Source organism: Spea bombifrons, chromosome 2 (genome assembly GCF_027358695.1).
Source record: "Spea bombifrons isolate aSpeBom1 chromosome 2, aSpeBom1.2.pri, whole genome shotgun sequence".
NCBI classification, from domain to species: Eukaryota; Metazoa; Chordata; class Amphibia; order Anura; family Pelobatidae; genus Spea; species Spea bombifrons.
In genome coordinates, this window is record NC_071088.1 from 109,347,844 (window position 1) to 109,408,791 (window position 60,948).

The 60,948-nt window shown below is 39.2% G+C and overlaps 3 protein-coding genes across 3 annotated transcripts; 1 reads left to right on the forward strand and 2 right to left on the reverse strand.

Annotated features, from left to right (window-relative positions):
* Positions 1-9,309: 9,309 nt before the first annotated feature.
* Positions 9,310-46,026, reverse strand: SUCLA2 (succinate-CoA ligase ADP-forming subunit beta). Its single transcript, XM_053455534.1, has 11 exons — positions 45,888-46,026; positions 38,975-39,152; positions 35,391-35,490; positions 34,757-34,919; positions 29,595-29,723; positions 28,868-29,006; positions 17,602-17,763; positions 15,766-15,908; positions 15,099-15,219; positions 11,553-11,641; positions 9,310-9,480 (listed from the first exon to the last, which is right to left on the reverse strand). The coding sequence occupies exons 1-11, from the start codon at positions 45,969-45,971 to the stop codon at positions 9,406-9,408; spliced, it is 1,383 nt and encodes a 460-aa protein (XP_053311509.1). The 5' UTR covers positions 45,972-46,026; the 3' UTR covers positions 9,310-9,405.
* A 3,058-nt stretch (positions 46,027-49,084) lies between these two features.
* On the forward strand, positions 49,085-52,186 carry NUDT15 (nudix hydrolase 15). The gene is made up of 3 exons (XM_053455536.1): positions 49,085-49,296; positions 50,078-50,274; positions 51,973-52,186. Exons 1-3 carry the CDS (start codon positions 49,145-49,147, stop codon positions 52,110-52,112), a joined length of 489 nt encoding a protein of 162 aa, XP_053311511.1. The 5' UTR covers positions 49,085-49,144; the 3' UTR covers positions 52,113-52,186.
* A 1,405-nt stretch (positions 52,187-53,591) lies between these two features.
* On the reverse strand, positions 53,592-59,021 carry MED4 (mediator complex subunit 4). The gene is made up of 7 exons (XM_053457653.1): positions 58,929-59,021; positions 57,868-57,934; positions 57,335-57,505; positions 56,083-56,140; positions 54,866-54,952; positions 54,405-54,536; positions 53,592-53,920 (listed from the first exon to the last, which is right to left on the reverse strand). Exons 1-7 carry the CDS (start codon positions 58,997-58,999, stop codon positions 53,748-53,750), a joined length of 759 nt encoding a protein of 252 aa, XP_053313628.1. The 5' UTR covers positions 59,000-59,021; the 3' UTR covers positions 53,592-53,747.
* Between the last annotated feature and the right edge of the window lie 1,927 nt (positions 59,022-60,948).

Here is a 60,948-nt window from a genome sequence, read left to right on the forward strand (position 1 = left end):
GTGCTGTCTGACTGTTCTCCCTCCTCCATAGGAGAAGATGGACACTTCTCCAATTCGGTGATCCTCCAGTGAGCCACCTTGTCCTTGCCCTGAGGTTACACAATAATCAATAGTCTTTCCTGAAGACGGGGGGGCATCTTAGAAACATTACCAAAGGGCCAGAGAGATGTTTGGCAAGGGTGTGAACATCAGATACTTTGATAAGGTGATAGAGACTATGTCCGTTAACAGCAGCTGCTGGATATATCAGAGGGGAAAAGACTGAAGTGCAGCAGTTCAGAGACAGTGAATAAATACTAGACATTATTAATCCATATAACATTTGTGGAAAGAAAATTGTAGGATGATCAACACATAGGGAGATAAAAGTGACAAGAGAGGGAAATAGTTCCAGGAGTCAGGGAGGGCTGGCACTTTCAGATCACACCCTTAACTTGCCTGGACTGGCCGTTTTTTTTACGGGTGCACACAGATTCTTTTTTACTGCGCGGTCATGAAACGTTGCATTATACATTACCGTCCCTGTATGTTTCCTTAACTTACATTTGGAAACACCGGTATTGTCAAGGCTTTATTATCCAGCATCAAGTAAAATTTGTGAATCACTTTTTGCAAGGCTGTTATTTCTTTCAAATAGGACATCCTAGAACTGCAGCCAGGGACCAGCTGTATAATGGGTAAAATGTAATCGATTTATATATATATATATATATATATATATATATATATATATATATATATATATATATATATATATATATATATATATATTGTGACAGTGAACCAGGCATGGTGGTGGATAACATATATATTTCTCAGAAAATACTGCAGTGCTCCACTCCACAGTTTACTTGCAGCAGGTGATGAAGCCAGTCCAGGAGTTCTGGTTCTCTCAGATTGTTACTCACCTGTTACCAATGAGCCGCAGGGGGCTGCTACAAAAAGGAGCCCTGTGAGTTATTCAGGTGAGAAACATACAAGCAGTGAGTGAGACTGCATTTTCTCCTAACAAATCTGCTGAACGGTTCCTAAACGAAAAAGGTCTGTGCTAAATGTTTTTTGTTGGTAGCGGGTAAGCCCTCCAACGATAGTTAGTTGCTGTTTGTCAGTAAGTGCTCAGAGAGCAAGGCTTTTCTTTTTGTTTGTTTTATTTATGTTTGTTTACAGACCTTTTAATAAAAAGGACTACAATTCTAAAAATAATTTAGCCTTATGTGGTATTTCAAACCTTAAGACTGTGTGGTTACATGATCCCAGCTCACAATATATACATATATTATATATATATACACACATAGATAGCATATTTAAATAGATCGATACAAAGACAGAGATACGGTACATTGCAAGGTGTGTATTTAGGACCTATGATGTTGCAGTTTTACCTGGGTAGTGGGAAAGTACAGCCCCAGAGAGATCTAGGTGCTGGTGGACTATCTGGATAAGCAGGGTGGGCAGTTCTCCAGGTCTCGATCCCACTACCTGTGTGTTAATATTTTCTAGAGTCTGGTCCAGCTTTTCTACAGGGCTAACTTCCTGCGTAATTCAGGACACTTTTTTTTTAGAATGGGTATGAAAAGCAGTCTAAAGCTGAGCGCTAGAGGATGTATATTTTCCTCCCATGAAAGCTGGGGGAGTGGTTGTTGGAATGCACAACAGATTTAATGGTTTATTTCCTTGCTGTGCCTGTTATTCTTGGATTATAATCAAATGACCCAAGTCTGTTACACAAACAACACGGCTCAGATTATTTCCTAACAGTAGAAGACTGAGCGGTCGAAGTACTGATCCCAGTCTGTGGGGACTTGCATAGAGATCACAGTGTGATTGGTGCAGGGGGGGTCGCAGGGAGGAGAGTGAGAAACCATGTGGGACTGAAGGGGTTAAGAAACTTAAGAAAAGTATATTAAATACAATGCTTCCTTCTATTGTCGTGCCAGTAAATGTGTTTGAGCTTATGTTTTGATACAATATTTTTTTTTTTTGAACATTTTACACTCCAGCTATTTTCTCAACCCAAGAGTTGATCTTATCGGACTTATTTTATAATAATTTTATTTCCAAAGCGTTTTTGCAAAGTTTCACAGTAAGCAAGGAACAAAATATGAAAAATAATTATAAGATTGTTAGTGTAAGTATGTTAGTGTGTGAAAATATGTTGCAGCATGTGGAAGTACATATTTTAGTGTGTGTGTATGTGTAAGTTTGTTACATGTGTTTGGGTAGGAGGAACTTGGGGGGTCCCAAATGTACATCTCGCAAGGGAGCCCAGCATTTTTTGTTAGCCACAAGTAGAAAGGCATCGGCAAAGCAGCTCGCACAGAGAATCCAAGCTGCACAGGAGACAGTACATAGCGAGCGGGAGTAGAGTGTGTGTGTATGTATGTATGTGCACTGTACGAGTGCATGATTAAATATGTACATACTATACATACACAAATTAGACTTGTGCATTCGCATTCGCATTCGTACAAATTGGCAAATTCTGCGATGTGTACAAAGCTACGATCACAAGGCCAGATCCCCCACGAAGTGGATGGAAATGAAGCAAAAAGCTCTGGATTTTTGTCCGAAATTTGCGGGCCCTCTTACTCACTCATTTTAGTTCACTCTCTCTCTCTCAAGCTCTTTAAATGTTTCTCTGCCGATCGCTTCCACTTTTGCTAACTGCTTCAGCATCTTCTTTTTCTTCATCTTCTATCTTCTCTCTTTCATCTTTCCTCTTTTATCTTTTATGTTCTATCTTTGTCCACATCTCTGTGGACATAACCTGATGCAAACTGGGGCCCAATCATGCTAGAATAGAAAAGGGCCTTTCCCAAACTGTTACCACAAAATTGGAAGCATAACATTGTCCAAATTGTCTTGGTATATTTCAGCATACTAATACATTTGAGACAATGCGCTGGCCCATTTCTATTTCAGCATGACTGTGCCCCAGTGCACAAAGGAAGGCCCACAAAGACATGGTTGGATGAGTTGGTGTGGAAGAACTTATGAAAGAGTGTGTGTGTGTATGTAAGTGTACCATGTTAGAGTGAGTGGGTGCTAGAGCAAGTTTGCATGTTAGTATGCAACTAACCCTAGGCTCGCCTCTGTTCTCAGGTGCGCTTATGAGACAATATTAAGACTGGGTAATCAGTGGGAAAATGGGATGGACATGGGCCAGGTGGATGGGAGCCCAGGCACTAAGCCTGTACTGGGGCCCAAGATTTCTGATGGCGGCCCTGTATATAATCAGGATAAATATAGGAGGGGAACTACCTATTTTGATCAGCCCCAATGGTGAACCTTAATGTTTTAGTTGCTTTACCCAGGGGAAGATGGTTAGAATGATGTAAATCAGCATGTCAGACAGGTAAGTGACCCTTGGTAAGGGAACTGCCTCAATAAGTCTCACAGTAGTTACACAAAATAAAAATTGAAATATTCTGGTGTGCAGTCTAATTGTCTATCAATTCTGGAGGTTAAGAAAAAGCGCAGAAACAATTGCATGTGTGGCTCTTTTATTCCTCATTTTTTAAACTCATGTGTTTTTATTTTGGTTGTCTTTTGCAGAAGAGTTGTAGCTTTTGAGCATCTAATAAGATTTGTTGTTTATGTCAGATCAGTTAAGGTCTGAACTCCAACAATGCCTCTGGTGTTTACAGGATGTCATTTATGTGACCTACATTACAACAACCAAAACGTAGCTTCTAGCAAAGATAGGTTTTGTCAGAGTCGACTTCCTATTTGTTTTTTTCCCCAATATTTCCCCTAAACTTTACATTTACCTATGAATATAGCAAAATATATGTTGCATGCCAGCTTCTTTTAGGGATTCAGTAAAAAAAAATTAAAAAAAAATTGTTGCATTACAAGGCAAAATAAGGTTCATGGCTATTTTAGAAGCATTCCTCCAGTTAGTAATTAATGTATGGTAGGATAACCAAGCAGATTTCCAGTAGTTGTATGGCAACAATTGAGTACTCCATGGTGATCAGCCAAGCATTTGTAGCTGTGCACCATGTCAACAAAAAACACTTTCGATTAAAAAAGTTACATAACTTCTCAAATGTGCCTGAACGCAGAAATTATTTATTTTTAGCATTTTTTGAATAGTTTAAACAGTCTGCTCCTTTGTGCTAAAGGTAAAACCTTAGTCACAAGAGGAATTAATAATTTTGTTATTAATTTAAAAGCTCAACAGTTTTGTTTCAACGATTTAAAATCAAGAAGATACTTTTGGCATTTTTCAGCTCAGCGGGTGAACTCTTTTTCACAGAATAAAACATTTTCAAGGTAACCTTTGGAATACTACTAAACTACTAGCTCTTCTGTATTGTTAATGCACTCTGTAAATGAATTTATAATTATATATATATATATATATATATATATACACATACATACATACATACATACATACATACATACATACACCGATCACCCATAACATTACAACCACTGAGAGGTGAAGTGAATAACACTGATAATCTTGTTATCATGGCACCTGTCAGTGGGTATTAGGTAGCAAGTGAACATTTTGTCCTCAAAGCTAATGGGTTAGAAAAATGGGCAAATGTAAGGATCTGAGCGACTTTGACAAGGGACAAATTGTGATGGTTAAACGACTGGGTCATAGCACCTCAAAAACTGCAGCTCTTGTGTGGTGTCTCAAAAGTGGTCCAAGAAAGGAAAAGTGGTGAACCAGCCATGGGTGGCCAAGGCTCACTGATGCACGTGGTGTGAAGGGCTATTGTAGCTCAAATTGTTGAACAAGATAATGCTGGTTCTGATAGAAAGGTATCAGAACACATAGTGCATAGAATTTTGTTGTGTATGGGGCAGCAAAGCCTTCAGTCAGGGTGCCCATGCTAACCCCTGTCCACTGCCGAAAGCGCCTACAATGGGCTTGTGAGCATAAGAACTAGTGCACTGATCAATGGAAGAAGGTGGACTGGTCTGGTGAATCATGGATGGCCGGTTGTGTGTACATAATTTACCTGGAGAACACATGGCACCAGAATGTACCATGGGAAGAAGGCAAGCCAGTCTAGGCAGTGTGATGCTTTGGGCAATGTTCTGTTGGGAAATCTTGGGTCCTTGCATTCATGTGGAGGTTACTTTGACACGTACCACCTACCTAAGCATTGTTGCAGATCATGTACACCCTTTCATGGACACAGTAATCCCTGATGGCATTGGCCTCTTTCAGCATGATAATATACCGTGCCAAAAAGCAAAAATAGTTCAGGAATGGTTCAGTCAACGAGTTCAAGGTGCTGACTTGGTCTCCAAATACCCCAGATCTCAATCCAATTAAGCATCTGTGGAATGTGCTGGACAAATTCATGTGCGATCCATGGAGGCCCCACCTGGCAACTTACAGGACTTAAAGGATCTGCTGCTAATGTCTTGGTGCCAGATACCACAGCACATCTTCAAAGGGTCTATCTGAGCCCATGCCTCAACAGGTCAGGGCTCTTTGGGTGGGAAAAGGGGCGATCTACACAATATCAGGCAGGTAGTCATAATGGCTGATCGGTGTACTACTATTTTTCTCTAATTCATAGGGATGCCAACAATTGTGCCACATACATTTAACTTTTTTTTATAAATCTGTGTTGTTTGGTATCCATGACAGCATTGTATGTTTTTGTATTTTTTTAATAAAAGATTAAAAGGTTAAACAATAAAGACCATTTTTCACAGCCTTCTTTGCTCATATTTACCAAGGGTGTCAATATAACTGGAGGGCACTGTATACACACATTATATTGACAAAAGTATTGGGACACCTGACCATTACACAAACAGGGAAATTCATGACATTGCATTCTAAATATATAGACATTAATATGTAGTTGGTTCCCCCTTTGCAGCCATAACAGCTCCTACTCTGCATTCACTCTTCAAGATTTTGGAGTGTTTCTGTGGGAATTTTTGCCCATTCATCCAGAACAGCATTTGTGAGGTCAGGCACTGATGTTGGATAAGAAGGCCTGACTCGCAATCTCTGTTCCAGTTCATACAAAATGTGTTCGATGGGTTGATGTCAGGACTCCCAGGCCAGTCAAGTTCTTCCACACCAAACTCATCGAACTGTGTCTTCATGGACCTTGCTTTGTGCGCTGGGGCACAGTCATGCTGAAATAGAAAAGGGCCTTCCCAAAACCGTTGGAAGCATAGCATTGTCCAAAATGTCTTGGTATGCTGAAGCATTAAGGTTTTCCTTCACTGGAAGTAAGGGGGTCTAACCCAACCACTAAAAAGCAGCCCCATAAACAGAATGCACGCCAGTTTCCTTTATGTATTTTGACATTCATACAATAATGTATACATTTCTGGAGCTGATTACCCTATTTATCAGTAAATAAATTTACACTTATGATGAATTTGTCAAAACGATTACCCCATTAGTAATTTTATTGTACATGTAGGGTTGCATTTTCTGTTTGCGAGTGCGGTTTTACCTGACGGACTGATAATAGGATGCTGTTGAATGAAAGCCTAAATAAGTGTCAGGATCCCGGCTCGCATTATGCATTGGGATGCCCTCTCCCCCGTAGCATCTAGAGCCGCCGCCGCCTCCTCCTCCTCCACTTGCGGCACACCGTCTGCTTGATGCGCATGCTTGCCTTCTCACTCAACTTTACGCATTCCCTGTCAAAGACGGCGGGGAACGAGCTCGAATGACGTCACGCACATATTCATTCAGTGCTCAGTTATTGTGCCGATTAGACCTTAGTGCCTTCTCATTTATGTTCCTTGCTGCTCTCCCGTGTACCAGACCCGGCTATCCTTATTTGTATCGTTGCTCTTCCGCGTAACAGACCGGGCTATCGTTACGGTGGTGTTGCTCTCCTGTGTACCAGAACCAGCTCCAGTACTCACTGTCTACTACCTGATTGCCGGTCTCCGCCAGCATTTACCTGGCACCCCCTAGGGCACCTCACAATAAGTACCGTAATACAAATGCAATATACATTTTAAATTTTTTGGCTTCTAGGAAATTATTTGTTTCCTTGGGGAAAAAAAAATCTGTCAGTATCTAACCTCTGGTTGCTCAACCATCTTCATCCTCTGGGTGTCATCTTCAGGTTCTGTACTGTACCATGTCGCTTAGCATTGCGCACAAACATGTCATATATACACACTTCTACATAGCAGTGGCTCTCAAACTAGTTAACATTGCAGGGCAATGTCTTAAGGACAGCTAAAGTGAACAGCTAGTTAATTGAATTTGCTAAGCAATGACCAAACTGCACTTCAGAAGATTTTCTTTCCAAGGAAAACTGATTTTATTACTCGAGACATTTAATATTTGTGATATTACTTATCTAAACTGTCAATCTGGCTATGTTGGTATTCACAACTTTCTGCTTCTGTCCCAACTTGGTCTCTTGTTAATCTTTTCAGGTATTTTTCATTCATTTTCTTCCTACAACATTTACACTTGGATTTAGTTTCTTTTCCTGATATATTTGCCTCTTCAGTAACATACACTTATTTTTTTTGGTTTGTTTTTTTTTTGTTTTTTTTATTTTTATTTTTTTTTTAACGGATGAGGGCTGGCTGCATCATCAAATTGTGGTTTAAATGACTATTTTTTATTTAATTTAAATTAATTAATTTAAAATTAATTTTCAGTAAAACATTGTACTTCAAAAGCCCAATGTAATATAAAAATCTTAGATTAGAATAAAATCAATAATCCAATCCTGAAAAGTGCAATATTTTCATCATTGAGGGCAAAACGTATAGACAAAGTCTGGAAGGTGAAAATGTGATAATTGGAGATGCCAATGTGGAGTTTCCTAAACAGAAGCTCTTTCGCATCTTTTTTTTACATTTTTGTTAGAGCAGCTGGATAAAAAACATTTCACTCAAGATTCACAAATATCTTCATATATATAATTACTTAGAAAGCTGTATGAGTCTCCATGAATCTAATACTCAGGACACTGTAGAAATAACATGCTGCTTGAAAAACAGCTGCTTCCTTCCAAATAAAGTAGGATAAAATAAGCTTTTTAATGCTTCCAAATGCTAATATTCCAGGACACGTAGTAAATGCAGTAAGACCTACATCTCCCATAAACAAACTGGTAAGAGAACATCTTCCATAGTTCACTCTTTACAAGCTTAGCTACCACCCATAAACTGGCAATAGTCAAGAAACCGCCTCCAGTCTGTCGTGATTATAGAGTACTAATTTTGACACCTGTACACCAATTGTTGTCAATATAAAATTACAAAACTCCTGATGCAAGGTCATCTACTAAAGCAAGTAATTCTAATCTTAGGAATGAAACAAACACTCATCTAACACAAAACTGAGGACACAAGTTTTTATTGTTTGAGATCAAATTCCTTTAAATACCTTGCAGGATGGGTACTACAGTCATGTTATGCTTATGTATGCACTGTGTATTTACAGGGTACAGATCTGACTGGACTGAATGTTTAGAACTAGAAAAAACTAAGGTGTTCAGTGACTGCAGCGGGTTCTGTGCATTAACTGCTCTTTCTTGAGATGTGTTTCTTAGGTGATAAACCTAAAATACTTATTTTAGCGGTCTACAATATGTTAGATATATTAATGTACAAAACTAGTACGGGGGTGAGATTGAAAGAGAGATTCCCAAGTTTTCTTTTTTTAATGACTGCACCTTTCTCAGATCCAAGCATGCTTTAACAATAAGATACTTGATTAAGCCAGAGGATTAAGCATCTTCTTAGTTATTAATTACATGTCAGTTTAGATTTCATGGAATAAAAATGGACAAGTGCTAATAGAAACTTGTAATGGAGTGTTCTAGCACTGGGAGCAGTCAGTTACATTAACACACAACAGGAAGTGCAGACAACCATTAACTTTGCAGATTTCCAAATTCCAGGGAACTATATGTAGGCCACGAACAAATATCAACAAGCATACCCACATGCTAACTTTATAGTCCGGATATTTAGAATTCAGTTCTACATTACTGAAATTAACCATTTCCCCCCTTTTGTCCATTGAAATATCATTTAAATTGGCTATATATATTATGTAGTATAGCTTACAACCAGTACAAAACTTATTACAGGTAATTACGGTGTGATTTTTCTGCCAGTCAAGAGCTTAAAGATGTGTGTAATTTAGCAGCAGATTTCACAATGTATGATATGCAAATGCATCAATGGCGATCACAATAGCACTGGGCCTAGCAGCAAGTGATGAAAGATTAACGTTTGTCAGAACAAAACCAAAAAACACTTCCTATGTATGTGGGGAAAGTGACAATAACGTCCAATGCAACAACTCACTTTAAACACCATCCATTTTAACGTTATTAAGCATTTAATTAAAATCTAAAAAGAAAGGACAGAGAAAAATAAGCACAAAACTTTCCAAATTCAACAAAACATAAGAGCCATTTATATGGGCAACTGAAATTTCACATCCACTTGTGCTTGTTTTGCCAAAGTTACAATTTCAGACAGCTTCACAACCTGTGAGAAGAAACAAAGGCAACATTTTAATGCAATATTGTTTATAAGACACCATAAACAATCTTATATCTTCCATTAAACATGCACAGTGCTGGTGGAAAAAGTGAACACTTGAATTTAGTAACTGATCGAGCCTCCTTTGACAGTAATAACCTAAAACAAGCATTTCCAGAAGCTGCAGAGTAATTTTAGACCATTCTTCCTTACAGAACTGCTTAAGCGTCAGCCATATTCTTTGGATGCCTGGTGGGAACATCTCTCTTGAGGTCATTCTACAGCATCTCTAATGGGTTAAGGTCTGGGCTCTGACTGGGCCACTCCAAAAGGCTAATGTCGTTTGCTACTTAAGCAATTCTGTAGTAGATTTGCTTTGATGCTTAGAGTTGTTGTCCTGCTGCATCACCCAACGTCTACTGCGCTTCAACAGGTGGACAGTCATCCTGACATTATGCTGCACGATACCGTGATAAACTTGGGAATGCATCGTCCACTTGATTATGGCAAGCTGTCCTGTCCCCGAGGCAGCAAAACAGCCCCAAATAATGATGCTCCCTCCAACGTACTTCACTGTTGGGATGATGATTTCAGGTTGGTATGTGGTGCCCTTTTGCGCCAAAAGTAGTGCTACCTGTTCTTCCCGAACAATTCAACCTTTGTTTCATAGGTCCACAAAACATTTCCCATTAGCACTGTGAAGGTCAAGGTGCTCTTTGACAAGCCTCAGCCATGCAGCAAATGTTTTGTTTTTTTGGAGGGCAGCGGCTTCCTCTGTGATACCCTGCCATGGACTCCATGCATGTTTAATGTTTTGCATATCGTACACAGAGATGTTGACTGGTTCCAATGATTCATTCAAGCCTTTAGCTGTTTAGGGGTTGTTGTTTTTTTTTTTTTTTTTTTTACCTCATTTACCTACAAGTCATCTTGTCTGGGCATCCACTTCTGGGGAGAGTAGCCACAGTACTAAATCATATCCATGAGATTACCTTGTAACCCTTTCCAACTGTATGCAAATCAACAATTAGTTCTTGTTGAAGTGATTAGTCTAGGGGTTCAACATACTTTTTCCAACCCATACTGTGAATGTTAGAATGATGTATTCAGAATGGACAAGAGTGTGTGTGTGTGTGTGTGTGTGTATAACAGCGTGGTGCTAGCACATTGTGTTATGTTACAGTATGGCATATATGTGACCATATAGCGTTAAGAGTGTGTGTGTATTAGTGTATGGTGTTAGCATGTGTGTTACTGTATGGTGTTACAGTGTGTAAATGTATGTTAGTGTATGGCAAGGCTCAACAAACCCTAGGTGCCAAATGGGGTAATATGAAAATAAAAACATGATTGGGGAAGGGAAAAAAAGCTGGCTCCTAACGTTTTTGGCTGGCTCCTAGATCCAAACCAAATTTGTCGACCCCTGACATATAGGTTTAGTGAGCCCCTCTTTGTAGACTATTGCAGGTGGTGATAGTTAAGTTGTGGTTTGGTTATCTGCAATTGCATCTTCGATAAATTAATTTCTATTTGTGTTCTTTTTTCTTCATACAAAAATACCAGAACATAAAGTGTGAAAACAAGTGTGTGTGTTTCATATATACACACAAACACCCACACATATATACACCACTAAGAGTATACGAAATTTAAGAATGCTGGATGTCTGATACCGTATTACTCTTCTATAAAAAAGCTTTTATTCTAGATCAGAGCATACTTTTATTTGGATCTGTCCACAGCAGGGGACATCTCCTGCACTCAGAGCTAGATTGTCATCATACTGATAACTAAAAACTTTTCTTTTTAAATCTATGTTCTCTGAAAGCCATTCTCACGCAGAATAAAAAGCGGTTATAAACTGGCCATACCTGACTTTTGCGTTTTTATTAAATGCTTTCACAACCAAGACAAGAAAAGATCAACCTAAATACTCAAACTGTATATGAAAAAAGACAGTATGAGTTACCATTTTAAAACTACTTATAGAGCATGTATTGAATGTTCAGAAAAAGGTAACTACATGAAGGGGTATTTGTAGAAAAGTAAAAAATATTTAAATATTTTCTCCCATTTACCATTTTTGCTGCTTCATCAAGATCATCACATGCAAGAATCTTCAGTCCACTGGCTGTTATCAGTGCTTTGGCATCATCAACTCTTGTACCTATAAAAAAAATAATAAATAAAAATTATTTTAATAATATTTAAATAATAACTTAATGTGGCTAGAAGTTAAATACTAAAGATGTTTGTTAAGAAGGGCCTCATTTGTAGTAAAGTCTTCATACAGATTTAGTGATACCCCCTTTGCAGGCAATTGCAAGTGATGGCAAATCTTTATTTTAGCTTTGTTATCTGGAATCACCACTGTGCTTTATTTTAACCCCTTAATCACAAGGCTATTTTTACTTTTTTTTTTTTAACCTGTACTACACAAGGGATCTTTTAACATTTTTGGTGGTGTTACTGTTTAGCTGTAATGTTGTTCTTTCTCATTAAGTGCACCCACACACATTATATAGTTTTTTTCCCCCAGGATAAGCAGGGCTATCCTTAGATACCCTTATTTTTAGAATAACCTCTAATGTACCATAAAAAAATATAAAATATGGTGATTAAAAAAGAAAACAATCTTTGACTCATTTGCAAAAGCGAATAAAAAAACTTACTGTTTGACAGATAAATAGATTGTAATACATTGTCTAGAAACACCCAATGTTTTACTTTTTTTTTTTTTTTCTTACAAGCTATAGGGCAATAAGTCCAATTAGCAAATTTCTATTTCAGAAACTTAAAAAAATAAAATAAAATCCGGTCATCCTGGGCTAATGTCCTATTTGGGATATCTTTGAAGTCTGCCAAAAACATTTACCCCTTCAAGCTATTTTTTTGAAACTAGACACCACAGGGTATTTCAAATGCTAGTGTTTAAAATGTTTCCATACACTTATACTACCACCAATCTTTGCCACCACAGGGTACTGTATGTGTCTAGTTTGTGATTCCAGGAGCAGATGTTGTTGCTGAATGCCTCCACATCGTTTTAGTGATGCAAGTGACCTTTAGTCGATTTCTAAGCTTATTTAATGCCATGACAAGCCAGGCACCTCAATGGTTGTTATGGGGTTAGTTAACCATTTTTATTTGCATTTTGTTTACATACTAAAGTATCCTAATTGTTTGAGATAATGTATACAGTAATAACTTAAGCTTTACACCACTGATGTGTCAATGTACATTAAAGCAAACTGCTACTAAATTACAGATACCTACACCATAGCTCCAGTACACTCCTAAGTACAGATCCTGATCTATCTTACACACATATATATTCATACAGATCTCTACGTGGTCAGTATTATAGCTACAAAGTATTTTCGTTTTTCCCACTGATATAAATAATAATTTACTGGGAATTAGTTAATTTTTTACCAGCAAGGGTGACCACATTGGACATTTTGTTTTCCAAGGCCCACATATATTTAACATCTCGCTAACCAGCTTTCCTGTAGTATACTGGATATACAGCTGGGAAACCGTTTCATTTCTGTGAGTTTATAGAGCCCACAAAATACTGGGCAGAATCTTACATGTCCTAGTTGGTAACTTGTAAGTTTAGTGAAAATGTCAAAAAGGTTTTGTACCGTGTTAGCCGTTTAGATAAAGTCTTTGTTAACTTGTGAATTGTGCTTTTGTATTTAGAAAAGTCTGTGTTAGCTTCATTAATGCCTGAGGAAGGGACCTAACAACTTGGTCTCGAAAGCTCGCAATCAAACACTCAGTTAGCCAATAAATGGTATCATTTTAACTATACTTTTCTAGTGAAAATGTCGTAATCCTAGAAGAACCCAACAAACATACAACAGGGCGCTTGTACATGCTGATCAATAAATATAGAAATGTCCTGGAAGAAAATAGCCACTGTGGTTACCTTGTTACCGGAATAATATGTCAATGTTTCCAAAGCAAGCATTGGGTAAATACAGCACAGTTTTTACAAAAAACATGTACATATAAGGGCAAAAAGACATTTTCATCACCTCCATGCTCATGCTTCTGACAATTATAAAAACACTTCCTCCTAATACCGTATTTGCTCGATTATAAGACGACCCTGATTATAAGACGACCCCCCAAATCTTAATATTAATTTAGGAAAAAAAGAAAAAGCCTGAATATAAGACGACCCTATAGGAAAAAAGTTTTACCAGTAAATGTTAATTCATTTAAACACTTTTTTAATAAAAGGTATGCTTGAGAAAAATATTTTGGTTTTATTTCCTTCTATTTTCCAACCTGCCCCCCAGTTATGCACATCTGCCCCAGAAGTGCCTTATACCCTATATGCCACTGTGCCCGTCGATATGCCTTTTAACCCTCTAAATGCCACAGTGCCCCATGATATGCCTTTTAACCCTATATGCCACTGTGCCCCATGATATGCCTTTTAACCCTATATGCCTTTTAACCCTATCTGGCACTTAGAGGGTTAAAAGGCATATTATGGGGAAGAGTGGCATATAGGGAGGTTTAAGGCATTTCAGGAGGCAGAGTGGCATTAAAGGGGTTAAAAGCATTTCAAAGAGCACTCTGCCTCCAGAAATGCCTTACACCCCCCATTTAACACTTCCCCTCCCTCCTCCAAACTTACCGGTGCTTCTGAGTTGGGGGGGGGCGCATAACACAGGAGGGTCCAGGTCCCCTGCATCCGAGCCCCAGGTGCTTAGTCCGGGCAGCATGTAGAGCTCCACGCGACGCTGCCCGGACTAAGCACCGGGGACTCAGAAGCACCGGTAAGTTGGAGGGGGCATAACACTATGCTATGCCCCCCTCCCCTCCAGCTTACCGGTGCTTCTGAGTCCCCAGTGCTTAGTCCGGGCAGCGTGTAGAGCTCTACGCGATTGTATCATGTAGAGCTCTACGCGATTATATCGCGTAGAGCTCTACACGCAGCCCGGACTAAGCACCGGGGACTCAGATGCACCGGTAAGTTGGAGGGGGCATAACACAGGAGGATGCAGGTCCCCTGCATCCTCCTGTGTTATGCCCCCCCCCCTCCAGCTTACCGGTGCTTCTGAGTCCCCAGTGCTTAGTCCGGGCAGCGTGTAGAGCTCTACGCGATTGTATCGTGTAGAGCTCTACACGCAGCCCGGACTAAGCACTGGGGACTCAGATGCACCGGTAAGTTGGGTCGGGGGTTAACACAGGAGGATCCAGGTCCCCTGCATCTGGGTCCCCAGTGCTTAGTCCGGGAAGCGTGTAGAGCTCTACGCGATTGTATCGCGTAGAGCTCTACACGCAGCCCGGACTAAGCACCGGGGACTCAGAAGCACCGGTAAGTGGGGGGGAGGGGGTTAACACAGGAGGATCCAGGTCCTCTGCATCGCTGCGGGGGATCTGGATCTTAGTCTCATAATCAGACCTATTTGAGGTCTGATTATAAGACGACCCTGATTATAAGACGAGGGGTTTTTTTCAGAGCATTTGCTCTGGAAAAAACCTTGTCTTATAATCGAGCAAATACGGTATATTTTTGTGACTGCTTAGATTAACAATTTTGCAAAACAGATATGAGTCATTTTCACAAACATTCATAGTACAGAAAATTAGTAAGTATATACCTTGCAAGCGGACCACAATAGGTATTCTTAGTTCCAGGTCTTTTACAGCCATGATAATGCCTTGCGCGATGACATCACATCTCATAATGCCACCAAAAATATTAACCAGGATAGCCAGAACCTGCACAAACAATTTTGTATTATTTTATACATGTATTAATCCCATGGTAAGAGCAATATTCTCGAGAGAGTTGTCTTCAACAGTGGACTTGGGACTTTGGTTTACATTGCGCTTTTGCACACTATTTATATATAGCTGTGCCCTTCTCAACTGTAAGTGTATCCAGACCTCCCTTTTTCCAGACCTGTGATGATACTGCACCATTCGTGGTCTTTGTTTTTTTAGATTTTAGAAGATATTAAAATTCTGCAGATATCCTACTGAACCTTGATGAGCCTAATTTGTCCAACTAGTTTGTGAGTGGATCTTAAACCCCTTTTTATTTTCATTTTTGTGTACATATTACACTATTGTTGTTGTCTTTTGTTTCTCCCCATGTATATGCGCTCCATGGTTGTCGTATTGAACTTTTTCATTTGTTCAGTATTTCAGAAGTTTGGGCATTGACCTTAACTGTAGCCGTGCTGCTGCCATTACACACTGGCTCATGCTGGGAGGTGAAGTAATAATAGGATTGTGTCAGCATAAAGCAATTAAACAGACTACCTTTTTATCAGATGTAATCAGCCGAAATGCTTCTGTCACTTGATGAACCGTTGCCCCTCCTCCAACATCTAAGAAGTTTGCAGGAGTCCCACCATGTAGCTTTATTATATCCATTGTTGCCATTGCCAAACCAGCTCCATTCACTACATAATAAACATACAACAATAATCATGGTACACCACTGCCACAAAAGATGGACCAGTAATCAATAAACAAAAATATCAGCCTTACACAGATATAAAAAAGAAAACCGAGCTGTGCATATGTATAATTCCAGCAGTGCAGTAAACAATTTTACTCTTCTCTTTCTGTACAAGCATTTCTTATGTGAGTTTGTAACCAATGGGTCTACCGGGATGCCTCTGGCCGTTGCTGCTGCCTTCCTCGTAGCAAAAGCCGGCTCCTCCAGGGAAAAAAACTGGTCTACCAAAGAACTGTACCACCAGTCACGATACAATAGAACATGCTATTGGGACTGAGCCTGGTTTATGTAGCCACTTTACTGGGGGGGGGGTTGACAAAAAAGGAACCAGGAAAGGATTAACATAATTAACACATAACACAATGCAAGGGATTAACACAGACAACATTGGCACCGGACTAATCATCACAAAACAATGCCGAGAACACGACACAGGTAAAGGGATTAGGGAAGCAACACTTAACGAAGACTAGACAGTGAGTCATTCTTAATAGGCATACAGGGTAGAAACACAAGATTACAATTTAACCTTGCAAGACAATGTAATACTTCAGTTTTAATAATCTCAAAACTGGGGTCCAACATTATAACTATAATTAAAAAAACACACAATAATTTATACATAAAAACATATCAAATCCTGTGCAAAACAGAGAAGATAGAGCAAGAGGTATATACCCCAAATAACCGCTTATTAACAGGACTGTGTCCTTTTACGGTGTTCATGTTATTTTTCTTTTTTATATATCATTTATTGTTACTGCTATTTTTCACGTTCCTCTTGTAATAGCAGTATTGAATCGGAATTAGGAACTACGTTTCTAACACCAAATGTAGTAACAAAAGTGTTAAATTCAGAGTAGGAGAAAGATTATATCATTAAAAGTAATGTACTTTTATAACCTTAGAGCTTTTGCTCATTTTACCTGGGAGAATGTATTATACATATTACTTTATAGAAAGACTCCAAGGATTATGAATATTTCAGTCAGTTTCACTGAGATTTTTAATAGTAGATTTAAATGTATAAATATATCATTATTGAATTAGTCTAACATGAGTAAGACCACTGTGAAAGAATATATAATATCAACACTAAAGTAACAAGCTCCTCACTATACATATGTATTTATGTTTTTTGCAGGATATGAGTTACTTTGATGACCAATTCTCTCATTGAAGACTACCTTTTAAGTATGATTAAGATGAAGTAGCTGAACATTTTTATTTTTTTTTATTTTTTTTTTAAGAACACTTTGCAGCTTTGAAAAACTTGTATTCACTTTCTATAATTTAGAAAATCACTCAATTAAAATAATTTTATTTTACTTTATGTTATGTAATGAGTATTTCACAATATTATTAAACACATGGGAAAAAATCACAAAAGGCTAAAAAAAAAAAAGGCAGCAGCCCAAAGATTAAGCCCTCCTCTTTGGTCAAACATTGCAGTCAAAGTTTGCCTCGGCCGCTATAATGGATTTTGAAGATTAATTAGCCCCATGAATCGTTTAACTCAAAGACTGAACAGCAGCTGTGTGTGCAACCTACCCTATTTTTCTCTCTCCTGCGCACTGAGGCATCTGTAATCTGGCAAAATGTAAACATGTTAAATAAATTGGGCAATAACATACCAAGACATCCAATGTTACCATCCAGTCCTATGTAGTTAAGGTCAGCTTTTGCTGCTTGTTGGTCTCGCGCATCTTCTTGTGACCAGTCTCGCAAATCAAAAACTTCTTTTTGACGATAGGCTGCATTGGTGTCAAAATTTATCTTTGCATCCATGCACATAACTAGAGATAAAAATATTGAAAACATTATTTAAAAAAATAAATTCTGAAAACACATACATTACAAGTAATTACTAAGAAAAACCCTGTATTAAATGCTCGCCAATATCAGTATGGGCGGTAAAACTAATTTGTATCACATGCAACATCACACAGGGAACATTTGTAGTGTATATTTATAGATACATATAAAAAACACACTATTCTATTTTTTTTAATATCAAATGGTAGTTGTGTTACAGCAAGCTGCTGAGACAAAGAAATCCTGAATTTAACATGTTTAATTGATCAAAGCTTAACGAGTCGCATCTAGTTGTCCGTATTCCATGAGTGTGAGAACCAATCTTTGAAGGATCCAAAGCATAATCGGGTATTCCAAGCTATTAACGTGAATAAAGTTGCAACAACTTTGCATTTCATGGGATGATGTAACTGCAGGAAAAGGGAACGAGATCCTTTAACCACACTTCCAACATTTCAAATGGATGAACGGGCTTTTTTGGGGAGGGCTTTACAGAGGCTGTGGCCTACTGGAGGCATTTAAAATAAAAATAATGCTGCTCTATACTTACACAATCTTTTTCTAAACACTATCTCTGATGTGTATTTACATATTATAAAGATTTTAGGATAGAAAACTAATACATCCATACTTGCAAACACTCTTTGCCTCCCTCTCCTTCTGAATTATCTGTTTTGTGTTTTTTTAGGCGCTGAGGAACTTGGCCACAAAAAGGGGACAATTATGTTAAATAGTTAATTGAACACCTTGCCCTGGCTGCCCCAGAAATTCTTAAATACAAAAAATCATGATTGCACTCAAACTACTTTGGTAAGTTTATACAATATAAAGATAATGTACCACTGATGTATATATTCATAAATCCTCACAGTTCGATGTAGCAGTGTATCAGATGCTCATGGTGTCTGAGTAAAGTTCAATGTCATAGTCACCTTGCTGATGGCATCTTGTACCCTGAAACCAGTCAGACACATGTATGCTGTGGTTTAATACCCTTTTTGGTATTGTGCACCAAACCTTAGATTTATGTTTTCTGTGCTACATGTACCAGACCTTCTGTTATATACTTAATTGGGAAATAAATTGGTTGTGGATATTTTGAAGCTTGAGAGTTTCTTCTATAGCAGATCATCACTCTGGTGCACACAGTTTGGCTCCCTATTCCTGTTATATCATTATGAGGGCTTGTCCAATGGCTATGCTGCATCTTTCAACAACAACAAAAAAAAAACCAAGCGGACTAGTAATGAAGAGCCTATATAAGAGCTTTTATTTAACTAAGATCATTTAACCAGTCCACAACTACCCTTAACTCTAAGCTAATTTCCACCCTCTTTTTTCCATCCACTGGTCTCAAATTCCCTATTCTACTTCTTCTACATCTTTATTTCTTCTTTCCATGGCAACCAAACAAATGGGATTTCTGAAAACGAAAATGGCCACATTTTTAATTCGAAGACAAATTTGAACGTTAAACCCCCCCCCCAAAAAAAACTAAGAACAAAATTGTTTATACCATGTACAATTAAAGTCAGTTGTGTGAAATATACTGAAACATAATCTTTCTGCTAAAGCATTAAGTATGCAAATAATACACGATAGTGCTTTAAGTGCTTTTAAATCTCTAATTTCACCCGCCCATAATCCTCCGGGACTCTGCAGCCTCTTCCTTCGTAATTTGAAAGGCTTCTGGAGCCCAGACAACTGCAACCATGACGCTGCGAAAGTACAGAGGTTGCAATCGGCGTCCTATACATAAGCCAAGTATTGTCAAAAAGACCGCAAATTGCAGCTTTATTTTTGGTAATATGTGGTTTCACGTTGTGGAAGATGCCTCCGCCTCTGTGGTCTGGCTGCGAGAGGCAACGCAAGAGTGCTGTGAAACCAAAAGCAATAGGAGGCTGTGCACACGGTGGGAACAAGGGAGCCAGGACACCCATGGAAAAAATATTAGGTCATTTTTACAACACACTGCTTCACCTAACATTAGCTAGCTAAGAACACAACACTAGGTACTCTACAACTGCTGCAGTTTGTAACTGCTCCACTTGATTTTCCTTGGCTTGTGATAGTAGGAGCTTGAGCATAGAAGCTTTTGGTCCAGTTTTGGTCCCTACAACAGTTGAAACCGATAGATATACTATACATAACGCATGAGTATTTTGAGACCCATATACTTTTTAAAACAAAAATTTGAGCTGTACAAATAGATTCAGCTCTGCTGATTCCAGTTTGGATGTCACGGAAAAATCAACAGCATATAACCCTAAACTAGGTGAGATGTAAGCATATTTGCAGTGAAGCATAATGGCGTTTTATCCACCTGCATGCTTTATAAAGAAAAGCGACATGACTTCAGGAGCAATGACTGTCCTCTGCAAGACCTCTGTCAGCATTTGGCATGTGCACGAAAAGTCACAATAGGTAAACATTTAATAGTGAACAGAAAAATAACGTACATGCCTGTTAAAAGTGGGTAGTGACAGTAAAGGAGGAACAAGGGTTAGGAACACTGCAGGGCAAATCTATGTAGAATTTCAGAGAATGGAAAAAAAAAATAAAGCCTGCTTGTTTTATTTTCTTAATCGCATTACTAATAAAAGCATCACCATGCAGTAGGACTGTTAATTATCACTGAGAGATCAGTTAAGTATATGGAATTAAGAAAAAATAAATGTGTGGGGAAAAAAATATTACGAACCAATGATGCAAATATGTCCGTTCCCATTCAATATTCCTATGCACCAAACTTTTCATGCCTAGTGCAGTTGTAGGAATCCCTGAACTTAATAGGCTCATATATGCAGCCAATATTAGTAATGAAGGGGAGGATCAGCTGCTATTTCAAATTGAAAAAGGCTGTGAATAGTGATGACGTTTTAATCATGGGAGATTTGAATTACCCAGATACAGATTGGAATAGTGGAACTTGTTCCACTAAGGGCAGCAAGTTTCTGGACCAGCTTAATGACCAATTTATGTCACAATTAGTAGAGACTCCAACCAGAATGGATGCCTGTCTGGATCTGGTAATAACTAACAATGAATAACTTATCTCAAACATCAAAGTAAGAGAATACTTGGGGAATAGTGACCATAACATGGTTTCATTTGAGATTAACTCCAAAAATCAAATGGGTAACTACTCAACCAAAACACTTATTTTCAGAAGGGCAAACTTTGATGGGCCAAGGTCAACTATGGAATGTATAGACTGGGATGGATTGTTCTCTGGGCTAAACACAGAGGACAAATGGAATACCTTTAACCACACGTTGCAAAATTACACATCCCAATATATACCTATGGGAAACAAACACAAAAGAAGCAAATCAAAACCAATGTTGCTTACCAGGAAAGTGAGACAGGAAATAAAAGAAAAAAAGGAACAACATTTTAGCATTATAAAAGCGAGGGATCAGTAGTATAATAAATAGCATACAAAGATACCAACAAAGCCTGCAAAAAGGCGATTCAAATGGCTAAATTGGAAAATAAGAAACTAATTGCCAAGGAGAGTAAAACTAATCCCAAGAAACGTTTTAAGAAAAGTTAAAAGGTAGAGAATGTTGGTCCTTTATTATCTAAACCGGAAACTTGGTTAGTGAGGACAGAGAGAAAGCCGACATCTTAAATACTTTTTTTTTTTCTTCTGTTTATACCAAGGAAGAGCCAATGATGGAGCCCCTGCTGGCTTATTTTAAGGAACCATTACAGCAAACATGGGATTGGCTGACGCAAGAAAAAGTGCTCAGGCGATTAAATACTGTTATGGTAGACAGGGCCCCTGGACTGAATGGTATACACCCAAGGATACTTAAGGAGCTAAGCCTAATTTTGGCCCAACCATTATTATTGATCTTTAAGGGATTCTTTCAGTTCAGGCATTGTTCAATTAGATTGGCGCAAGGCAGATTTTGTGGCCATATTTAAAAAGGGATCAAAATCTCAACCGGGCAATTACAGGCCAGTAAGCTTAACATCGGTAGTGGGGAAATTATTTGAAGGGTTGCTAAAGGTATACAATACATTCAAGAAAATATCTTGATCCAGAATCCAATTAGTAGAAGTCAACATGGATTTGTGAAAGACCGGTCTTGTCAAACCAACATACTAGCATTCTATGAAGAAGTTAGTAAAAATAAAGATATGGATGTAGCTGTAGAAGTGATTTATCTGGACTTTGCTAAGGCAGTCGATACGGTTCCACATAAAAGGTTACTCTACGGGCAAATGTCTGTATTTGGATCGGAAATTGGCTAAAAGATAGAATGCAGAGAGTTGTTGTGAATGGATGTTTCTCAGACTGTACGCAGGTATTAAATGGAGTGCCTCAGGGGTCTATCCTGGGTCCTCTTCTTTTTAGTTTATTTATAAATGATCTCCTAACCTGCATTGAGAGCCATGTCACAGTTTTTGCTGATGACACAAAATGAGGCAGGGTAATTCAGACAAATCTTGATGTTTCTTCATTGCGGGAGGATTTAGACAGAGTTGGGGGACTGGGCATGCAAGTGGCAGATAAAGTTTAACATCGATAAATGTAAAGTTATGCATTATGGCAAAAATAATAAAAATGTAACCTATACTATGAATGGAATATCCTTGGAGAAAACTACCAATGAGAAAGATTTAGGAATAATGGTAGACAGACTTGGCAACAGTGCATAATGCCAGCAAGCTGCTGCAAGGGCCAATAAGGTTTTAGCATGCATAAAACAAGGTATTGATTCACGGGAGGAGGATATTATCTTGCCTCTTTACAGGTCAATAGTAAGACCTCACCTTGAGTATGCGGTACAATTTTGAGCTTCTGTCCTTAAAAAGGACATTATGGAACTAGAAAAAGTGCAAAGGAGGGCTACAAATTAATAAGGGGATTGGAAGATACTAGTTATGAAGAGAGACTAAAAAAGTTAAAATTATATACACTGGAAAAACAGCGTCTAAGAGGGGATATGATAACATTATATAAATAAATGCAGGGCCAATATAAAGAGCTCTTCAGTGACCTGTTCATTAACAGAAATGTACAAAGAACAAAAGGTCACCCTCTGAGACAGGAAGAGCGGAGATTTCATAGACAACAATGGAAGGGATTCTTTACAGTAAGGACAATAAAGGTATGGAATTCACTGCCAAGGGAGGTGGTGTAATCAAATACATTAGATGCCTTCAAAATGGGTCTGGATATTTTTTTTAGAAAGGCATGACATACAGGGCTATAGAATAGAATATTTTAGTGCTTCTTGATCCAAGGAGAAATCCGATTGCCTTTTGGAGTCAAGAAGGAATTTTTCCTCATGATGGCAGAATTTGAAGTAGCTTAATTAGGGTTTTTGCCTTCTTTTCGATCAAGAGTAGGAAGGTTAGGTGGAAGGGTTGAACCTGATGGACTTAGGTCTTTTTTAAGCCTTATGTACTATGTAACTATGTAACATCAAATATATTCAGTAATTTTTCCTTAAAAAGACCCGAAAAATATGTATACCCGTTAACGCTTGGTTGAGCATTTAATTTTTTTTGGGGTATGACAGCAAGCTCCTATCAAATCAAAGTTAGGCTTTGAACCCACCACATGGATCCTGAAACCTTTATCATCATGTCCCTCCTGCTCTTCACTCTTACATTTAGAGATGCAAGCAAGGAGTAAGGATTTTTCCAACATTTGTGCAAGCCCACGAGTTTCAATCTCACCATTAAGAAACAGCATTTGTTTTGTCCGTTTAAATAATTAAATAACCACATAACACTGTAAAAAAGCTCAAACAAAAGGAACCAAAAACAATGGCATCTCTAAGCTATGAGTGAATATAACTTTCACAGTAAAATGACTCTCTCTTTATAGTGAAATATAACAGTGCCTTTTATTTAGTATTACAGGCTTACACATTTTTCATGGCTGCAGTTTTAGTAAGCTGTTATTTCAAAATACATCTATTTACCCTACAAAAGGTTTGTTTTCTGGCATGAAATTTTTCAATTATCTTGGTTTGAACCATTTATCTTGCGCTGCTGCAGAGGATGAGTCAGAGGAATTCTTGAAGCATGTGCAACAGAGCCACTGAAACAGCTAAGCTAGAAGGTAAATCTAAAGGCAACACAGCGGGGATGGGAGAAGGAAGATGATAAACACCCCTCTTGTATCGACAACCGTCCTAATCCAGGCAGGAATGCCTTATAAAACATAATGTATGTTAAGAAGAAATAGCTATTTTCCATTAAGTGATAAAAGTGAATATAATGCAGTAGCTAAAAAGGACAGATAAGAAGTCCATCTGCAACACAAGATAAACAGGATACTTTTTACTGACAAATATGCACAAACAAAGTTAATGCTGTAACATGCACATGGATGAGCGCTTGTATATTGTTCAGCCATTCTTAATATTTAAGTTGCTAAGTCATAAAATAAACATCTCAGTTAGAAACATTCACCTCTTCCTTATAAAAACAAGATGAACCCCTTAAGGACAATGGGCGGTCCCTAAACCCATTAAAACCAATGCACCTTGAGCCCGTACATGTACGGGCTTTGTCATTAAGGGGTTAAAATGTACTATATGGCAAATAATGAAGAGGAGGTTAGCACATCCGCATAGCGCTCGCATAGATCAGAACAGGAGTGCTTTCCAATTAGCGATTTTCCGTCTAAATCAAACAGAACTGGTGCCAAACACAAATGAAAGGAGCTGCAGCTTCTACTAAAAATATGGGGGGGGTTGTTTTCATACAGGTAAACAATGTACAGTGCCTTTTGTTTAGTATTACAGCCTTAGATATTTCCACGGCTGCTGTTAAAGCAAGCTGTTATTTCAAAATACATCTATTAACACGAAAGGGTTTGTTTTCTGGCACAACATTCTTCAGTTTTCTTTATTTGAACCATTTATCTTGCACTGCTGGAGAGGATGAATCGGAGGAATTCTTGAAGCATGTGCAACAGAGCCACTGAAACAGCAAAGCAACCAAAACTGGCGCCAAGCACAAGTGGGGGAGCTGCAGTTTCTACTAAAGGTTTTTTTATTACGGTATTATTTCGAATGGTGTAAATATGAATACTAGACTGTCCTTTTAAATGATTTACTATTTCATACTAACTATAGTCCACACTGTTGTTGGTATACTTTGTATGTCAAGTGTCAATCCCTGTGTACTTCACTGCCATGGCCAATGGCAAGACATCTTAAATCATTAAAGTACTTGGTTAGAAGGTTTATATGAATTCAGATGAGAATTGAAATCGCTTAAAAGAACTGGAAAGAGTAGTGTCAGGAAGATAAATATATTTAGTATGTTGCCATCTTTTATTTTCTAGACAATGACAAAGCACTAGTGCTAAATCCGACAGACAGAGTACGGGATACAATCTATGAAAGGGAATATGAAAAAAGCCCATGACCCACATGTCGCATAAATGATGCTTAAGTAGTTACATAAAAAGGTTATTGGTGTTATTCATTGTTTGTTACCAAAGAAAATGATTTGACTCAATTTTTCAAAAAGTTCAAAAAACCTTCATTATAGGTTATAGAGGATAATTGCATCTCTGAGAGCAATGCTGAACATGGCACATGAAATTAGCTCATTTAAAAAAAGCCCTGAAGCCAAATAAGTGTTGTATAAGTAGGGATTTGTTACCTTCACAGTGATGAAGTTCATTTATATATATAAAAAAAAAAAAAAAAAAAAAAAAAAAAAACTACTTACCTATAAATTGAGCTTAGTTTGATAAATACATTACCTTAATAGTAATAGATTATTTTTTCTTTAGTGAAATATGACCAAAGCTTGAAAAGCTACCAAAACAATGTCTCTTTCCTAACTTTCATGTAAAAAAACATCATTAAGTTATATGTTACATATAAATGACAGCAGCTGCCTCTGGCAATCGCATAGCCCTGGCATATCATGCCAATAATAGTTAATTTCCCATTATCCCACAATGGACACTGCATTGAAACTCCGCTGTCAGACTACGCAAGTAGATGTAGCACACCTGTCAGACCCTGTGCATTGTTTTGGCATGTTGTGCAGAAATGTCCAGCGACATCTGTGCAATCATTGTGTAAAAGCTCTCAATAATATACCATATGACGAAATGTATGTGGACACCTTCCTTTCAGCTCATTGACTTGAGTCTTTTTCCAGAAACGATCCGACAGAATCTGGACGTCCATTAGCTGCAGTCGCCAACATAAGATGGCAACTGTTAATAATTGTTAATTATTCTTTGTGGCCCAACCCAGAATCTTGTTTCCACCGATATTGATGGAGTTCAAAATTTACGTGTAGATTTCAAAGTTAAAAATCAAATGGCTGAATTCTGATATTATGGTACTGAACCTCACGCAGACCCCATTTAAGAAGTGTGAAGAGATGCTATGGTACCTGCTAATCTTGCTCACAAAAGGACCTTATACCTCTATACCAAACCAACTTACAGAAATGGGGGTGGACGTTCCTCAATTGGCAGGGCCGTATAAACACCATAAAAATGAACGTCTTACCCATGTTGCTGTAACTCTTTCAAACCATCCCATCTGATCTGCCCAAATCTTTTTTAAGTCACTAAGGCTGGTGACAGTGAGGTTTGTATGTAACTCCCAAATGAGAGTCATGCTCAAGGATCAACGCCTCCTAGTAAGGGCAGTGGATTCAGATGGAGGACCACTAGTTACAGCACATGCCTTCATTTCAGCCATCATTAATATCTAGCAGAGATATGGCACCAAATTTAATTTATAACAACTTAATCTCCAACAGGTATGGTACTCTACAATCCATTGTTTCCAGCCTTGATTCCTCATTGTGACACATCATTTGGCTCTCCCTTCCGGGCTATTTCCATGAAAAAGTGGCATCCACTGCCTTGCACTGTTGTTACCTAGCTCCACTCACAACACTCTTGTTCCTTTTTTAACACCAGCAGTTCTGCTCTTACGAAGACACAGTTCTGGCCAGAGGTATTTCCACCATTTACCAAATGCGAATCTCACCTGCATACATTGCTCCCCTACAATTTGTATTTAGGCCTTGGGCGAACAGCTGACTCAAATCAGAGATACCTTTATTAAACTCTCAGACCACCCACCACCATTAGACCCGGTAAATTACCTCTTGCACCATACCGATAGTCCAGTCTTGCACTATAAGAAGTCTGGTACTTAGCACTTAACGCTTACAAACTCTTGATACCCTCTCATTGGAAGTCCAAATATATATATATATATATATATATATATATATATATATATATATATATATATATTATACACATGCGTGTCTATAAAACTGTGGACAAAAGACTACCGCTGTTCCTTTTCCCCTTACTCACAATATCTGTAATCCTTTAATGAAGAATGCTTCTGATATTATTTCTGCAAAATCAATAAAAAAAATCTTTGAAGAAGAAAAAAAAGTATAGTTTGCTTAGGAAAAAGTAATTGTGCTAATAAGTACATGTGCATTAAACAACCACATGGAAGGGCAAAGTGTTTAATTGTGAGGCTTCACTTGGAAGGCAGATGACATTTGCTATATGTGATATTGCTAGGATTCGTCATAATCTGTGTAATTTACCTTGGAGACATTTAAAGACCTTTAATTTAAAAGCAGGACATCTGCTAAGCTGAATGCTGGAACATTCAACTTCTGGCTCTAGCTAAACTTGCTGATCTGTTTAAAACGACAATAAAATTTACTACAGGAATTAAAAAACAAGAATTAGGCCAACCAACAGCCTAACAGTCTTATTTAACAACTGTTTTTTATCACAGTGATTCTGTAACACGATAAAAACAAACTATGCTTCAGACTGACAGCTCAATAGAAATTGTGAAAGCAGTCATCTCTCTCACTGTTAATTTATATTTTGCTTAAAAACCAGAAGTATTTGCTGTCAAAACCCAATGTTTTCACCAAAATAATTTTCTTTACAGTGTTTTTCATAAGCAGTCATCTTTCCTGAATTTTGAACTACTATATTATATACCAGTGGCATTCAGTCTAGATTTAGAAGGGTACTAGAATCACAATTTAATTCTCAGCGGTAGACAAACTTGGTTTGGATCTCCTAACCAGCTTTTTTTTTTTTCTATTTTCTAGATTACCCAATCGAGTCTTGCCATACACTAACAAACAGTAACACACGCACACTGCCTGGCAGATGAGCCTCCTGACGGCGAAACTCCGCCTGGGGAGACCAACACTCCAGGAGTAAGAGGTCCGTACGAGAGTCTCTATTGGTCTGTGTTTTTTGGGGTTTTTTTTTTTTTACACACATTCTAATTCAGGTATGAATTTACAGCATCTGTTATAAGCAACTGTCAAACAATAACCCAATATGTTCAGCAACATCTTCTGAGCACAGTGATATCACCCAGGCATAGGTTTGTTGGGGGTAAAAGGCCACATTTGGAGGGTGCACATTTTTTGGGGATCAGTCTATGCCAATGTCCTATTTGGGACATCTTTGAACCTGGCCAATTCAATGTACCCCATCAAAATCATACATTTCTGAAAATTAACTCATTTCATGCCATGATTTTTGTGGAGATATAGCGCTAATTCTTTAAATGGATATTTCCCCTGATAGTGACTTCAATGGGGAATTATTTTTACATTTAACTATTTTTATTTATTTTTAACTATTTTTTTTTTCCTTTTTTATTTATTTAAACTAATCAAATTGTGATTAGTAAGCTGGGCTCCACTGACTTGCATGGTTGAACGCAGAGCCTGTATTCAACCTACAAGGGAAGCTCAGAGATCTCAGGAGAGACCGTCCTGGGGTGGGTTTTCATGTCAAAGAAATGAATGGGATAAACATACGACAAGCCCAAGGACTGATTAAGCTTTGAGTCTTTACATCAGGAAAAATGGTAAGACTAGGTGGGTCAAATGGTTCTTATCTGCCATCAAATTCCATGTTTCTAGATCAGACCATGCACTAATATTGCAATACTGTCACTGATATTTTCCTGTATTTATCTCATGTTAAATTCTATATTGTTTGCAAATAATTAGAAATTATGCCAATTTAAAAATGTATTAGTAAAATAGTAGTAATATAGTGATAGTTACCAACTCCTGAGGCATCCTCGACCATTGGGTTTATTTCTACCATTGATGCATCATATTTGATAAATAAGTTATACAGGTTGATCATACACTGTGCTGCTTCATCTACAATATTTGGAGGGAAGCCCATTTTCTCCGCAAGCTAAAAATGAAAATAAAACATTTATTAAAAGTCATGTAATTACAGAAAATAACAAGTCGCATTGCAAGAAATGTATCCACACCAGTACTGTTATCTACCATATGTCTATCATTTATCAGCATGGATTGGTTGATGAAGCTGTATGTTCACTATTACACTACATTCATTCTGGTTCACGGCAAAGATTAGGAAATACAAGGAACCCATTAGTTATAAGAGCAGTCTTACGCTTAATTCCATCAGCTTCTACCAGCCTGCTGATTGCAACTTTCTTATGTATTCTTAATTGAATCAGAATGTTACAAAATGATTTTATCTACTATTAAATGAAGACAAAACTGAATTTGACACTGACAAACTAAACCATAAATGTAGTAAAATTTAGCTTGTAAGGCAATAGCAAGTTTGGGTTTACATGAAACATGTATAGATCAGTTCTTAAATCAGTACCTGTAATAATTATACACACTCAAAAGTCGAGAGTATTTGTGTAACATTAGTTCGATTATGGTGCTGCACTATATAGAATGCCTTTAAAAAAAAAAAAAAAAAGAAAAAAGAAATAATATCTTACAAACACTCACATACCCTGACAGCTTGTTCTTTTTTGATACCTTCAACAATATCAATAGGTTCTTTTACAATAGCGTCAGGATTCTCGGCAGCTACATCTTCAATATTCACACCTCCCTGGGAACTTCCAATTAGCACAGGACCCTGAGGAAAACAAAATAGTCAGCTTGATATTTAATTGGTAGCATGGTACACGTCTCAGCTACATTAATGCCAGGCAATACCCACGTGCAAACAGTGAGAATTAGATGAATGTTGTAACAGGACTGCTGTCTTTGACAAAGAGTAAACGATTAACGCAAACAAACTGCATAGTAAGAAATGCTACAAACCTCTGTTTTAATTTTTCATGTAACACAAACATGTTCAAACTTGTGAAATAAGTTGGAATTTTACACGTATGTAAAAGAATTACCGTATTGGCTCGAATATAGGCCGCACTTTTTTCCCCCACTTTAAGTTTTTAAAGTGGGGGTGCGGCCTATATTCGGGGTCTAGCGCCCGACGCCCGGGACATGCAGTCCCGGGCGCCGGGCAGGCAGCGGGGTTAGGATACAGATCCCCCGCAGCGGTGCAGGGGACCTGCATCCTTCTCCCCGATACGCTCAGACAGCCTCCCCTGCCAGCACTTCCCACGGGGGGGGGGTGCCGGCACGGGAGGTTATCTAAGCGTTTTACCTCTGCCCACCCCCGACTTACCGGAGCCGACTCCCGGGTGTCTTGCGGGGCCGGCGGGAGACATTTACGCAATACGCAAATGCAACTTCCGGTAACGGTACCGGAAGTTGCATACGCGTATTGCGTAGATGTCCCTCGCCGGCCCTGAAGACACCCGGGAGTCTGCTCCGGTAAGTCGAGGAGGGGGGGCAGAGGAGGACAGCGGCAGCGTATCGCGGGGAGGGAGGACAGCGGCAGCGTATCGCGGGGAGGGAGGGCAGCGGATCTCGGGGAGGGAGGGCAGCGGATCTCGGGGAGGGAGCGCAGCGGATCGCGGGGAGGGAGGACAGCGGCAGCGTATCGCGGGGAGGGAGGACAGCGGCAGCGTATCGCGGGGAGGGAGGACAGTGGCAGCATGTTTTTTTTTGTGCTTTTTTAAAGAAAAAAAACTTTTTCTTTAAAAAAGCACCAAACTTTTAGGGTGCGGCCTATATACGGGGGCGGCCTATATCCGAGCCAATACGGTATATTAAAAAGTTATACAAAATTTATTTTCACTTATACCCTCAAATACTGCTTTATGGTATCAAAGAAGGAAGTGACTATCCCCGTTCACTCATAGGCTCATAATACCTCGCTGTCATACCATATGTCATACGTAGTCTATATGCTATCTCCTTTTGTTTCAATAAACTTCGAGGTTACCATTAAGTCATGTGATAGTTTGAATGACCTTCAGTGCTCAAATACCACACGGAGTTGTTTCTTTATGGCAATGCAAATGAAGTCCATTTCTACATAAAATTTTATGACATGGCATTGCTAACCACATGCAGTATTATACGGCATCATGAAGTTTGGCTAGTAGATTGGGGTAGGGTAACAAAGCTAGAACATACACACATGGCTAATATGCATTTTGAAATCGTATTTTTAATCTGATAATAGTTGGTGGGTGTTCCCATTTAAGCATGTCTAAACTGGGAGAAATGTGCAATTATGTGCAGTAAAATATAACGCTTGGATCTAATCCATGTCACTTCAGTGCCAATCATATGTAAAACATACATACGTTTTATTCTAATTATATACACACAAAGTGTTGCGAGAAGGTATTTGCCCCCTTCCTGATGAAGATAATGTGAGTAAACACAAAATGCAGCTATTTAAATGATCGTTTCATTTACTGAAAGTAAAGAGTTGTTCAAAACCAACCACCAATGGGAAAAAGTAATCGTTTATGGAATAACTGATTGTGCCATGGATTGGCAGCAACTGCAATCAAATGTTTGCAATTTTACATCTTGGTGGGATTTTGGCCCATTCCTCTTGGAAGAATTGTTTTAATTCAGCCACATTGGAGGGTTTTTGAACGTGAACTGCCTTTTTAAGGTCTTGCCACAGTTAGATTCAAGTCAGGACTTGGTCCCTCCAACACCTTCATTTTGTTTCTTTTGAGAAATTCAGAGGTGGACTTGCTTGTGTGTTTCTGATCATTGAGCTTTAGGTCATGAACCATCACATAACCACCACAGTGTTTGACTGTTCTTATTGTGAAATACATTGTTCGCTTTACGCAAGATGTTCCTAGTTTACTCCATTTGTAGTTATTTTCTCCAAAACAAGGTTTGATGGAGTCCCAGAGCTTTAGAAATGGCTTTGAAACTATTTTTAGGAGTGATACATGTCAATGACGCTCACCTGTTCTTAAATTTCTTGCAGCTCCATGTACTGCTTTTTGAGTCCTTTTTTGCCTATTTCACTTTGCAAGACCGATTCTATTTAACTGAAGTTTAGAGCCCGGCAGTAATCATGTCTTGGCGTGAAATAGTGAAATTGAACCCATTTATGAATTCAATTTGGTTGATTGGTTGATTTAGTAACTAAGGTGGCAATTACTTGTTCACATAGGGCCAGGTAGGGTTGGTTAGCTATTTTCCTTCTATAATCCTCATTTAAAAACATAATAAACTCTGGTTATCTTTGTCTAATATTAAAATTAGCTGGATAATCTGAAATATTTAAATGTGACAAATATGCAAAAAATAGAAGGAATCCAACAGGGGAAAACATTTTTTTTTTTTTTTACAGCACTGTAAGCTTTCTGTAATACAACAGGCATTAAATGAAACATACAGAATGGTAATGTTGTAGAACAAAACCATTCTCCATGCAGCAGACTAAATATACTATCATATTACGTTTTGTATTTTTTTTTTACTTTGTAATCCTAAACATCAAGAGTCCTTATTAATTATTATGTAAGATAAATGTAATTGAGAAGTATATTCTCATTGTGGACTATAATAAAACACATATTAGTATCTGGAATACACTAACAAACGTAATGTTTGGGAAACCTAAGCCATAATGATTTTAATTGCTACCAACCGACATAAATCTAGAAACGAAATACAACATTTAGAAAATGCCTTAGTTTCTCCAGATTGTGTCACAGCAGTACTTTTATATCCATTGTATTTTTATCGTAAATTGCAAGTGAAAGGAGTGATCCATGTATACCGTGAGGATTCAAATGGAAAATAAATGTTGCCAGAAACGCAGCAAAAGGCAAGTTAGGTCATGCAGAGTATAAAGATGCTGTCAGCTGAACACATTCAACTTGAAATGTAGGTGTTCTTGATACTGACAAGGCAGATCTTACCTTAACCTACGAAAAACGATGCCACTTACATCAACAGTATTTAGCTGCCACCTTGTGGTAATGTTGAAAAGCAACATACTAAAATAATGTGACAATATTTAATTATTTCATTCATTCATCCTCATTATTATATTTCATTTATTTAATGCAAGCAATTTAAGAGGCACTTCTTACAGCACATACAAGACAGAACTGATACGTTAGGCAAATAGGGCCCTGTAGCAATTAATCAAATCAATTAGATTAGCGGGTCACAAAAAAAAAAAAAAAAAAAAAAAAAAACATAGACCTGATTCTACCAGAAGTGTTTGTCTTTTTTCTCTATTATCCTCTGTATTTGATTGGATGGAAGCCTACGCCTCACAGCAGCCACAAGTGTATACGTACACAATAAAATTTAGGTTACAATTAAGTAAAAAACATATCAAATATGATATATCCTAAACTAGGGAGGGTGTAAGTACGGGTTTATATTATACAAAGTACAGTACTTTGTTCTGCAACTTGATGCAAAAAAGAGCATGTTCATTGTTATATTATACAAGATTTTATTTTATAAGACAAAAATCCCTTACAATACAAATACAACAAAATAGCTGGGGTTTTTATAAACGCTTGCCAAATCAGATACATCTTACAGTCTCAAAAAGAAGTGCAAACCGGCCATCTGTTGGCTTTTCCCACAAATACAAACTCTTTTGGGCAAACTCTGCCATCTAGTGGAGAAGGTGTGCTTAGCACACGTATAAAAACATTTCTGCCACAGCAGGCATTTATACACATTTAAACTCTTAAAACACAGGATATCTGTGACAAGCCAAGAACGCGACATACATTGCCACAGGTGGTCATATTTCCATTTGCTGCTCATGTTCATTTGTTTTAGGCGATGTGTGTTCAAACAGAAAAACACTTGTTATGTGCACTTTAATGTATACGACAGCTGAGTGGTCCCTTTAAATATTGTGTAGTCCATTTTAGGGTAGTCAGAGGAATCCCCCAATAAGCTTTTGACCCTTTTTCCCCACCAAGCTAAATGCTGTGCAGGAGGTATGTTCGGCAGAACGCATACTCGCCTTCAGTCAGCTCCAGCTTCAAGCAACCAATCAGCAGCAAGAATAGGAGGTAAGTCGCTGCATTTACTTTAATATGCATTTCACTATAGCGATGGGGTCAGAAACATTAAATTTCCTCTTTAAGATGATATACCTTACCCTTTGCAAGGATGAGCGTCTGGGCTGTTGGGGGATTTATGTTAGTGCTGCTTAACTTGTCAATGTAATTGTATGCATTCTACAAATTATACAAATTAAGTTTTGTTGGCATCAACTCCTTTGACACACATACCCTGGTTTTCCACATCCTTTCGATTACAGAATGTTTACCATATGATTGTTCATTCATGATTCCACCTTTCCCCTTTGGGGAGGGCACATTTTAACCACCACAGCAGCCGATCAGTCATCGGCAAGCTGGGCTCTACAGAGTCAAACACCTCATCTGCCAGCACAGAAAGATGATGCTGGCTCTTGCAGACAGGGGAGACTCCAAGCTGTCACAAGCCGCCTGATCGCTTTTGCACTAGCAGCAAAAAGTCCCCACTGGCAGAAAAAAGATCATTGGGGATACATTCCTTGCGATGTGGTAGCACATCGTAAGCTTTTAAATAGGTTAAGAGAAACAAATACAACAGAACAGCACCTCCAACACAATGCACATTTTTATAATCAATACCATTCAATATATTATATATAAAGTCTCATACACATGTTGACTTAAGCAGGTGGCACAGCACATGATTAAGGAACAAAAGAAAGTAACTTCTAGACATGTCTTCTAACATGCACTCACTCACTTGAAATGACCTTTCCATGGCAATTGCGAAGTAATATTCCCTCCTGGGATATCTGCGCTCACAGATAAATACATGGTTGCATATTCTGCCCTTTTCTCCTGTCTGCTTTGTAAACAATTTCTTCCCAATCATTTGTGAGGAAATGTCTTTGGCTTCTTCTGGACTAAAACAAAAAATTGTGCAGAGTGTATGGATCAAAGAAAAGAATTGCAGCACTGAATATTGCATTTTTTATTATATGAACATTTAAAAAAAAAATAATAATAAACTAGCATTTCCTGGCAATGCATGTTAAAGTACTTTGTGACCCTTCTGACACACTTGACCTCCTCCTCAATTGGCCAGTAAGTGGCAGGAAAGGACTACCATTGATATCATTGAGAAAGTGCTGGAACTGACTGGTGACAAGTATAGCACTTGCGGCGAGGTGTTTTCGGAACATCTCCTGCTCAGAAAGGAGCTGTGGCCAGGGGATGAGGAAAATGCATATATTGTGGGATTCTGCAAAATCCACTCATGCATTTACGAAAGGAAACCCATGAAAAACTGAAAGAGCATGTGCAGCTATGCGTGTCTCTTTAACCAATGTCAACATGCAATTTTATTTCTTAAGAGCCAAATAATGAAGACTTACGAATAGACAATCTTCACTCCTCCTTTGAGGCCACCTTCAAAGGTACCTTTACCTCTGCCACCAGCCAACACTTGGGCCTTCACCACCAGATCCTTGGAACCTTTGCAAAGAAATATATACAATATAACGTTTATACGCTAGTCAAACATTACTACACAGAACAACATATATTCAATTTGTCTACTAACATTGTTTCCTTTAATATTCAATGCATTAAAAAGGCTAAACTAACAGAGCGACAACACATACAAATTGGGAGAGTTGCCCATTTTGTTTAAAGAGTTGTGAGTACCTTCTAATGCTTCAGTCAGAAAAGGGAAATTATGGTAAGCGAGGAAAACATTTCCCTAATTCATATGTCAGGACCTGGCAGGTTAGGGGTTGCTTACTAAATCCAGCAGGGCTGAGATTAAAAAATACAGTAATAATTATAAGGATTCTGCAGAAACTTGATCAGGAAGCATAGGGGTCGAAATTTTAGGAACCTGCCATTAAAGAAATATGCATGTACCCTCTAGGATCTACATGGATTTATAGATGTTGCGGCAGGATGAAGCAGTATTGGGTGGGGATTGTGTGAATCAGGAAGTATTGTGCAAGGAGGGAAGTAATTATGAATGGATCCTCTAGGACATGGCTGTGTTTGAGTGTTATTATAATTATATGATTGAGCCAGACTAGTCTTTTCCACGGTGCCAATCACACCAATGGCTCCCCATACCATCTAGAATAAAATGTAAAACTCCCAACTCTTACCAATATGATATCCTTCTATATGTTTTTCTCCAAATAATCTCACTCTTTACTCTGCCCAACCTTTATGACTTCTTCACAGTTGTGTCTCTAGATTTCATTTATTCTCTTGCTCTGTCAAACTCATCTACCTTTTAGAACTTTAAACACACTAAAGTTCTACAACCAGTAGCCTGAAAATAAACTATTTGTTCACCTCAAAAACAAGATCCTCAGGACATGACATCTCCACAAGACCCTCACTACAAATCATCCTCAACCAAGCAGTCCATCACCTTCTGTTTCATCCACCCTCAACCTCCTAATTGACATGATTATATATCTGTCTACTGGTACACAAAACCATATCCCCGGGTACTAGAATGTAACATTTAACAGCCAAACATTTTTCAACTTTTTTTAGTAGTCACACGGAGTTCTGTTTGAGACCTCTGGGCCACTAACCTTTCATGTGACCTTTGCTACAATCAAATTGTCCTCAGTCAAACAGTCACTGACCTTCTCTCTCATCTCCCCAACCTGATGGCCTTACATATGTGATTGCTACTGTTAATTTTGTATTCGGCCGAACTGTAATAGTACTAAGGAATCTGCTGGTGCTCGAAAAGTAACATTTAGCACAGTAACTGGGCTTGGATTCTGGCAAGATCCAGCTTTTACTAGCCTACCTTTATTCAAATTACTTATCTTGAAATACAATGTGCCTATGGGTTACTAAATTAATATACCAGACAACACAACCACAGTGTACATTTAATGGTGCGTACAAGGGTAGAGGTAAATTATAACAGAAAACCAAACATTATGAGATCAGACAGGGCGATTGTAATCGCAGTCTTTCAATGCACCAAACTAATCCTGTATTTTTCCAGCAGCCTAGATAGATTTAGACACTTTACACTTACATGATTTCCACAGCAACAACTAGAAGCAGATTGCTAAAAGTTATATTGATCCTCTATAGACTTAAGAAGAATCATATTTATCATGCTGCTCAACCTTGAGACTTCCCAGCACATACAAATGTTTTTTTAACAAAATTATACACAGTCATAGAACCCCTGCAGCAAAGACACAGAAAGGTTAAAGAAAAACAGAATCTGGACTCGCAGCTTCAGAATACACAGTTATACATCACACATCAAATCTATTACAGGTGCATTTTAGTGATGTAATTTTTTCCATTAAAGGGTTAAATAAGGATCTATGAAAAGGATATAAGATTCAAGCACTTTGATAGATAGAGCACTTGTCAGGGACAAAAGCGTGTGAGTTGACCAGACTAAATACAATAAAGAGAAGCTGCGCGCACCTCCAGAATAAGTACTGTAGGTCAAAAAAACTAAGGCGCAGGAGTTGGGGTACAAAATGAAAAGTATGAGTTTTTTGTTACATGTTACCCATTACACCAGCAGCATTTTGAGTGTGGACAAACAAATATTGTCAACACCACTGAAATGAAAATTCCGGGCCGAAACTGAAAAAAAAATTGGACAAAAAAAAATCAAATATATATAATTGTTAACAGCAATCACACTCTTATCATGCCCAGGCAATCAGTGAATGCTAGAAAAAAAAAAACTGTAAAAGTCAGGTCCTGTGCCTTTTATTATTTGGTTGTATATGTATGGGGAAGTAATGTCCCAGATGCACTTGAAAGGATGGGTAATTTGGTCTCTAGCTTGTGCTAGTTGAATTGCTTTCATTACTGCTTTTGTTATCATTTGCATGCTACAGGTTGATGTCCTCCACAGGTTCATCTTGATTGCGCTTATACCCGTCAGTCGTATCCGAGCTGAGAAATTCTTGCAGCATTCTATGGGTATTGCGATTTTACAGCCTTTCATGGTCATAAAATATGATCTGTAGTAAGTTTTAAGTGGTTAAGGAAAGACATTACTTAACATGCTTTTTGTTGGATCAGACACAGAAAAAAAAAAAAGAAAATAATTTACGCCGGGGAGATTCCTTACAGCTGAACCAATCCAGACGAGGAAGTGAAATTAATAAACCCAGAGGGAACATCTTGTACTTCAAAAGAACAAGACGCTTAGAAAACATCTAGAGACGCCTAAGTGCAAAATAATCAAGTGTAATGCTTAGGGGACAAGTAATGAATACAACAAAGTACTGAAGATATGAGTGAAGCATTAAGTGAAGTACATAAATAATCAGGCAATGTAAAATTATCATTGAAATGTGAATTATGTTCAATACCATTTATAGTCGATGCTTTGATCCTGAAAAAAAATCTTTATCCCGCAATAAAAAAAAATTTAAAAAAAAAACAGGTTTACAAAGCTGACTGACTGTAACCTACCCCTTACAAAAGTTGAGTTGAGATGTATTTTTGGACTGGGGGTTCTCTGGTATTCTTAGGATTTAACATTTGTGTTTTTGCAGTAGTAATTATACTACCCTGGTTGGCATTAACAAAATCCCTGGCCTATCAACTACAACGCCAGAAATGACCTCCGAGTATAACGGAGGGACAATGAAATCAATAAGCATAGCAATGTGCAGCAATGCAACTAGTCAAACATCTACAAACTGCAAATGGATCCATGTACTACCTCAGCTAGGAGACAATTCTAGGATAATTCAATTGAGTGCAAACTCACTGCACGCACTGCTCACATATACAGAAAAAAGCAATGGAATCAAAATCTTAAAAAAAAAATACATTCAACACAGGAATTCCGTTTACACTTCTCACAGAACAGTAGTAAAAAGGGTTGTGATGAAACAGTCTGAAAAACGCATAGAAGGTACAATTTAACATAGGAGAGCTATATTACTTCTGAGATAACTAATATTAACAGGAGCCATACCTATTTCCTTCGCTACTGAATAAGCTTCGTCTGGGGTTTTGGCAACAAAGCCCTTTGGTGTGGCAATGCCTGCATCTTTCAACAGGCCCATGCTAAGATATTCATGCAGTGAAAGGTTCCTCTGTTGCTGAGCTTGCAAGCCATGACCACCGAGCAGTCCTGGAAATCCACTGAGCACCTGAAGAAATAAACAAAAACGTTACTAGTCTGACATTTTCACAGGAGTAACACAGAAACATACAATTTTACATAAGGCCCATCTAGTCGGAACATTTGCTATATGTAAGACTTAGGTCTTAATCAGTCCTTGGTCTTGTCCGAGGTTCAAGGTAGCTTTATGCCCATCCCATGCATGTTTAAATGCCCTTACTGTATCAGCCTCCACCTCTTCTGATGGGAGGCTACTCTATCTACCACCCTTTATTTATATTTGTTATATATTTAATTGAATGAGTGAAATCATGTGAATTTTATTCAACTAATCGGATAGAACCACATGTACTAGATTCTGGATTGCGTTCATTAAACTATGAGTTTGGAGGAGAGTTGTGCCAACCTTTAAGTAGGAAAGGCCAAGTTGTTGTAAAAGTAACAACACACGTCTTCTGTGTTGAAGCTAAGGAGTATTTTATCTTAGAAAGACCTACACATGTATCTGTTACACACAATCTTTCACTTATATCACTGATGAGTTGCTGTAAAAACACATAACTGACATAACTGTTTACTTTACACACAATGTGGATTGTTGCTTAAACTCCCATTCCACAGAAAAGCTGCTCAGCTGTTGACCTTCAAAAGTTAAATATATAATCTAAAGAGGAGTATTTTTAAAGATTTATAGCAACAGTGCTAAACACCCAATGGTTTACATTGACTGACCCCTTTAAACGTGGTTAGATAATAAATAACATGTTCAAGTCTTATCAATGAGAGATATTGAAGAAACCAACCTTTAAACCAAGACAACAAATCAATCTATAATGAAGCCTATTAACAGTCATTTTAAAAAGGTGCACTATCCCCCCCCCAATGCTTAAATTTAGCAAAGTTTAGACAAATTGCGGTATCCCTGAATGAGGTTTACAGGAGGGGCGCATTGCTGAAACTCACTATAAAATATCAATTAAAAAGCAGAAACGGCATAGAACAATATCATACACTGTCAGACAAAGAATCATTTAAAGAGAATGAACCTGAATTAAAACACATTAAGTTTACATTGCTGGCTTTATGCTTATTTAAATGATAGGGGTTGCATTATTAAAAAGGTATAAAATTATCTGATGCTGCTGTATGAAACATCCAGGGTGAAAGGTAACGCATATTTGGACTGCCTTGGTATGCACTATAAAGGTTCCTTTTCTATCCTTATAAACAAGTAAAGCCTTAAGAAAAGTGAAAAGTTTTTTTTTTTTTCTTTTCTTTGAATAAGAGCTCTTCCATGCCCTGGAACACAACTATGATCTGGATTTACGCCTCTCTTTCATAAGTTATTATACCCAAAGTTTACTGCAGAATCTCTTTGCAATTGCCCATCATTCTCTGGTATCAACCCCCAGCACTGCCTTCTCCAAGCCAACTTCACTCCCATCAACTAATTTGGAGCAAGGTTGGCCTCAATGAAAGCACACCTGTACAGCTCCTATGTAGGCAGATACCCAACATGCCAGTTTGACAGCCGCCATAATACATGTATGGGAAAGAAGAAAAAAACAGATAAACTAGTACAGCCATCTACAGCCAAATTCAACTGCAGTAGTCAGCGAAGTGTGCATCCACACGGGGTGGCTTCATTTGGCAATGTCAACAAAGCCAGTTTACATACATGTAAGGTATAATTTAAAAAGGCAATTTTCCTGAAGTGCCCCTCTTAGTATTTTAAAATAAATATATTTATATACATTTGTGTGAGCCTTTCAGTTATTTATGGGGAGGCGCACCTGTGACCTGACAGTAGGGACTAGACAATTGTCCCTGTCAGTTTTCAAGCTGATCTACCAAAAGATCTGGTCAACGTCACTGCACCACAGAAAGATTTCTCCCCAATCACTGAAAGGTAGAAAACATAGTGGCCTCGCTTTGCATACCATGTGCCAATTTTGCAGTTAAAACGCTAAGAGGTAAAGGAAAGGAAGATTGTTAACAAAATCAAACAATACACATATGTACTTATATAACACATAGATAAAAGAAATAGAAAAAAAGTAGTTTAACATGTTAGGCTTGGGAAAAACATTTTTAAATAGTAATGTTAATCTAGATTTTCGAGCATTAAAGGGACAGTTTAATGTTACCGTCACGCCCACTATACAAGAAAGCCGTTTTAAAGTACTCTAAGTCTCCCTACTGCTCACAGTCCAGCCACTGATTGACTGTAGTTCCATTATTGTTTATTATGCCCTCCAAGGTCCTTTTTTCTACCAACACGTCCAACGCTAAATGCCGTAGCTTAACTGAGGGAAATTTACCTGCAACTCAGGTTCAACAGGTTTCCCAAGGTTAGCACGACAAATTATAATTCATATATCTTGGAAGGGGCCTTAGTAGGAGTTAAGTAATCTTCTTTTGACCACCTAACACCACAGTCATGGCTAGACAATTACATCACCCAAGTGTGAAATATACCCCCAAAAAGGACTGTACAAAATCCACTAGCCGAGTAGCTCGCGATGTTTCATTTATGGTGTACCTAAAATATTATATTTATGTCAATAGGGGGATAAGCCTCCCAGGTACCTAAATTCTTTATTTGTGGGTAAAGAAAAAACTGACTCGGGGGGGGGTATTACTATAAATATGGGTGAGAAATATAAGCCTGGCAGCAGCATTCATGGCAGACAGTAAAGGGGCTAGCTAGGCAAGAGGTAGACAATAGAGCTATAATATAACGAGGGCATGAACAAAACTCTTAGTAGTAGGGATGCACCAAAACCAAAAATTCAGGATGCACTTGGCCAAAACTGAAAAAGACTCCCCCACCACCACCTTTAGAAAGCAAAAAAAAAAAACAGACTTATGCCATTAGCAATCACACTTCTATCATGACCAGTCAGCCAGTACATGCTGGAGTCTGGGCATGATAGGAGTGTTCTGTTCATGAACATGAACCTTTATTGGAAGTTCTGGATGGCTTTGGGATAGGATCACCCTCCTATCATGCCCAGCTTCCAACATGTACTGGCTGCCTGGGCATGATAGGAGTGTAATTGCTAACATTCAGCAATCATACTTCTATCACACCATGTATGAATATATATATATATATATATATATATATATATATATATACCGTATTTGCTCGATTATAAGACGAGGTTTTTTTCAGAGCAAATGCTCTGAAAAATACCCCTCGTCTTATAATCGAGGTCGTCTACTAATCAGACCTCAAAATGTCCGGTGGGGCCATGCTACTTACCGGGCTTTGGTCGCGAGCAGCAGGAGAACAAGAAGCTAGCAGCGTGTCACAAAACTCTGCCTCCCCCCTCCTTCCTCTGGGGGCGGGGCCAGAGAAGTTGCACGCACAGCGGGCCCCTGCAGAAGTCTTGAGTGAGAGATCAGCAGTTCAGGTAAGGGGGTGGGGGGCTGGGGGGTTTGAGCGTGTGTGTGTATATGTGATTAATGGAATGAATGAGTATTTAAATGTTTGTGAATGAGTGTGTGTTAGTATGGATGTGTAAGGGTGGTGGTGGTAGCATGGCATAGGGAGGCTGTACTCACACTCCTATCATCCTAGGTTCCAGCATGTACTGGCTGCCTTGGCTTGATAGGGGTGTGATTGCTGTTAGCAGTTATATATATATCTCCAGAAATGCCTTTTAACCCCCTATATGCCACTCTGCCCCATGATATGCCTTTTAACCCCCTATATGCCACTCTGGCATATAGGGGATTAAAAGGCATATCATGGGGCAGAGTGGCAAATAGGGGGTATAAGGCATTTCTGGGGGCAGAGTGGCAACCCTGGGGGCAGATGTGCATAACTGGGGGGGCAGGTTGGCAAATAAAAGGAAATAAAAAAATATATATTTTTCTCAATCATAGCTTTTATTAAATATGAAAATATTGTTTACATGAATTAATATTTACTAGTAAAACTTTTTTTCCTATAGGGTAGTCTTATATTCAGGCTTTTTGTTTTTTTCCTAAATTAATATTTAGATTTTGGGGGGTCGTCTTATAATCAGGGTCGTCTTATAATCGAGCAAATACGGTATATAATTGATACCTGCAATTAAACTCCTATAATAGCCAGACAGCCAAGTACATGCTGGAATCTGACAGTAGTCAATGTGAGTGAATGACACCATGTATATGAAATATTTTATTCAATATCAATATATTATATCTATATATATATAATTGTTAACAGCAATCACACTCCTATCATGCTCAGGTTCGAGTTGCCTGGGCATGACAGGAGTGTGGTTGCTGTTAACAATGATATACGGTATACATTAATACTGTTGAATTTTTCTGTCCAATTTTGGTGTTACTTACTTTTAATAAAAGTGTGGGAAACACACCAAAATTGGACAAAAAAAATAAATCAATAACAATATTAATATATGATTGTTTACAGCAATCATACTCCTATCATGCCCAGATTCCAGCATGTACTGGCTGACTTGGCATGAGAGGAGTGTGATTGCAAACAGCAATCACACTCCTATCATGCCCAGGATACAGCATGTACTGGTTGCCTGGGCAAGATCCCACCCAGGGGAAGCATGAATGGAGCAGGGTCATGTGAGATAAATTCACGTAACTCCGCTGGGTTCCTGCTTCCCCTGGACGGTACAAGAGACGCTGCTCACTGTACGAGTAACACGCGGGTAAGCAGCAGGGCCCCTGCGGACAATTATTTCCGTCTGTTTTTGGCCCTTTTCGGCTGATATATAATCGGCAACCGATATATGGCTTCATCACTAGTTGATATATTGATTCCCTCACAAACGCTGTGTGAGCTGCCCAAGGATCACAAGCCAGCGAATTAGTGATATGTCCTAAAACAGAAACAGATCACTGCTCCCTGGTTAAAGGTGCTGTTCCAGGAAGACGTTTTTCCTTCACCATTCCTTGTTATTTTTAGATTATTATGTACTTATATGGAATGCATCTTTACTAAGCATCTTAATAAACATGCCATTTTGCTGTATTTTCTTGTAGAAAATATTCCCAAGAAACCTGAAAAGTTTAATGAAAAAAAAGCAATGAAAATAAGATACATCTCAAGTTTGGAAAAGGGTATGGGAACGTTCCACTTTCTGCCCTGTAACTTCCAAAAAACTATGCATGTTATTAATATATTTGCAGTATTTTAGTTAACCGAACTGGTTTGGGACTATACATCTAAAAAGAATTATATCAATAGAAAGCTCTGTCATAAAAAAAATTATATATATATATATATATATATATATATATATATATATATATATATATATCTTGTGTGGGTGGAAGAGAAATTAAAAAGGAGAATCATGCTTAAGGAAAGTGTAAAAGTACTGAAAAAATGGTTTTATTATTTCTTGTTTTATATAGCGCCATCAAATTCCGTAGTGCTGTACAATGGGTAGACAGGACATAACAAGCAGTATGTTACATAACAAATTGACTAACAGAGACAACATGTCAGGAGGGCCCTGCTCAAACGAGCTTACAATCCAACACACCCTTAGTAAGGAAGGGGTTAACTCAAGGAAAGGCTACATACAATTGTGAACACTGGTCATGCGAAAAGTTGCTAAAGTTTTCCTGCTTTTCTGCTTCAAGTAACAAAAACCTTAGCACACATTGCTAGGTACTATACGGACAGAATATTATTATTATTAATATAGCGTCATCATATTCTGTAGCGCTGTACAATGGGTAAACCAGACATAAGTAGTACGTAACATAATTTGATTTACAGAAACAGGTGACGAGGGCCATGCTCAACCGAGTTTACAGTCTAGAATAAATCTACAACATACAGAAAAAACGCAGCAGGAGTTTTTTTCCTTAAAACGTATGCGACTTTTCATTTAGGACAGTATACTAATTTGTAAGTGGAAATTACTTACACACACACTTTGTATATATTTATCAATATATATATATATATCAAAACACACACACCCGAATAAAGTGGTATTATGGCATATACTGGAATAGAAGTCCTGCAGCGTTTATGAATGATCTCGGCACACTATACAATTGGCTGTGTACAGGCTGTACCAACACCATGGGACTAAAATGAAGATAGAGGAGGAAAGGTCATGTAGATCCGTTAGCTACAGAACAAACCTTAGATGTCAGTACAAGGACATCCACCTCCTTCCCAGCAACATAACATTGAGGAGCTCCCCCTCCCAAACCGCATCTCCTCGCATGACCTGTACTCTCCGCAGCTGCTAGGACTGCAACTACTTAACGATATACCGCATACCCACACAAAGGATCGACGATCGGCAAGGTTATAACAATTACGGTACTTTTATTTGCACATAAAAAGAAAGAGGAGGTGAGAGCCCCAACGGTTACCCGTTACTGTTTCAAATCACGGTTCAAATGTTATTAAGAGCTATTAAGGATTACATGTCCTGACAGCTGAAGCCAGGGCGCATTCCTTCTTCACTAACGCTGACAGAAGCAGACATAACCAGTTGAGCGCCGAGGCGGCTCGAGCCGCAACGCAGTTACACAGTGTTTATTGTGAACATACAAACCCGATATAGGTATATAAATGCCTAACGCGCACATACGTTGCAATGCCCTCTATATTTCCCTCCACCTCCCCTGCGGAGGTGACTTTTGAGGTCCGCGGCCTCCGCTGTCGGGGGGACTAGACATGTCAGCGGTAGTTTGTTGCGCCACCTTTACGCAGTGTGTCCCACCCGTCACCGTCTACCTCCTTAGTGAAATTATTTACCTGTGCAGCACCACTGAGAGCTGCTCGGGGAGTCCGGCTCCTCATCCCCGCTGACAGCCGGCTGTACATTATGGAGGCCGCCATGTTGTCTGTGTCAGACACACCTCAACGTTCTACTGACGACGCCGGCGCAGTCTCTCACACGGCTCAAAGAGGCACATAGACGGCCACTAGAGGGAGAAAGAGAGCTGCGCTTTGCGTGGACGCGCTAGGACCCGAAGTAGGTAGAAGGGCGCACTCTATGGTTATCTCCACCTGCTGTGGTGGGTGGTGTGGAGCAGTAGTATTGTAATGTTGAGCGTAGTGATAACACATACAACGTGTTTCTTACTGGAATGCGAATGGACTCTGGGCCTCGGCGCCATAAAGTAAATAGGAAATGTCTCACCATACATTTGGCAGGTGACAGCTTTATTATAATGTGTGCAAACTCGAGTATAAGTAAAACCTTAAAAAAATTGAAACAGGCAGCAGACCTGTAGACAAGGGGCAGTTTGTCTCTTCTGTACCTAAGAACTCTATTGTTCTGGAAGGTACTGTCCACAGAGGGATTTTCAAGTCCTCCATCTGCTCGAAAGAGTTGTGTAAAGCCTGGATTTATTTATATTTGGAGTTTCGGTTGTTCTTCTAACGGTTTGCTTCACATTGTTCCAATAATGTATTGTTATATAATATACATTTAACTTCAGATCTGGGAGTCACCATTGTTGTCTGTCATGAGATATTTTGGTCACATTCCAAACTCAGACACCACACTGAGCTGATTCTTTATAGCAATGCTAATGAAGTCCTTATTGTGCTAATAAGGTCCCCTTTGCTTTCTCCTTTATTCGTAAAAGGCTCCTTCTGGGAGATTAAGACTGAGACATTCTATTGTTTACCATTGCAGTGGGCTGACACTGGATTTCTGCTGAGTATCTGGGTGAAATACGGCCGGTAACTCTTATATTCTTGGGTTCAATTTTCATTTCAGCCGATATTTTTTATTTATTACTTAAATACATTGATACACATTTTTATTAGTATACCCCATTATTTATAAAGACGATTCCTAAACTAGAAGCCCGGTAATATCAGTTTTTACTTTTGTCTATCAATAATTTTATGTCCTTAACTACAAGTGATCATGCGTTCATCTGCTGTTGAACGAAAATACTGTGAAAGCATCAGCTCGTCTTTTCCTCAAGTGCAGTTCCTCTCAAAATATTTCAAATGGCCAAAGAGTGACATTCTTGTTCCAGGGGTTCGGTAAGAGGTGCGTTGTGCTTTATGTAGACTTTTTATGTTACTTTGTGATTATCTACAGTGTTTTATGTAACCAAGGCATTTCTTAGGAGAAAAATTTATTTTCGTAATTTTTTTTAATATACCGTATTTTTCGCTCCATAAGACGCAGTTTTTTTCCTCCCAAAGTAGGATGAAAAATCAGCCGCGTCTTATGGAGCGAAGATGCAGGCAGGGGGGGGGGGCAACGATATACCGTATTTATCGGCGTATAACACGCACTTTTTTAACTAAAATCCGGAGCTTAAACCCTACCTGCGTGTTATACGCCGATAAATCCGGGGTCGCAACTGAGGCAGGCGGCGGCGGCGGCCGCCAGCAGAGGAGTCCTGGATTTCTGCCAGTCAGGGGGGCCCAAGGGGTGCCGAGCGGTTGCTGAAGACAACCGCTCGGCAACTCTCGGGCCCCCCTGCCTGACAGATATACAGGAATCCTTTGCTGGCGGCCGCCGCCGCCGCCGCCGCCGCCGCCACCGCCGCCACCGCCGCCGCCGCCGCCGCCGCCGCCTGCCTCAGCGCTTCAACTCCTGTGTTGGAAGCGTTTGTCTCGGGTGCCGGCGCTTTACGCTGGGCGCTCAGCAGTGAAGCGCCGGCACCCGAGACAAACGCCTCACGCTTCCAACACAGGAGTTTAAGGTAAGTGACCGGGGCGGGGGGGGGGATCCTGAGAAGGGGGGGTTAGGGAGTTAGAGGGGAGATCCTGAGAAGGGGGGGTTAGGGAGTTAGAGGGGAGATCCTGAGAAGGGGGGGTTAGGGAGTTAGAGGGGAGATACTGAGAAGGGGGGTTAGGGAGGGAGGTCTTACTGTGTGTGTGTGTGTCTTACTGTGTTTGTGTGTGTGTGTCTTACTGTGTGTGTGTGTGTGTGTCTTACTGTGTGTGTGTGTGTCTTACTGTGTGTGTGTGTATCTTACTGTGTCTGTGTGTGTCTCACTGTGTCTGTGTGTGTCTTACTGTGTTCATAGCTTATTCAGTTATTGTAATAAATATTTTAGCCCATTTTTTAGCTCAAAATATTTTTTCCTTTTTTTTCTCCTCTAAAATCTAGGTGCGTCTTATCAGCAGGTGCGTCTTATAGAGCGAAAAATACGGTATATAAATCCATGTTCGGATGGGTCTATACACATTACTGGTTACTAAACAGATGCGGGATGGCCTATGGGAAAGGGGCCAATAGCCCTTCCGGACTGGTACAAAATTCTTCAGAAAGTGCAGGTCCAACTTGGCAGAAGTAGGACTGCAGCAGTGTCAGGTAGCGAGACGTCATCAATCACCCTCCCACAAACACAATGGAGAGAAGACTCCAGGAATGTAAAAGAGTAAGGGAGTGAGGGCGGAAGAGCCTAAGAGGGTGAGGGAGTTAGGGAGGGCGTATGTATTTACATAAGAGCGAATGTGTATGTGTAAGTATGAATATCTATGTGTGTGTGTAAACATGTATGCATAAGTGTGTTTAAGGGTGTGTGTGTTAGCATGAGCGTGTATTAGTGTCTATGTTAGTGTATGCGTGTGTTAACTTGAGTGTGTAAAAGTATGTGTATGTTAGTTATGGGGGGTCAAGGGGCTACTTGGCTTTACCTGCCCCCTGGGCTAGAAGGTGCCTGCCCTCCCATTGTCCCTAAACAGGGACACTTAGGAGGTACGCAAGTACCACTAGAGGTTAACAGAAGTGTTTTTTACTCATTGTGTTGCAAAAGTCCAGAGAACACATATATGATTGCCTACTGCTGTCCTAAAGTGCTTTGACTGTACAGAAAGAATACAATGTAGTAATAATAATAATAATAATAGTGTAATAATAATAGTAGAATCGTGCTCTGTATTGTACTGGGGAGACTCAAATCCCAGCCCCCCTCCCCACACACTAAGGCTCTTCCCCCGACCGTGGGTAACTGCAGTCAGCCAATCAGAGATCTTCCTGTACCGGCACTACTCGGCCCCTGACGCTCGGCGCGGGAATCTTTGTCAGGTGGAAAATGAACGGACCGGTTGCTTCTCCCAGACCTGGGGTCGGTGTCGGGGTGGTTATCACTAGCCCTCTACACCCCGGTTGTGTGTTGCTTGGAAAGAGGAAGAAATCGCCCGGAGCCGGCATGTACCAACTTCCCGGGGGGCATTTGGAATTCGGGTATGTGTTGTCTGATCCGACTTCATGCTGTTGCCGGAGTAACGACGCACTCATTTTGCGTACACACACTGTGTGACCATAATGTTTGTATTGACAGCAGCGTGACAAGTTAGCCGGATGTTGCAGCCATATTCCCAGAGACCATTTATGGGGAATTATGTCTCCGGGAACATGGCTGCTGCGTGTGCGTACAAAGTATACCTGATTCCCAACGTTGGAAATTGGATTGTTGTGAGGCTGTGTCTGAACGTGGCCCTCCCTTACCCTTTTTATTTGCTTTTTCCACCTTGTGATTGTGACTTGTAGTGATCACAAAGCACCATGACAGCCAATGCTGTGTTTAATAATCCTGCAGAATGCATACTTACTCATAGGGCACATTGTGCAGGTTCATGAAACACAAGTCGTTTGATTATTGCCTAACTTTTCGTAGTAGACAACCAAATACTACACAAAAATGACACCAAAGGTTTTTCAGTTTCTATGGCAACAGCCTATCAGTGCCTGCTTTTGCAGCACAAGTCAAGCATTCCCAGCAAAAATGATCAAACTTTTTCTTGATTAAGTCATTATTTTTAGGAAGGGTGTGGGCATTGAGCAGCACTAGAAATGTAATGCTTTAATGCTGCATTTAGTTGTAAAGTATTGGATTCGGTTCAGTAATAAAATAATCGCATCTCCCATCGTGTGATTATAAATGATACAAAGCTTGAGTTTATGAAAATGTTGCCTCATCTCCCTACCGATGATAATAAAGTACTGACATTCTTTGTTTCTTTAGGGAAACCTGGGAGTCTTGTGCCAAACGGGAGACCTTGGAAGAAGCGGGACTTCACCTCACTAATGTCCACTTTGCATCGGTGGTGAACTCTGTCAGTCTGAAGGATAACTATCATTACATCACAATTATCATGAAAGGCCAACTAGATACAAGTTACCCATCAGAACCAGTAAACAGAGAGCCTGAAAAAAACGAAGGTATGTTCGCTTCCACTGAAGCGTAGCCAGTTTGATTCATTCCTCCCAGTAACATGTTTCAAACGGTCATTGTGAAACATTTCTAGAACTTACTTAATAAGACAGATTGGTTCTTTATTGGAAGCTTAAACATGTTAAGCAACAGGGTAAGCTTTGGAGAAGTTGCACCCTTACTCCTGGGCTTTTTGAAGTTGGGTAATAACGGTAGCTTATAATGTAATCTTTTCTTCCTTAAATAAATTGTGTTTGGTAATTGAAACTTTTGACAAGTAGCGAGGCTAAAGGGATGGAGGGTTAGCCAGCAGATGTGACGGAGCTCCAAGGATCTCGACCAGAATCTCTCCCTTTTGCCCATAGTGTTAAGTGATATAAAGCTCCCCACCCAAACAATCAGTCAAAACTTGGTGAAGGGTGGAAAGAAATACTTTTCATCGAATTAAAGGAGACACATTTATACACACAGACCTCGTTGAAATATATCTATAATAAACATTCTGGCTGTCTGCCAGGTGCCCTTTTCCCTGGCACTCTGCTCGGAACAGTCCCAGTGTACGGAAAACAGGGTCCCCCTAATGGGGTGACCCCCAAAGCCTCCCACCTTTGCTTCACTTGTCCCCAAATATCTTAATGATAGGAGGCTTTATTGGGGAGCGACAACCGCTCAAGGTTTTAGCAGACCGAGGCTGATTCCCGATCCATAGAGTGTTCCAGGGGAATCCTGCTGTCCTCCGGTTGGGGGTAAGTTGCGGCGTTCTACAATTTAGCTGCCGCCAGCAGGGACAGTCTTGTAACAACCCTCATAGGGAGTTAGTTTGTAGAAGTCTGGATTGGGTAGATCAGACTTACAGGAACCAGGCACTGGGGACACAGCACTTAGCATCATGTTAGGCAGAAGATGTACTGTACAGTGAAAGCGTGACATCCTGACTGATGGTGAACATGGCAGGAGGGGGTTAAATGGGGCCAGAACAATAAGAAAGTGTCATTTCACTGACAAGTAGACAAGGGATATTTGTTACCTATACAGTTGTAATAAGATGGGGGGGCATCATCAACCCAGACTTAATATACAGGTTACCATAACAACCAAACATGACATTTTCAACTATCAGGCGAGAATTTGCTGTTGGGTGTTTTGCTCTAACTCATTGAGTGCCGTAAAGTGCCTGGGTCTGCATGCTTCCCTCCCGTCTGACACCAAATGGATGGTCAAATAGAGACACGGAAGGGAAATGTTTTGAATTAACTTGAATTTCTTTTGCCAAGAGCCTTTAACATCCGGAGATTCCCAACGATTACTTTACTTTGTTTACTGCTTGTTTATTTTCATACCGTTTTCATGTCCATTGTTTTGTTTAAGCAACATAACAGTTCTGCGTTTGTACTTGAACTCATAGCTTTCATTGATAGCAGCTTGTAACGCATTCCCATTTATAAAAAAAAAAAAAAAAAAAAAAAAAACTGGACATGAATACACTTGGCTAAATCAGATTTTCATTTAACCCTTTCATGCCCGGCAGATTGTAGCCTCGCGTCCGTGACACCCTGTATTTAACCACTAAATTTAATAACTTTTCAAGTCTCGCATTAACTAAACTTTGTTAGGTAAATGCTGAGGCATCTATTACATTTGTTCATCCCATAGCATTAACTGAAGATCTTCACGGTTTCAAAACAAATGGATTGTGTTTTTTGCAGGCTGGAAATGGATTCAATGGGAAGAATTTCCTCCAAATGAGCAGCTCTTCTGGGCTTTGTGTGGTTTGAGACAGCAAGGCTACAATCCCTTCAGTGAAGATTTCAATCATCTCCAGCCTCATACAGAAAACAATCTGTAGGACCCACGTAACATGCAAGCGCAATTAATGAAGCTTTGGATTGTACATGTTTAAAAACATGTAATGGACTGGAATATGAGGAGTAGGAATGGGTGGAGCGGACTTAGATCTGGTGAAACGGTTATGTAATTAGTTATGTTTTAAAATGTAGATTTATGTACATATTAACACACCTGAAAGAAATATGGCTGGGAAATCATTACTGTTAGTTATTCAATTCATAAATAAAAATATGAATAAAAAAAGACCATGAACCCCCAATTTCAAATAGCTGAAGTCCTGTGTAATAAATATGTAATGTTACAATATTAAGTTATTAAGAGTGGCTATATACTAAAACGAAAAGGTCTAAAAATATAAATATATATTTGCCTCTTCCCAAGTTAAGTCCCCTGGATTGATGGGCACAAAAATCATGCAACACGCAGGCACATAACATACACAATGATAGTAACATGAATGGCGGTGGAAGCTTAAATAAGTTTGGGGTTTTTTTTAGAGTTAATTTAGTGTTTGATAAAGCATGTCCCATATAATTCTTGAAACAATGGTCATACAACAAGGAGGGCGTGAAAGACCTCTCTCCTATGATTCGATGCTCTGACCGGCAGGAGATTGGATTGTCTAATGATTGTCTGGAACCAGCATAATTCCATTGCTGTAACTCGACACAAACAACGTAATGGCACTGGGCACCAATACACTGCTAACACTTAATGCTCCAGCAGAAGCCCAACTGCAAAAGTTTGTTTAGCCCCTTAAGGACAAAGCCCGTCAATGTACGGGCTCAAAATGCATTATTTTCAATGGGTTTTGGGACTGTCCATTGCCCTTAAGGGGTTAATAGTACAATTTCTTAAAATTTGATAGATTAGGGGTATCACATAAAAATTAAAACAAACGGTTAACAGTTACCTAGCAGAAACGGAAATCTGTATCGCAATATGGTGCACATAGTATAGCTAATATTGAAAACGGTGTTTTAAATGCAGTACATTAACGGCCGCAGTTTGCACAGGCCTATTAACCTATTTTATTTCTTTATTCCAAAAGCTAGACATGCCCCAGCTTTTACATTTATCAAAAGATTCTGATAAAAATATGTAAAAAGCACCAGAAAAAAGGGCTGAAGTCATGTGAGGATACATGTACAGGCAAAAACATGAAATTTAAATACATTTATACAAACAATGCAATAAACAGGCTGTATATACAACAGTGGTTGTACAGTTACTTTCAGGGAAAGTATTAAAGTAATAAAATATAGATGTATCACACCTATAACAAATATACAATTAAAGGGTCTAAAGTAAAGGGCAGGAAAAAAACCCCACTAAGTTTAAAGTATATCCTTTTATATGATCTGGCTTTTTAACACTTAGGTAGGTCTTCGGCATTAGAAAAACTAACCAAATGACAGAAAATTGCATTCTCTAGTAACATTACATTTAGCAAGCATGTCAGAAAAAAATATATATATTTATACAAAACTGTCATCCGTTGATAACAAAATCAGTACGTTTTTTTTTACCCTGGCATTAATGCAAAACAAATTCTGCAAGGTTGCCAATATGTCCCGCACAAAATAATTTTACGTTCGTGCTCTCATAAAGCGGCCTTTCTTTCCACTGAAAGTTAATCAGAGTCACTGCTGCTGCTGGAGGAATCTGTTGACATGACTTCAACGTCATCTTCATTCTCTTTATTTGGCCCCAGAGATTCCATTAAAAATTCATTGCTGTGGTTTGGCGGCAGCATGTTCATGGATATATCACTCGACTGCCATGGGTACTGTGGAGCCAAGACGTCTAACAAAAGAAAAAACAAGTAAAATTAAAATTACTAGCAAAATTGCTTTTCAAACACACATGGTATCTAACTGGCCAAAGTCTGACTTGACATCAAGAGGATATTAAACTAGTTCTCTGGTCTCCTAGATCAGTGTATACTTTATGGACTGCTGCTAAAAAATAAAAATAACCCTTGGATTCTGACTTTGGGCACACTCAAGCAAATATAATTCTATGCATATGATAGCGAAGCGCCACCTTTCAATTAACTTTTTTTCCTCCTCAATGCAAACACAATGGACAGATTCATCACAATCTTCCCTGTGTATTTGTACTGTTTCCCTGCATCCCCAACCCAACTTCTTGGCTTGTGTAGGTGCGCAAGAACACATCTCCTGTTAGCCAGTGCACATGCCCAGTCCAATAATAGGGTTATGTAAAAAACAATGCATACGATTGGCATATGTCCACACACTACATGCCATAATACTATTCATTTCACCTGGTAGCCTTCCTGCGGCAAGCGCATCCCCTGGTAAATGCCCATTGACGCCATTAGTGGGCAGATTGCTCATCTGACCAAGCAGGCCACTTCTCATTTCCAAATCTGTAGGGTACGGCCGCCGTGGATCACCTGGCATTTAAAGGGAAGAAAAATTGCTTAGTTTTGTGTTGAGAGAAAAAAAAAAAAAAAAGTTTACATGTAATCATGTTTTTTTTTCTAAGAGAACATTACAAAGCATCGGGTACCAATCTATCGGGTTTAAAATGTTTTCTGAACAAAGATTTAACTAGCAAAATCTTTTCAGCCTATTTTGTGTTATGCATTACAACTCACTATAATATCTTTATATACATACACACTTATCTTTGAAGAGTAAATTGTCTGCCATCAACATTATTAGCTACCAGAGAATTTTATCATCCATCAACTGAAGACATTAAAAATCTAAATTAGATTACCTGGCACCCAAGTCAAAGGAGCACACACAGCATTGCTTGCACTAATCCGATGGGCATATTTAATAAGTTCTTCAGAGGAAATGGAACCTTCGTAAAAAATAAAATTAAACAAAAATCAGTTTAGCTCATAGAAACCAATAGCCTATTTTACTTGTAACAAATAGTGTTTACGTATCTGAAAATACACATGCTCGGTGATTAAAGAGAAATGCAGAGAGAGACTTGTGGGTATGCCTTTTAGGGCTGCAACTAACGATTATTTTAATAATCGATTAGTTGGCCGATTATTTTTTCGATTAATCGAGTAATCGGATAAAAAAAACAATATTTAATAAAATGCCCTGCACCCACCCACACTCTGCCCCATCGGTTTCCCACCCGGCAATCATTCTCTCTCTCTCTCTCTCTCTCTCTCTATACGTACCTCCGCTACCGAATCGTTCCACTTACAACGTTCAACCGCAAAACTTTATTCAAATCTTCATCGTTCACGCGCGTCACATCCGTCATTACATAACTTCAAGCAGACGGACACTACAGAGCTATGCAGCAGAAACGGGGGAACGCTGGCGGAGGTAAGTGAAAGGAGCCAAGCGCTCCAACGACGAATCGATCACTCGATTAATCGATAACGGAAATCGTCGACAACGATTCCCGTTATCGATTATTATCGATTTTATCGATTCGTTGTTTCAGGTCTAATGCCTTTAACTTATTTGTTTTAGGCACCCATCCATGGCCAAATTAAATTAGTGTTATTTACTGGGGTGGCAATCATGTTTATAGGGACACCGTCATTGAAGAGGGGGAGGTGACAGGGTTAACATAACAGAATATATTTGCATATAATCCTGTACAGCAAACAGTACTGTAGATTAGTTCAGAAATAGGACTTTATTCTGTGAATAAAACGACATTTGTTTGTATAAGATTGCCCGTTACAGCTTTTTCAACTAAAAACTTGGGTCTGTGTGGATATGATGGAGTACTGAAAACCAGAGTTTTCTCCTCTGACACGTCACACACATTATTGTGCTGGTTTTGCTTCTTGATGCATATGCACATTGGTTATTAGCAACAGGTTCCGCAAAAATACAGCTAATGGTCACACATTGTACTAAAATTCATACGGCGTGGATTCAGCCAGTGCCCTAAAATTTCTAATCAATCCCATATAAGAGAATTACTGGTATATTTTCCCAATCTTACGAATTTACCTTTTCTTGCCTTCTCTATTGACTTAAGTTTTTCCTTAGCTTGGTAAACAGCAGTTGCCTTAAATTAAAAGAAAAGAAAAATATGTAAAAATGTGTGTACCCTGTACAATCAATGCAATCTTGTATTGTAGAAAGAGACAGAAAAAAACATAGCTTCTTAACCTCTTCAGTCCTGGAGGTTTTCATAACCAAAGAACCAAAATATGTAATTTTTACCATATTTAATGAACCCAAACAAATTATACATCATTTTGTCCAGAAGTAGGAACTTTAAAATATGCACAACTAAAACATAATTAGTGATAATAGATAAAGGCCTATACTAAAACAGAATTTCTTTTTGCAATCTTAAGTTTTCTTCTATATACATACAGTACAGAAGAAAACTTAAGATTGCAAAAGTTTAATACTTTTGACTTAAAGGGTTTAGTGGTAAAGAGATATATATAATGTTTACTTTGTGTTTCCAGTGCAGTATGACTAGAGATTCCTTTGGGGGAGCTCTAATTTTTATGCCATGTCATCACTGGGCACCCAATCAATTTATATTAAATTGTTTTATTTACTCCTCCTCCTCCTCCTGATCCGTCTGTGCTGATTAAAATGTGATCAGCAAGCAGGGTTTCATAGCCCTGCATTGCAGATTGCAATAATTTCAATCAGTCATCAAGGGGAGCAATGGGAGAGCACGCCAGGGTCTAGAAAAACCCTGCTGAGCCTCTCCTGCCCTCAAGTGAACTTCTTGTGGGTGTCAGCAGTAACATCTACCGGAAGTCAACGTCAGATCGTGTGATTGAGCATTCCTTGAATGATAGTGTACTGGCACCTGCCAACAGGGGAAGAGTCCAGGCTGTTGACAGACACTTTCACTAAAAAGCTGCACCAAACGATGAATGTGTTTATTACGTACTCTACAGTGCACCTTTATATCATTCATGCACCTTATGAAAACCATGCATCTGCAAAGCAGAGAAACGCTCCCACTGAAATCAGCTGAATGACTGAACGCATACAGTATGCGCTCTGGAAGCCTCACGCAAACGATCACCGTAGCTGGTTGGAATTCAGTGCCTCACTACATAAATATACGTTTGGATCCCAGCTCCCAGATTCAGATTTTCTACACATATATAAGAGATATAATATGCGATTGGAGGTAGAAGAAATTAAGGAGATGTAAATGCCAAGATCAGGCTACAAAAGGTTGCTCTGGACTATGCCTCATTCCCTTCAGCAATTCATGCACACTCACCAGTATGTGTTCAGCTTCTTTGAGTTGTTTTTGCAGCTGTTGAATATCACTGTCTCGCTTCTCAACCTCCTTTTGTAACAGCTGCATTTCTTGGTGAATTTTGCCTTGACTGAACGCCAGCTTTATAAGCTCCTGGAATTCCCCATCCCTCTGAATTAGCAAATCCAAAATCTATAAAGATATGTTAAAATAATTATATAAAAGTTGCAGTAAACAAACCAAGAACTCTTCACTTACCCTCCCCTAATTTTGCTAGGAGGCTGCATGGGGCACTGGGGTGCCTTTTGAACCCAGTTTTTTTTTTTTTTTTTTTTTAACAGTAAAGCCATATGGTCCCCTCTAACAGATTTTAATTGATAATGATGCAAGTATCAGAAGACTGCTGATGCATGCATGAAAACACGTGACAATTCCACCAACATATGGATACCAATAAATGGAGGTTATACAGGAATGATACCCTTTTACCTATGGATGTTTTTACAATCTGGTCTCTAACACTAATGTCACCCATGAGCCTTCTTTGTATTCACCTGATTCTCTTCCCCGGGCTGGTTGAGCTTCTGGTTTCTAGAAAGTGCCAACATTTCAATGAGTTCCCTGGGGGGGAAAAAAAGGAGTCACAAAAATTAGTACACGGGTTATAACACCATTCCACAGAAGCATCAGAAGTCATAGTACAAGAAGCTGATGAATACAACGTCACAATGGCCTTGTGACTTAATACACGGCTAAGAAGCTCAAAGACAGTTCAGGTCACACAGCTAAACTCAAGGGGCAATTTATTGTGCATAATCTAAGTAATAAAGCAGCATCTCTCTTATGGCGCTCCGGGGACCACTGGTTTTCTTTGCGGTTCTATAACATGATCTACAAAGTTAGACTACAGAGTAACAGAAGTGTATGAAAGCACTATTATTGGAATAAAGAAATACTAATTCTCCCTTAAATTTTATTTTTGTAGACATATAAAACCCAGTACATTTGTTTTCGGACAGTGGCCATACGTGAAATATTTGTATACATGGGGCATGTATAGAACATATCACTATGAGACAAAGGGCATGGGTAACTTTTCTCATCTGATTACTGCTCTATATAAGAAGAATGGCAATCGACAACCGCTTCAAAATTAAGATCTCAGTCTACCCTGCACCAGAAAACCATAGGGAATGTCACTTTATAGATCACCAGCTGGCACAATCCCTCTATAGTCTCAAAAAAGGTAATCACACCTAGCAGGATCGACTAGAATTGTAACAAACCTGCCTCTTTATTTACATATTAAATATACTTATGAAACAATCAGGACTGAGGGGGTAGATTAAATAAACCTGATGCGTTTCTAACACTAATGAGAAATATGTATAGAGGAATTAATTGAACTAAAGCAACATCCTTCATAAAGAGGCATCCATTCAGCCGAATCGCACCTAATGGCTACACCTTCAACATTAACAATTTCCACCGAACACACAGACGCGCGCTGTCCCCAAACACCCGGATGCATACGAAGGACCCAACCGCTTCATCCCCAGCTCGATAAACACTTATCATATTGTTAATACATCACTTCGCTGCATTAACCCCTTACCGGGACAGCACTTCCAGATCATCCAGCGCGGAGAGAAGCCTCTGTTTGGTACTCTTGTCGGAGGCCGCCATTGCCCAGTAAGGGAAACACAGAGTAAAGAGCGGCATAGGCCTCCGGTTAAGAGGAAACAACAAGGCTAAATAGAGCGGCGCGCTACAGAACAGCGCCACCTAGCGGTGGGATGTGCAAGCAATACATCGCATAACCTTGAGCTTAAGTCTTAAAAGGACAAATAAACCCCTTTATAGTAATAGTAAGTAGTCATGTCTGGGAACTTTATAAGAGAGTCTGAGAGTCTTCAAATATGAAAACTTTAATTTACATTACCCACACAAATAATACATTATTCTTCCCATGACAGATAGTGCTTTCTTTTGAACTTATACACATAACACAAAATGTATTAGGGCTGTAAGCAGGGGTGGGCTAGCTCTGGGGGAGGGGGGCAATTACCCCTTGAGCTGGTCCAAAATTCTTGGACTGCAACCAGCAGGAGCACTGCGGTTTTACGTAACGCCACACAGCATGTGTGAGCAGATATAAGGAAGAGCTCCAGGCAAGGTAAGGGAATGAGGTTAGTTGTGAGAGATGCGCAAGAAGCACACTGTGAGACGTATGAGAGACGCAAGAGGTGATGCTGTGTGATTGAGTATGTTTTAGTATACAGTGCTGTGAAAAAAATAATTGCCCCTTTCTCAATTCCTATTTTTTGCAAAAACATATGTTTCAGATCATCCAACTAATTTTAATATTAGACAAGATAACCAGAGCAAATACAAAAAGGAGTTTTAAAGCAATGATTTCATGTATAGGAAAAAAGCTATCCAACCCTACATGGCCCTATGTGAAAAAGTAATTGCCACCTTAGTTTACTAAATCAACCAATTAACCAAATTTAATTGATAGTAGACACACCCAGACATGATTACTGCCGGCCCTGTTGAATCTAAACATCAATTAAATAGAGCCAGTCTTGCAAAGCAAAGTAGGCTATCATCAGCGGGACCTCCCATTGACGTCAGGGGGACCTCCCATTGACGTCAGGGGGACCTCCCATTGACGTCAGGGGGACCTCCCATTGACGTCAGGGGGACCTCCCATTGACGTCAGGGGGACCTCCCATTGACGTCAGGGGGACCTCCCATTGACGTCAGGGGGACCTCCCATTGACGTCAGGGGGACCTCCCAGTGACGTCAGGGGGACCTCCCAGTGACGTCAGGGGGACCTCCCAGTGACGTCAGTGGGAACTCCCACCAACGCTACAGGACCGCCCGCTGACGTCAGTGGGCAGTCCTGGCCGCGTCCCGCAAGGGAAGTCTCCGGGTAGCCGGAGACCAGAAGTTCCCAGGTATGTGTATTAGTCTGGAAAGGTTTACAAAGCCATTTCTAAGGTTCTATGAATACAACAAATCCACAGTGAGAGCCATTATCTACAAAAGGAGAAAACTTGGAACAGTGGTGAACCTTCCCAGGAGGTCACGAAAGAACCCAGACAATGCAAAGAACTGCAGGCCTAACTTGTCTCAGTTAAGGTCGGTGGTCATGATTCCACAATAAGAAAGGGTGCAAAAATGGCATTAATGGCTGAGTTATAAAGTGAAAACCCCTGCTGATCTGTGAACTCAAAAGTCAAGAGTAGAACTTTTTGAAAGACATGAATCCGATTATACAGCGTAAATATATCACAGAATTCCACAATAAGAACATCATACCAACAGTCAAACACTGTGTTGGTAGTGTGATGGTTTGGGGCTGCTTTGCTGTTTCAAGGCCTGGCTGACTAGCCATAATTGTTGGAACTATGAATTCTGCTTTCTACCAGAAAATCCAGAAAAAGAATGTCTGCCATTCAGTTTGTGACCTAAAGCTCAAGAGCAGTTGGGTTATGCAGCAGAACAATGATCCGAAGCACACAAGTAAGTCCACCTCTGAATGGATCAAACAATTCTGCCAAGAAGAGTCGGCCAAAATTCCCTAATCACAAACATTGGATTGCAGTGGTTGCTGCCAAGTGTGGCA

Excerpts from the sequence above, each read along its gene's own strand:
- SUCLA2 (XM_053455534.1), bottom strand. The coding sequence starts at position 45,971 with ATGGCGGCCTCCATAATGTACAGCCGGCTGTCAGCGGGGATGAGGAGC. Across the intron at positions 17,764-28,867 it reads CGAGGATGCCTCAGGAGTTG|TTATGTGCATGGATGCAAAG; the intron begins GTAACTATCACT and ends TTTTATCTCTAG. Across the intron at positions 15,909-17,601 it reads TGGTAACATTGGATGTCTTG|TGAATGGAGCTGGTTTGGCA; the intron begins GTATGTTATTGC and ends TTTATTATGTAG.
- NUDT15 (XM_053455536.1), top strand. The coding sequence starts at position 49,145 with ATGAACGGACCGGTTGCTTCTCCCAGACCTGGGGTCGGTGTCGGGGTG. Across the intron at positions 49,297-50,077 it reads GGGGGGCATTTGGAATTCGG|GGAAACCTGGGAGTCTTGTG; the intron begins GTATGTGTTGTC and ends TTGTTTCTTTAG. Across the intron at positions 50,275-51,972 it reads AGAGCCTGAAAAAAACGAAG|GCTGGAAATGGATTCAATGG; the intron begins GTATGTTCGCTT and ends TGTTTTTTGCAG.
- MED4 (XM_053457653.1), bottom strand. The coding sequence starts at position 58,999 with ATGGCGGCCTCCGACAAGAGTACCAAACAGAGGCTTCTCTCCGCGCTG. Across the intron at positions 57,935-58,928 it reads GATCTGGAAGTGCTGTCCCG|GGAACTCATTGAAATGTTGG; the intron begins GTAAGGGGTTAA and ends TTTCCCCCCCAG. Across the intron at positions 54,953-56,082 it reads AATAGAGAAGGCAAGAAAAG|GTTCCATTTCCTCTGAAGAA; the intron begins GTAAATTCGTAA and ends TTTTTTACGAAG.